This window comes from Patella vulgata, chromosome 4 (genome assembly GCF_932274485.2).
Source record: "Patella vulgata chromosome 4, xgPatVulg1.2, whole genome shotgun sequence".
Taxonomy (NCBI): Eukaryota; Metazoa; Mollusca; class Gastropoda; family Patellidae; genus Patella; species Patella vulgata.
Genome location: NC_065882.2, coordinates 54,697,956 through 54,754,014, shown reverse-complemented (window position 1 = coordinate 54,754,014; position 56,059 = coordinate 54,697,956). Strand labels below are relative to the sequence as shown.

Here is a 56,059-nt window from a genome sequence, read left to right as displayed (position 1 = left end):
TAAGATCACAAGACCAATGTTGATTTGAATTGACAAATAATTCGTGTTTTCAATGTCGAAGAGTTTTGAAGATATTTTTAGGGCCCCCCCCCCCCCCGTACGAAGGGGGGTACCGGGGTCCTCCCCAGGATCATGAGGTCACCGGGCCCTGAGGTAGCCTAGCCGGGCCCCAGTGACAAGGTGACACAAAAGGGGGGGGGGTCTCCTCTTGGGGTTTAAGGGGTCCGGGGATCCTCCCCCCGAAATTATTTTTTAAAATTTCGACCTGAAATGGTGATCTGTGGAGTAGGCCTATAGCCTATCCCGGGTGGGAAGTCAGGGAATCTATAATGGTCGTTTTGTTTGGGTTTTGTTTTTTGGGGTACATTTTTTGATTATATATTTCTTTTTTCAATTAAAATTTAGGTCTAGGACAGATCAGGGCAAAAAGAAACACTGGGCAAAAGGAGTCAGGCGTAACATTTGTCCCTGGTGTTGTCACGTCAAATGTTATTGTGTGTGCATATCAATGTTTTGGACGTGGGAAATTGAAAAGGTTATAGTTTTTGCTCTTTTTCTTACGATGCAGTAGCTAGCCTAAATCTCTAACTCAATATCATCAAAACTCTTCGACATTGAAAACACGAATTATTTGTCAATTCAAATCAACATTGGTCTTGTGATCTTACAGAGAAAAGATGGGCTTCTGATATTCAAGACAAAATAAACATTTTATCATTGGTACACGAATCGTGTACCATAATGCGTTTCAGCGCCATTTGGAACAAGGGACTCAAAGAACAGGGCTAGACATATTCCACAAGTCACTTCAAATGGTGACGCTATATTCTTATCCGGAGAGCATGCGCAATAAATACCATCGGTATAGACTGGAAAAACCAGACGCTAAAGATTGCCATTCACATGAGACTTCTGGCGTATTTCGCCGAACATAACTGATAAGAAATTACAGTAAAAACAGAAACGATTGAATGTAAATCAATTTATATACATTCCTATAATATTACATTATTATATGCGTTGCGACCCATTTGTGTCACTTTCTAGGTGCCAATTATTAGCTCCTTTAATATACGTGCACCTAAATTTCTTACGTCACATATATAGTTGATCTCAAAATAAGCGCTCACTGCAGTACGTCAGTCTCACACTAAATGAATTAATGAGGTAAACAATGCCAAAATAGAAAGGAAAAATTTTGTGTGAATTCCGTGCACCTAAATTAGTAAAATTACAACGGCATGGCATAAAGTAACCTAGTCAACTTGTCATGTTTGAAAAAAAAAGGTTTCCCTGTTATGAGTATGTTGGTCTAACAAATTGAGAGAGCTTGTTACGAAGATTTTGATAACTTAAATTATATTATTGATTGTCATACGAATAACATTAACCGGAAGCATAGTTTGTTTCAGAAATACGTAAAAAATTGATCTAAAGAATTTTTACTAGTTGCATATTTAATCCTAGTAGAAATTAAAACGTATTTTACTCATGTTGTAAATATTTTCTGACCATAAGAATTCTGCAAAACCTTTTCCCAGACATCAGAATTCTGCAAAATCTTTTCCCAGACCCCAAAGTCCAGTAATGGCCCAGTCCTAAAAAATTAAAAGCTCAGTTACATAATCTAATATGTCATTTTTCTTCAACTTCATTGTCTTATTCAATCTCATCACTATCATATGCTCAGTTACAGTGAATCGCCCAGTTAGTAGTACCACTAGTGAGTGGGACGACAGACTGTAGAATTGTTATTTCTACTCTCACAAAACAGGTGAAATTGACGGACGGGCCTCAAGATTCTGTCCCATTTCTTATCCCTTCGTTAAGGAAGGAGACTTTTATCCCATTGTCATAACATTGACTAAAATATTTCAGGCCCAGTCCCCAAAAATTAAAAAATCAGTTACATATCTGAATTTTTTTCGCGCCTGCGCCGCTAGATTCCATTATGACACCAGTCTTCCACTCCTCTGTGGTCTTATACTGCCACAGCACTATCATATTCACGGTTATAGTGAACTGCCCAGTTAGTAGTACCGCAGGTGCAGCGTGGGTCGTCAGACTGTACAAATGTTCTACCAACTCTTACAAAACAGGCGGAATTGACAGGGGCAGATTTCGAGATTCCGTCCCATTGACTCATATTTCTGGTTCTCTTGTTCACAAGAATTTGCTCCCAGCAATGACCTCAAATGCCAGGATACTGATTCAATTTTTCAAAAATTTTTCAGGTTGCTCAGTGTTATAGCCACTGCCCCTAAGGTTCACATAAATGTAATAACAAAATCAATAACAATCATCATACATGACATAAACTTTATGTCAACTTTATGCTTTCCGACGAGATAACGACCGGCGAACAACTATACATGTATATAGGCAATACGATCTATTTTGTTGACATTCATTGTGGGTGTGTGATTGTAGATAGCGCCCTAGATTTGGAACCGCCCCACCCCCTATTCCCAGCTTCCAGATCAGCTAATGGCCCCTAGAAAACTGTGGTGCTCGGCCCGTGACTGCGTCACTCGTATTAGGGACATGTGCATCAGTAGGTCGCATTTTTGCTAAACAACCCCCCCCCCCCCAAACTAAATCTTTATGTACGCCCCTGCCCATGAGGTTGGACAGGCGACCATACTACTTGTCACATAAGGTGACCACCTTTGCTGAAATACTCTGATTTGTAGTAGTAACTTGGATTTTCTCCTAAATGCATAACAACTCTAGATATAGTTTAAGAAGCAAAGACAACAGACATTGACCGATATGCAACTGAAGCTTGAAGATTTAGAGGGCTACTTCACGACTTCTAATGATCTGCAATTTCTTAATATTAATATACTTTTTGTTTTTTGTGAAACTTCTGAAACGAATATTTAAAGATCAATCTAATTTGAATTTCACATACCCAATAAGTTTTACTGATGCCTGATTTCTGTCATCTCTCCATTAATTTTTAATCCGTGAAAATATACGCTCAACATAAGCATTGCACACTGGCATGGAAAGAACAAAGGAAACCATAATTTGATTAAATTTGCTGGTGTAGCGGACGACACATTAATTGAAGAATTAACCAGTTTCGTCATGGACCCTATGAAGAAAAATATTAGTCACGTGACCCAGGCAATGTGTATCAAAAGTCTGCGATTCCTTTTGCCCGCGATACATGTATACACAGAACAAAATAGATAATGAGCAAATATCAAATTTATTAAAGAAGGGTTCCCAGAATAGTATTTATCGGGTGGTTATTTCCAATAAAAGTATGGTAATTTTGGTATATATGGTAAGTAGAGATATCCAATCTTACTAGAAAAATACTGGATTCCCCGAAAAACACTAATGGAGCGTATGCAGGACAAAAATGTAAGGGTTCCCCTAATCAACAGCCCGACGATTAGGAATTTCTGCACGCGTGATGTCAAAGGTCACACGCGAACATTGAGTTAGAAGTACAACACTTTCTGAGATAAAAATGACGGAAAAAGATGCGGGTAGTGGATAATCCGAGAATTTAATTAGGATTCCATATTTGTAAAAAAAATAGTAAGCGATTAAAGACAACACTGTCTTATGTATGCAATGAATTCTCCTCTGACTTCCAAGAGAGGTAAGTCACGTGACGTAAACATGACCTGGTTTGATCAAATTTTTATAGCAGGACATTCCTTCGCAATTACAATGTTTGAGAAGGATTTGAAGCAAAGTTATGACAAATTAATTAGTTTGAATATGTTTTTAGTCCATATATTATACCATTAAATCACACAGTTTGTACGCGGGAACCCATATTTAAAGTGAATTAGAACCATTTTAAATTCCCACCCCGGGGTCACAACTACTTTCATTATTTCAGTAGGATCAGGACTCAGGCCCGTCGACCCCGCCCCCACCCCCAAACACTATGTTTTATGCATAAGGCTATTATTAGTGTTATTGTAGTTGATGAAACTGGTTGTTGTATTTAGATCCAGATGTGTAAATCTGCCCCCACACCCAACACGTACCCAGGACCTGGTCCATCTAAAATTCCTGTCAATGATCCTGTAGATATATTCACTGTAAAAACAAAAGTTAAAGTCTAAATAGTCGCGGAAGACTTAGGCCAACTTTAAACATCGATATGGAAAAGGAGTTGGTAGATTACATTTTGAACCGTGAAGAAGTATTCTTTGGTGCATCTATCGATACCCTGAGCCTTCGAGTGTGCTGAAAGAAATGGACAACTTCAAGGAGAGAAAATTTAGACAGAGACACCCGAATTTGTTACTTAGAAAACCCTAGTGCACAGACATTGTCCGGGCTAGAGCCTTAAAGGTTAAACCTAACCCTGGTGTCCAATAAAATAGCTAAAAATAACTCAATCCTGTTCAAACCATTGGCTCAAAACCTTAGCACCACTGTACTCTAAAACTTGTGCAAATTAGAGACTGATAATGTAATGTCCATATGCATAATCTGTATTTGAAAAGTGCTATTTTTCAGTAATTCGACACTTCTGCATAAATAGATAATTTGCATATTTTTGTAAAAATATGTATTTTTGATCGAATAATGTATTTTAGTGAAGTTTGAACATGACTGAGTTGTAATACTATGGGGTTTATTTTAGTTATAAGAAAGGTGTTCTGTTTAATATAGAAATTCTTTACCTATATGATGTTTGACGAAAACTAGGGTAATGAAGTAGCTTGCATTATTCTACTACTATCTTAGACTAACTCAACGACAGTTATGTCAGTATCCATTGCTAGAAGTAGGGTACTATAGTCCAGTTATCCCGTGCACAGATTAGTACAATTAACATTTACCCAAAAATTAAATTGTCCCGCCCGAATAGATGACGCATTATAATATCTATATAGAAAAGATATGGTTTGATTCACCTTCAGATATCATGATAAGTCCGTAGGGAAGACATTATTCGGTACTCGAGGGGAACATACCCATAGCCTCCTCGGCTTAAAGGCTAGGGTGAACACATCATCCTAGCGCGAACCTTATGTAGAACTATCAAGAAGTATGTGGCTCTTGCCACGTTTAAGCCGTTCTGGTCTGAGTTAGAAAGGATATTAAACTCAGACCGTGGATTTTTTAATAACTCGAAAAGTACTATCATAACTTTGTAGTTTGCTTTATTTGTTTAATTATATAAACTTAGTAACAACATAAACGATGTTCCAGAGTCAGTTAATTGATGATTGAAATAATTGATCCCACAACGTGAAGTCGAAGAAACGCCTAGAAGAAAGTGTCACATCTAAAGTGTCACAGCCTATCTATTTTTTGGAGTCCGTGACCAGAATAGTCACACATCTACTCCATAGTGTCACAGATTAAACCGGCACCTGTACTTCAAGCACAAAACCTCTACGAGTGATTGGAAAGAAATAAAGAAGCAAGTTGGTAACAGTAATGACTTGCTGCAATTAGAGTGGAGCGTTTATAACACCAACAATGATTTTTTAGCGAGACGCCGAATGAATCCAACACTGCTAGACAATGCACCGGAAGAAAAATTTGGATTAGTAAGCAAAAGCGGATGGATGAACTTCTTAACCTGGCTGAAGTAGCCTATTTCGTTGATCATAAAATATTGCTTCATGTAGGTGACTCTCATTTATCGATGGGGGTTTTGGATTATGCAACAGTAAACGGCTTGGTAATGCTCTCAATTCCGCCCACACAACATACAAATTGCAGCCATTTTATGTTTAAGTATATGGCCCATTCCAAAACTATTTCGAAAAGGCAACTGGCACGTGGACACAGTGTATCAAATAGGAGGGTTATTCAAGGGTACTATCTGAAAGCTGCCAATATGCAAAATGTTGCTTGTGGTTTCGAGAAAACTGGTATAAACATTTGCGACATCAACATTTTTAACGACTCTTGACTTCGCTTCAGTACGGGTATACTTGGGCTCCGACGAAGACTACCAATCTGATCACGCAGTTGAATATGAAGAGAATGATAATGAAACCAAAGATAATGAAACGAATGATGATGCACCGAATGATAATAATAACACCAATTGTATTGAGAAGAATGGCACTAATGATAATGAGAATAATGGCAATAATGGCACTAGAGATAATGAGAATAATGATAGTAATGGCACTAATGATAATAAGAATAATGGTAATAATGGCACGAATGATAACGACGGGATACAGGAAGATATCAACGAAACAAAGAATAGGCACGTGCCTTCGACAGCTGCCAAGACCATAGTGTCCCCTCGTGATATATTGAAGATGTCTCGGGTTCCAAAAGAAGAGAAGAATAAAGCCAAATCAAGATGTGGGAAGCAAAACAGTTAAGGGTGCACCACACTGAGAATCAAAATTATTGCATATATTAGCTACAAAAGCCGCAGAAGCACGGGCAGCTCTTGAGAAAGCAGCGAAAGATCTCAAACGAAAAAAAAAACGTTGTAAACTTCAAGAATTAAAGCAGGTCGCTCGAATGCGAAGAAACCCCTTCTAAATCTGTTAAAAGGTGACATGTTTGTTGGCAAACATTACTATTGCATGTTTTGTGGTGAACAGTGCATAGAACCATTGGTGGAGGATTAGATCCAGTGTGATTCCTGTAAAGATTGGGCACACGATAAATGTTCCGCTTACGAAGATCGCAGAAAGTATATATGTGATGACTGCAGTATGTGAAAAACAATTGAACCGCAACAGTATTAATACTATATATTGTATACATACTCCAGTAACGGTACAATGTGTCACCATATTATTTGCATAAGTTAACTGACGCCGTAGAAGTAATTGGTTCTAAGCTGACACCTTAGTGTTCTCATAACTCAGCAGTTGAAGGCGCGTGTCATTTATCATTTTTTATAAACCTGTAACGGTAAATCTCTTTGATCTTTGGGGTATATTCTATGGCCGGAATATCTTGCGGTCTGAAAGTCGGGGCGGCTTTGGATATATACAGGGAAATTTGGGGTTATTCTTCTGAAAGTTTTTCTTTAAACCTGTACCGGGTTATTCTTCCAGGGTAGTCTTTTTTTCCATAAGAAAACATGATATATATAAGGTTTATCTTACGGGAATTCTGGGATATTCTCATCTTGCGTACATGTAAACATAGACGGTTTATAAGCTAGATAAAGTCCTCGACTTCGATTATGCTGGGGAAGAAAGACTTCAGAAAAAACCCTCGACAGAAAAACCTCGGCCTGCCCTCCTCGGTTTTTCTTTTTCTCGGGTTATTTTCTTCTCAGTCTGTCTTTCCCCGGCATAACCTCAGTCTCGTGCTTTATTCTACACATAATGTTCGAGTTGATTTTATTTCCATAATGTGGTTGCGCGAAGGATTCTTTAGATGTGTGAGAAAGGGGGCCCAGAGCAATAACCAAGTCAACTAATAAAGTGGTTCCTCTTGCCCGGATCTCCCCTAGTAGCCTGTCCGGAGAAACCCGCGCGAAACCCATTCCTTGCCACGTAGTTGGGGTCGAAACCACGCCACATATCTCAACGACTGACCGTATGATCTAATCTAAAGTACACGCGTTAGACTAAACTTAAAATATGTTAAGAATCAAAAGATCTTGAATGCGTTTGATTTTGGTGTGGATCGTGCCTTCCGATCTAGAGTTACCCCCCCCCCCCCCTTACTCGGCGAAAACCGATTGAACGCGATAAAGGCTAGATTTTAATAGCTTATTATCAGATTGGTGTGAAACATTGGTAGGGTGCCCCGCGCAATCAAAATTTTCTCTACTAAAAGTTGAACTCACCGCAGCGAATGTTCACGCTCAAATATCAAGTTGCTAAGTGATTACAGGCTGGACACACGGAGCACGAGACAGTAATGTTACAGCAGTTTTAGAAAATTACGTTCGTTTTGTTTTTTAATGATACATTCCCGAGTTCAAACTTTGTGATTTGATGATATATTTGGACTAAAACATATTCAAAGTAACCAATCTATCAAAAATTTGCTCCAATTCCCTCTCAAAACCTTGTATGCGCCGGGGATAGCTATAGCTATAAGTAAGCTGTTGTTAGACGCAATGTCTGTCAACTTAGCTTCATTGTGGGAGGGTCCATTTTTCAGAACGTATTTATCATTACTTACTGTCCATTTACTACATATTGAGGCCAAAGTAAATTCTTAATTATTTCTGTCAACTTCTTTTTCCGCCGTTTATTTGCAGAGTCTTTTGTACGTTGACACCCCTCAATGTTCACAAAACCGCCTAATCATTTGATCAAGAAAAAACAACCGCTCCCTCACTTAAGCTGGCACACAATAAGCTGGCAGATAACAGTCGGGTTGCCAGTTAGTGATACCCTGCCAATTTTGCCCAGTATTTTTCTAGTAAGATTGGGTGTCTTTACTTTCCATATCAAATTTGACATACTTTTATTGGAAAGAACCACCCGATAAATACTTTTCTGGGAAAGTATCTTTAATTTGCTTTACTATTAACTATACTGTCAGGAGCGACATCTTTTGATTTAATAGTACAATTTATATCTCCGAAGCTCCTGCGTGACCGTTTATTTAGTGACTATAAATGTGAGAAAGTTAAGGCGCGTATATAAATATTGTGGTAAAATTGTCGTAATATTTGGGGATATTTTATTTATGGTTAGGCACCCTAGCATTCGGTTTATGAGAGGACGATCCCTCACGATATTTAGCGTGGGGAGCCGCGGTGGTTAAGACACTGGCTCGGTAGCCTGCAGGTCGCGGGTTTCCTCCCGGTGTTGGCCGAGAAAGTTCATCGAGATTTTCCGGCGTGGTTTCCCCTTATCAGTGGTGCAGAATGGAGGGCCTGACAAGGGCAGCTGTCTAGTTGTTCGAATGAAACAAAAAACCGAGATCCCGTGTACACATTGGAGTGCAGTTGGAATTCTATATAAGAGTAGACCGTAGGGCGTATTCCCGTTTTCATTAACCCAGTCGGAGCAGAACAGTAGGGCGTTAAACCCCATTTCATTTGATTTCCTTTATGATATATTTAGCGTCCCTTTCCCAAAAACCTTCTAAACGCAATAGAGGTTACAGTTTTAACAGATTTATTTCAAATTTGGCGTGTAGCATGGTTAATGAGACGAACGCTATCGATTGTCAGCGATCCGTGAAATTCCGTTCCTTTTTCCCTAAACCTTGTGAACTGGCACTGTTATTTGATATGATGTCTTTCAATGATTATGGCGTGACAGTAAATTGAGTTTTCTCCCTTGACTCCTTGTTCACATGGCATGTGTCATGGTAATGGTAATCAGTTATCAGTTTTATGTTTTGTTTATTTGTTAGGATTTTGACAGTGTTTAGATAGAAACGTATACTTTTTGAATGGCATTTAGTAATTGAACACATTAAAATAAAGACAACAATTCTATGGATAACAATTACTAGCTATATCTATCTATATATATATTTGTGACTGTCGTTTGTCTGTCTGTCTGTCTGTTTGTCTGTTCGGGGTTGGCGGCTACACTAGGTCTGCCCCGAGTCTGAAATTTCGGGTATAGGGGTAGTTCGGACCGGGGAGTAACATAGGCCAGGTGGCGTTAGTCTACCACTTCCGGATTCGGACTTATGACCCCCGAGCGAAGGCGGTCTGTTCGGGGTGGGTTGGCGGCTACACTAGGTCTGCCCCGAGTCTGAAATTTCGGGTATAGGGGTAGCTCGGACCGGGGAGTAACATAGGCCAGGTGGCGTTAGTCTACCACTTCCGGTTTCGGAGTTATGACCCCCGAGCGAAGTTTGTCTGTTCGGGGTTGGCGGCTACACTAGGTCTGCCCCGAGTCTGAAATTTGGGGTATAGGGCCAGCTCGGACCGGGGAGTAACATAGGCCAGGTGGCGTTAGTCTACAACTTCCGGTTTCGGAGTTATGAAACCCGAGCGAAGCCGGCCTGTTCGGGGTTGGCGGCTACACTAGGTCTGCCCCGAGTCTGAAATTTGGGGTATAGGGGTAGCTCGGACCGGGGAGTAACATAGGCCACGTGGCGTTAGTCTACCACTTCCGGTTTCGGAGTTATGACCCCCGAGTGAAGCCGGGTATCCTGCTAGTATTTCTATAAAGCTACGTTTCAACAATGATTCTCTTGTCGTTATTGTGCTTGATAACGACAAGAGAATCATTATTGAAACGTAGCTTTATAGAAATATAGTAATTGTTATCCATAGAACTGTTAAGTGTTTATTTTAAACGTATACTTATTTTTATATTTATAGTGCGGAGAGGATAGTGTATCCGACTTCTTGGATTCTCTCTTGTCACTGCGTTAATTATCATTAGAATCTGCTGACAGTGACTTATTTGTATATAACTGATTGATTTAAGGAATACATGTTTTATTTGACTCGAATTTACTATTAATTCCGCAAAATCGAAATTAGAGAGCTTGTAAAAGTCCACTGGCCCCTTGTATAACGCTGTCGTGTTTTACACTTTCTGCAAAGCGGCACCAAAAAGAATAGGTAGCTATATCCTTCGTCACGGTCGCTAATTCTTTGTTTCACGTTGTGTTTCGACTGAGATTTAGAAATAGACTTCTCCACGGACAGAATATGGCAACTACAATTTTACCTGGGAACACACTGTTCTTCAAAAAAAGGTTTTATATAAAGCACAGAATCACAAACAAAACACAAAAGTCTAATGAACTAAATCATAAAATGTCTTTCAGTGTCTTAACCCGCTCAGCTCGCCCTAGCCAGATCGGCTAACTCCGGAGAATGCAAATGGATCTACCAATATTCCACAGCATTCAAACCACTAGGCCACTGTTGTTTGGGGTTTTAACAAATTATTAACTTACATTACCTCCAATCAAATTACACAATAATTTGCATTGTCTTCTCCAATTCTGACCAATTAGCATAATTGCAGTTCAATCATAAAGAAGAACATATGAATTCTTAATAATTTTAATGGGGTACCATCAATGTCAAGCCTAATTACAGGAACCATCAGACACCGTGCATGAGGAAAGGTATGCTGATTATAATTTCAGGTTATCTCCATAAACAGCTCAGGCATATATTTTACCTTATAGCTTCCATATCGCCCAAACATTACGGTTATACGTTTAAAAAACTTGCCACCAAGACCATTTTAAAATTTGTAGTATATATTCAAATTTGACCCCTAATCGTCGAATATAGCTTATCCATTCGTGTTACCAAATATAGTATGGAAAGCTTGTAATTTAACGCTCGAAAAATTTACGCTAGTTGATCAAACGGTTATTTTTAGTGTATTAATGAACCAGAACCAAATTGAGAGTATTTTTTTTTAAAGTTTTGAGCCAGTCATCATGATATCACCAACAGCTAGGACGCAAAAGACATTTTGCGATGACATGATCTTAAGCATCAAGTAGCACTCGAGGAGAGCAGCGATTAGCAGCTATTGTTCACCGGCGTTTGAGAGGCGCGCGGTACGGATATAGACGAATATTGATCGCGCTGAATAGCATTTACAGTCGGCCGACGACATAGACTGGCCAAGTAAATTCTTCATGTCAATCCGATTTGTACCGCTAAGGTTAATACACCAACTTTTAATCAGGATGGAAAATACGTTAACTTTCTTCCTCCTGGCTACCTTTCTGCCTTATTTAACAGGTAAGTGTTGTTCTTATTCTGATTATCTTTAGAATTTGCTGCAACTGCCATGCACGCAGGCAAGTATTAACGTATTCTTTGAACATAGTTCCTCTTTTCAAACTTTGAAAGCTTCCACTATCTCATAATAGGCCAATATTTTATATACGGAGTCGGTCAGTCTGTTGATAGTTTTAAGATTGGATGTTTTATTGAATTCAGTGAAGCAACAGTGGGGAATTTTCTCGCCTTTCTCATAAATAGAGGAAGGCTTTGAAGTACTGGTAACTTGAATTACCAAATGTGACCCCTTGCGACCCCTAGATCGATAGAACGGGAACAAAATCGATTTGTGTTAAAATGAGATTAATTGAAGTTATTTCCTATTGAAAACATGAAAGGTTGTGGCATAATCTCTGTTCCATGTCTCTTCTTAAGATGGATTAAAAGTGATGAAGTTTTAAACCAGAGTAAAAGTGAGATGAACCGCTGGCACGCAACCAGCTACAGAAACAAGATGAACAGCACAGATACGATACCAGTGGACAATCGTGCTCTTGATAATATCTCCCAAATTCCATTTCACTACTCCATGATGCCTTTCTGAGATGTATGATCCCATCGTGTATTATAATCACATAGAAATGATGACTTCTTTTTGTGATTTAATTACTTGCCTTTGATGATCTGAAAACTATAGAAACCTCTTCAGTATGTAGCTTAACAGCTGGTAATTTTCAGTTGTAAATGATTGTAATTCTGATAACAAAGCTCGAGAAAAAAAAAGCGCACAGCATTGAATTATCAACTGTGATGCGTTTGAACAAAGAACGTTTTCCCGATTTCCTAACGACGTATCGATGCTATCTGCCCCTTTATTGTTTAGTATTTTGATAGATGAAAGTACAATTCAAATATTCTGAAAATAGCAACTTTATTGACAAGCATATCAACGTGATGGCCACTGGATTCTACTAAGGATGAAAACGAAACACGGAGTAGGGTGCATTTGGTCTGTCACTCCTACTTTTCGTCGGGAAAATAAGATAGCTTGAAAAGTTCACAAAAAGGGGATTTTGTCTTGGTATAGCATATGTTCATTGGCCATACATTAAAAACCAAGTTTCGAACATGAGGTGTGGTTTTCTTTGCAGAGACGGGAAGGGGGCTGGAGGTGGGATGTGGTGCAGTGTTTGGCTTCTTTCTTAGAAATACCATAATCTGCGCCGTTCATGTATATTATCGATCATTTACTTAAAGCAAGAGAAAGGGCCAAGGGACAAAACACTTATTTAACTTGTTTATAGTTTAGCAAGGCAATATAATTTGGTTTTCACCTGATTTGAATATCCAGTCTCAAGCAGCCGGAAGAACATAAATTGTTGATCAGCAACACAGTTTACTCATTAGTGTTCATGTAATTTAATCAATGGTGGATTTGCTGACAGAAAATTGAGTTCTGTGAGGTACAAGATATTTTCAGAATTATTTTCGTAACGAGCTAGATAGATGCATCGAGTGACTTCTCCTTCAGAAATCATTATATGTTGGTGTATCTTTTCCTTGAAACATGTCTGCCGGGGGAATACAATATTCACCACATAGAGAAATCGTAGATATTACATACTAAGAAGTGTCATTATAACTAATAAATATTAGTATTTTATTTCGTGACCTTCATTTCGTTGTAGATGGTACGTCCATATGGCTCTCTCTATTTCCCAGCTCCTATACATTGACTATTTCAAAGTTTGGTGCTTAATTCCACACTAATGAACTTTACATTGTTAAACCAAGAACATTCTCGATTAATAAAAAAACTTGGGATACAAATTTTATATTTTCTGTTTGTTAATAGCTTTCAGTTATCAATAGAACCTTCCAGCCTTATATATTGGCCTACATTTAAAAACTACTTTATATTTTATGTGTGAAACAACAGGTAGTGACTATAGATAAATGAAGTGTAAATACCGGTGAGAACATAAAGATCAATTAAAACAATCAATACAATACTTAACGTTTACTGCGTATTTTATAAAGAGAAATGTTCATGGCCAGCAACTCAAACACAGACTGCCAACATTAGTGAGTCAAAGAGGGTAATGTAAATGATTACTTTTTGCAAGAAGTGGTAATCCAATAACGCCAATGAAGTGATTAACAGGGGGTATCAATTTAGTCCAAGTTAATTTTCTCAGTCAAAGCACGTAACTCGTCATTGCACTCAAGTAGCGAAATTCATCTGATACACACAATGCCAGGTTAAGTACCAAAATCCCCTGAGATAACAATATGAATTCATGCAACACAATTTTCCTGCTTTCTTCATTCTCAGATGAAGTGTTTTGTGATAACCAACAGCATCAAAATCAGCAACGTGTCTTAGGAAATAATGCTCGTGTTTTAACTCGCTATGTATATCTATCCAGATTAAAAAAAAGTTTTCAGTATTGAAATTCCTTAACAGCTATTTGCCCGAAATTTGTCTTTGTCATTCGAATTTTAAGAATGAATTAATCGTGAACTAAAACGATATTTTTTTCCAAAAGCTCCACATAAGTACTATAGTTTTCAAAGCGTAAATCGCGATCGATTTCATTTTACAATTATATTCCTATGATATATGGTCTCATTCTCTGATGTTTGTTCCCGATAAACGGTTATACATTGCCTGAAAAAATGGACGGTTCACCCAATCGGGGTTGGGTGGGGTGGGGGTGGGGGACTGCATTGTTTAGACAGCCATACCTATTCATTCTTATTTATTGTCAAACACTATAATAATATCTTCTTTGATGTGGTTTTATTAATGCTATAATGAATCGAAACATGTTTATAATTAGCCTTTATGTTGTTAACGACTAATACTGAAATAGTTGTTTGTGATTTATTGCTGTTTTCTCAAAGAATCAGGTGTCATTTATTATTTAAATTCTCAAAACGTTGTAATAATGATATTGAAAATGGAATAAGAAAGTAGCTGAACGTGTAATACTTCTGAGATACACCATCCATCATAAGGCCAAGACGTTCTGTATATGGCTATCTATCATTTTAATGAATATTTATGGAGAATATCGGATTATCAATGAGAAAAAACAGCTAGAAATGATAGTCAACTTTATTGACCGATTCACCCAGCTCGTGGGTTTACATTTTTGTCTCTTTTCAAATAGACTTGTTTTATCATTAATGAAAGGAAAACAAACCAATTCTGAAGTTTATTGATGGGGGTAAATTTATTGAACAAATGCACTTTATTATTTAACACCTTTCGTTAACTCTACTTATTCCAGGTGACATACATGTAGAGAAAATAGAAATCATGCCTTCTGGTAGTCCTGTGTGGATGCTGGAAAATGAACCATTTAAAATAGCGTGTGAAATAACCATGACAGTAGATGATGGTTCTCCTCAGGTACATGATATAACCAAAAACGGATTTCCTATCCAGCAACAAGGGTATACAGTAACCACTACTGAGTCTGTGAAAGATGAAAAAAAGATTTTAGTTCATACCGTAACCAAGGAAGCCACCTATATGGAGGATGAAGGTCGTTATACATGTCAAGCTGGTGTGAAAGATGATATTAAGATAATTAAAGTTTTTACAGGTAAGACAATGGATCATTAAAGATACATTATGTAAGATTTAGATAAAGCGCTAGCCATTCTTGCTATAATAGCTCGAAAATAGATAATGTAAATTGAATAATTTGAAAATTGAATTCAAATTACTCGATTGCGAGCGAAGATATTAGCCTTTGAAGGTTTGACAAGTCGTGTGCAAGAATTTCAATCGCCGTACTGGTTGTTCGAGGCTAAGTCTCGGTCCTCCATTTTTAGATTAAATCAAAATATGGCTGCACCGTTCTAATCTATTTAATATCGGAGAAATCCGATGCCAGCGAGAGTTGATTATGGTCTGGATCAGTTAATTAATGTCTAATTAATAATTTAGAAAACATTTCAGGCCTAAAGAAAGAATTGCAATAGACAGATTTAGCTCTTGCATAATGTATGTTTAACGTTTTATATTTAGTGTATTAATTAACGATTATTATTTATCCGCGTTTTAACATGAACCAGTGTTTGTCTAAAATGATTATCAAGCGATATCATTAAAGCATCATGAACTGGTCGATCATATATTTAAACACTATCAGGTATCTTACCACGCACTATATGAACTTTTAGAAAATTTAAAAAAAGAAACCCACAAAAAAGGAATTGAAGTTTATTCTATCAACTGATCTTTTCTAACAAGAATAAGAGAGAGTGAGAGAGAGAGAGAGAGAGAGAGAGAGAGAGAACTGGGGTTTAACGTCCACTCGACACAAACCAGGTTATTTCGGGACTAACATATGGTTTAATTGTATTTCAATAATTCGCTTGCGCGTAGGGGTCTTTAGCAGTGGGAGGAAACCGGAGAAGACCAACGAGGTTGGAGAAGCGACCCTACTTCTTGTCACGTACAACCGGGGATTCGAAACCACACCAGTTGACTCAATGACAGGCCTCATGATACAGCGCGCACGTGCTAACCATTCGGCCATCCGACCCCCCTAACAAGAACAAAAGAACATTGCACAGAGACGCACGTGTTGTTTTTGAATATGCTTTTCCACCAAAGAGTTATATTAAATATTTGCTATAAATATCGATATATTTAAATCGAATAATATACATGCTAAAAATTGAATAGTAATATTTATATTTTGAGTAAAGATTATTCATATTTTGAGTAAAGATTATTCATATTTTAAATAAAGGTGATTCATATTTTAAATAAAGGTGATTCATATTTTGAATAAATGTGATTCACATTTTTGAATACAAAATTATTCATTGTTAGAATTTTAAAAGAGTCATATTTTGAATAAAGATTATTCACATTTTGAATAAAGATTATTCACATTTTGAATAAAGATTATTCACATTTTGAATAAAGATTATTCATATTTTAGATAAAGATTATTCATATTTTGAATAAAGACTATTCATATTTTAAGTAAAGATTATTCATATTTTGAATAAAGATTATTCATAATTTGAATAAAGATTATTCATATTTTGAGTAAAGATTATTCATATTTTGAATACAGATTATTCATAATTTGAGTATAATTACATGCTAAAAATTGAATAGTAATATTTATATTTTGAGTAAAGATTATTCATATTTTGAGTAAAGATTATTCATATTTTAAATAAAGGTGATTCATATTTTAAATAAAGGTGATTCATATTTTGAATAAATGTGATTCACATTTTTTTGAATACAAAATTATTCATTGTTAGAATTTTAAAAGAGTCATATTTTGAGTAAAGATTATTCATATTTTGAATAAAAGTTATTCATATTTTGAATAAAGATTATTCAATTTTGAATAAAAATTATTCATATTTTGAATAAAAATTATTCATATTTTGAATAAAAATTAGTCATATTTTGAATAAAAATTATTCATATTTTGAATAAAAATTATTCATATTTTGAAAAAAGAATTATACAAATTTTGAATAAAAAATTATGCATATTTTGAATAAAAATTATTCATATTTTGATTGAAGAGCTTTATGAAATATTTTGAATTTGAATTTACTTTGAATAAAGATTCCTCAGCTTTAAAACAATGTTTTTGAATAATGATTATTCTGATTTTGAATAATGATTATTCTGATTTTGAATAATGATTATTCTGATTTTGAATAATGATTATTCTGATTTTGAATAATGATTATTCTGATTTTGAATAATTTTTATTCTGATTTTGAATAATGATTATTCTGATTTTGAATAATGATTATTCTGATTTTGAATACTGATTATTCTGATTTTGAATAATGATTATTCTGATTTTGAATAATGATTAGTCTGATTTTGAATAATGATTATTCTGATTTTGAATAATGATTATTCTGATTTTGAATAATGATTATTCCGATTTCGTATGTCTTGTGCTAAAAATAGACAGCGAGGTAGAAGTCGACTGGTTTCGTATATTTACAGATGATCACTGGTGTGCGACTGTACATAACTCCAAAAAATATCATGCCATTACATGTCTCATACGTTTATGTTGCTCAGTATATTTATATGAAATGAGTATGGCTGTTAACCTGTATAACTGGGTCTGAAAATATGCGTACTTCGCTAATGGTGTGCACACCATCGACCTTTTAGAATTTTTTTTACGTTTAATCTATTACCGTCAATCACTGCCATGCTGTTATTGGCAACTGGGTCGGACCAAGGGCCGGAAACGATCTGTTAAGAGAAATTTACACCATTCAGGGCTGACATTTTCTGTCAAATATTAACGTTTAAATATGATAAGCCATTAGTACTAAAGACATCAAAACTACTAACTTAAACGTTTTATTGTCAGGATCATATCTTTACTTTAGATGTATTTGTTTTGTTTTGGGATTCGGAACGTACACTTTGCTATTATTAAACTGTTTAAACGACATCTAGCATTACTGAATAAGAAAATCACAGTACACACTGCGGTGGAATACAGTTACTGCAATCTGATTAAAGTACAGATTTATATTTCGTTTCGTGTCATTATACTTTCGATGACCTACACTACACGAAGTTCTGATCAGTTGTGCTGGAAGGTGGGCGTCAGGTGTCATACGGGCGGCTTTCGAACCTATGACGTCAGGCATTGATTAATTAATCAGCGTTGACGTTTCTAGTGGTTAACCCACAGTTCCGTGCACCGTATGACAAGAACTCGCCGTAATACACCGTTTCCTTAACTAATCCGTCACTTCAATCAGAACGCCGGTAATATAACAACTCTTTCAGATCCTAGTATAGTAAAGACAAGTAAAACTAGAACTGCGAAGCAGTAATGACGGGTTTCACCGGTGCCACGTTACCCTAGAACTTATGTCACTTCCGGTACCAATGAAACCGTTAAACAGGTTTCCACATAAGCATTGCACACATAAAATAAAATGGACGCAGAAACAACCAAATCCAGCAATCAATTCATTTGCTACATGTCAGTGATCCTGTCAAAATTACATTACTTCCGGTGATAATGAAAATGTTAAATTGGTTTATGAAATCAGAAATAGCATCATCACATGGTGAAAATTTTATGTAAATCCTATAATAATTGCCACCTTTATAGACCAAAAACCTTGAAAAATGACTTGTAGAAAATCGCCTATTTCTCTGCAACCGTACAAGTTAGAAACCATTTTGAGGTATCTGTATGATCGAATGAGTTCATTCTATTTGTTGATTGGAATCAAATATCATAATTTTAAAAACATTACAAATCTGATTCATTTGAATAAAATATCTGTTTTGAAGGCTAAAAATACAGTTTTTGCCAAAATGACGTTACTTCCGGTGATAATGAAAATCTTAAATTACTTGTATGATATCGTAAATGGCATTATGTATCACACAGTGAAAATTTCATGAAAATCGAATAATAATTGACACTTTTATTGACAAAAAAACCTTAAAAAGTGACCTGTTGAAAATTGCCTATTTCTCCGCAACTGAACAAGTTAGAAACCATTTTGTGATATCTATATGATCGTAAGGGTTCATTGTATTAGTTGATTTGAATCAAATATCAAAATTTTAAACAAATAACAAATATGACTCATTTGAATAAATTACTGGTTTCGAAGGCTATAAATACAATTTTTGCCCAAATTACGTCATTTCCGGTGATATTGAAAATGTTAAATTGGTTTGACCTAGTTAAAATTGACATTACACATCAAATGGTGTCACTTTTATGAAAATCGAATAATAATTGACTCTTTTACAGGCAAACTAGCGTAAAAAGTGACTCATGCAAAATTGCCCATTTCTCGGCAACTGCGCATATTACAAATTAATTTTCACATACATTCTCTCCGTATAGATTATTGCTACGAGTTTATGAAAGTTACGAAGTAATATTTTAAAATATGAAAACGCTGGATGGGTTGTAAATAGCTTAATTTTACACCTTTTTTCACCTTTTAATCGAAATAGCCCGAAAACGGAATCGAAATTAAAAAAAATGGTCCCAACATTTTGTGCGCCTTTAAAGGGCGCACAATTTCAGTTATACCAGATTTGAAAAAAATAATATTTGCTTTCGAAAAATGGTACCTAACTGTCAAAATTGTAGTTTTTTGTCAATTTACGCCACTTCCGGTGCCGACAGATAACACTATTGGTAACAAAAAAAATGACAATTGAGACAACGGGGCATATGAACTTTGTTTTATACAAATCGAACAATAAATAATTAATCTAGGACTGAAAAACTGAATTAGCCAATGGGGGCCAAGGAAAATTACCGAGACAAAAAATTTTCACATTTTTGCCCAAGTCAGAGGACTCGTTATATTTGTGTAAAACACGATTAAAAAATATTCATAAATAAAAAAGTTTTTTGTAAAAATTTAAATTTTCTAAATTTAGCGCCTAATATCTGCGAAGATTTGCCGAAAATCAAAAATCAAAAGTAGCGTAGCTATGTGCCCCGTCTCCGGCTATGCCAAAATGCATCGAAAGTTAAAATCCAATGATTATTGTTAAAATTACTGCAATATTTCTAAAAACAATAGCTTTGGTGATTTCGGACATTTCGCATTGTCGCAGAACGTTCAAAATAGCTTTATCCTCTAAGTCACACCCACTTTTCCGATAAAACCGAAGAAATCGTAACGATCCGACAATCAGTTGCTGAGATCTACTCAAAACAAAAGAAGAATAATAATAATAAGAACTAGAACTGCGAAGCAGTAATGACGGGTTTCACCGGTGCCACGTTACCCTTGAACTTATGTCACTTCCGGTACCAATGAAACCGTTAAACAGGTTTCCACATAAGCATTGCACACATGAAATAAAATGGACGCAGAAACAACCAAATCCAGCAATCAATTCATTTGCTACATGTCAGTGATCCTGTCAAAATTACATTACCTCCGGTGATAATGAAAATGTTAAATTGGTTTATGAAATCAGAAATAGCATCATCACATGGTGAAAATTTTATGTAAATCCTATAATAATTGCCACCTTTATAGACCAAAAACCTTGAAAAATGACTTGTAGAAAATCGCCTATTTCTCTGCAACCGTACAAGTTAGAAACCATTTTGAGGTATCTGTATGATCGAATGAGTTCATTCTATTTGTTGATTGGAATCAAATATCATAATTTTAAAAACATTACAAATCTGATTCATTTGAATAAAATATCTGTTTTGAAGGCTAAAAATACAGTTTTTGCCAAAATGACGTTACTTACGGTGATAATGAAAATCTTAAATTACTTGTATGAAATCGTAAATGGCATTATGTATCACACAGTGAAAATTTCATGAAAATCGAATAATAATTGACACTTTTATTGACAAAAAACCTTAAAAAGTGACCTGTTGAAAATTGCCTATTTCTCCGCAACTGAACAAGTTAGAAACCATTTTGTGATATCTATATGATCGTAAGGGTTCATTGTATTAGTTGATTTGAATCAAATATCAAAATTTTAAACAAATAACAAATATGACTCATTTGAATAAATTACTGGTTTCGAAGGCTATAAATACAATTTTTGCCCAAATTACGTCATTTCCGGTGATATTGAAAATGTTAAATTGGTTTGACCTAGTTAAAATTGACATTACACATCAAATGGTGTCACTTTTATGAAAATCGAATAATAATTGACTCTTTTACAGGCAAACTAGCGTAAAAAGTGACTCATGCAAAATTGCCCATTTCTCGGCAACTGCGCATATTACAAATTAATTTTCACATACATTCTCTCCGTATAGATTATTGCTACGAGTTTATGAAAGTTACGAAGTAATATTTTAAAATATGAAAACGCTGGATGGGTTGTAAATAGCTTAAATTTACACCTTTTTTCACCTTTTAATCGAAATAGCCCGAAACGGAATCGAAATTAAAAAAACTGGTCCCAACATTTTGTGCGCCTTTAAAGGGCGCACAATTTCAGTTATACCAGATTTGAAAAAAATAATATTTGCTTTCGAAAAATGGTACCTAACTGTCAAAATTGTAGTTTTTTGTCAATTTACGCCACTTCCGGTGCCGACAGATAACACTATTGGTAACAAAAAAAATGACAATTGAGACAACGGAGCATATGAACTTTGTTTTATACAAATCGAACAATAAATAATTAATCTAGGACTGAAAAACTGAATTAGCCAATGGGGGCCAAGGAAAATTACCGAGACAAAAAATGTTCACATTTTTGCCCAAGTCAGAGGACTCGTTATATTTGTGTAACACACGACTAAAAAATATTCATAAATAAAAAAGTTTTTTGTAAAAATTTAAATTTTCTAAATTTAGCGCCTAATATCTGCGAAGATTTGCCGAAAATCAAAAATCAAAAGTAGCGTAGCTATGTGCCCCGTCTCCGGCTATGCCAAAATGCATCGAAAGTTAAAATCCAATGATTATTGTTAAAATTACTGCAATATTTCTAAAAACAATAGCTTCGGTGATTTTGGACATTTCGCATTGTCGCAGAACGTTCAAAATAGCTTTATCCTCTAAGTCACACCCACTTTTCCGATAAAACCGAAGAAATCGTAACGATCCGACAATCAGTTGCTGAGATCTACTCAAAACAAAAGAAGAATAATAATAATAAGAATAATAATTTTAACAAAAACAATAGTGTTTCACACAAGCTACGCAGTGTGAAACCCTAATAATAATTTTAACAAAAACAATAGTGTTTCACACAAGCTACGCAGTGTGAAACCCTAATGAAATTTTGAACTATAAAAAACGAAACGAAATAGGATCTGCGTTTTAATCAGATTGACAATTACTGTTTATTACTGAGCGATGTTGCTGTTGGGAATAGCTAGTATTGCTATAATCATATTGCTTCATTGGCATGTAGTAATTGAACTAGAAATACACACAGTATATAATTCTATGAAACCCCAACTACTGTTTATTACCCATCAACGTTTCGACTAGGAATCGCTAGTCTTTATTAAAAGAGTATTCTTGTCCAGACGTTGCTCAGGAAAAAACAGTAATGGTTGTCCAGCAAACATACTAAACACGAGGGTCATTTTATCATAATAAGCTTTTCCTTAAATTGTTTTAAACCCAAACATTTAAATTCTAATGAACTTTTCTACTCCCTTCATTTATACATTCAACAGAAAGCATACTATAGCACCGATCATTATTTATCGTATTTAATAGTAAGTGCGGGAGAACCACACTATACGCCAAACAAAACGACAAGACAAACCTGCGGACAAGAGAAACTAAGAAGTAATTTGTCACCTAGTTAAGGTTAATATGTACCGTTAAGAAGATAATTAAGGTCTGTATAGACATGTTAATGAAACCTGGCCTTGTCTGCAAGCAGACTAATATTGTTATTTATGTATAATATCCGGTATATTAATAATGATATTTCTGTATCCAGTGTATTATAATGATGTTTCTGTACTTAATCATCAGTGGGTTTATATAGAAGACAAACTAGAGGCGATGATTAATGACGTACCGTTTTCTAGTTTTAGGACACCATTTACACTTCGTCATAGACGCACAGTCATTATAGACTTCTATAAAACGAGACATTTGCTTCAAGCTTGAACGAATTTCAACTACATTACAGTGAATACACGATATAATAGCCTATATTTAGATGATTCTTAGCTCGTCTATCCTATTTAGGTAATCTGGATCTAATTTGAGAAAATCAGACGACAAGTGGTAATTGAGACAACTTAAAGGATTCGGAAAAAAAGATCGCGCTTTCAAATGGAAGCTGCACGAAATAGAGGGGGCATATAAAGTTGATTATTTATAATAATCCCCTTTTATTATTCAGTAAAATATTCATATACTAATAAAACTAATATTTCATGTAGGTGTACCTCGTCACATCATTTGTCATTATCTCATATAAATCTCAGAGCAAAACAGTCATTATTTACAAGTTATCAAATAGAAGTTCAGACAACTCATTTCACCATTTAAGCCTTCTGAAAAGATTGGTTCTCAATTTGAATTCATTGATTACTGTTGATAAATTTTTGATAGAATCTTTTGGAGGCATTGCGTGAATATAGCTCTTTATATTGGCGCTATCACATTTCTGTAACGAAACATGTCTACATGTAGACTGGTCTCCAGTCTATTAATAATATTAGTTTATCGGTTTTGTCTTTTCTTTTTAGTGTGTTATAGTTATGTGTGAACTTACGAAAATATACGAGACGAGGTATTAATAATACAACCAAGGATTGTATACAGTCTACCATGAATAAACTCCATGATTTGGTTGAATACGTCCTCATTCATCTCACAAGTCTTATGGAATATCACCTTACTTAGGCAAAACCGTTTTTGTCCTGAATAAATCAGCTAGTTTTCATGTTCATGGTTAACCAATTGTAGTTTTAAAACCCCATCTAAAAGACCAGACCATATTTCTTTCCAGCTCAAAAGCTCTATACCTTGAATCGACGTTTTGATTGAATTAACCACACGGCCACAGGGCTGCCCAAAGGACTTCAACATTTTGAAAAGGGGTGAGCATTCCATCAATCCATGCCTTAAATAGAAAGAGGCGCATAAAGTTGCAGCCAATACCTTATATCTTCGAACAGTGACTCGTTGATTGCATTGGTAAATCTTCAATGAAGACGTGGTACAGACTGGTGCCGACGGTGGATTGAATAACATACATCAGACATTTATTCAGACATACGACATGTAAAATATTTCTTCATTTCCTGAATATTATCTTTCGTACATGATCGGATAATTCATTTGGCTGGTGTTGTCACAATAATGGAACAATATGTAACTGTAAACCTAACGACCTACCAAAACAATATCGATTCAATCAAACAAAAAGTTTTCCAACAGAATTTTCCATTTTACCGAGCTTATTTGCACCAAAAAAAAATGATGAAAGACTTTCGAAAATGTCACAAGATGTTTCAATTTATCGTGTATCTGAATCCAAAATGGCCGGAAGGGAATGATCTTTGCAACTAAAGAAACATACTTATTAAAGAAGGTCATTTCTTTTCTTGCAACAATTGTTTAAGACTGTATTACAAAACCATACAATGAGTTATTGACGCTTCTCAACATTGAGTTTAGCGAAACGTGTGAGGAAAAAAACTTAAAACCTAACAATGTTATTGACAAAATTGGTTAAATCAACACTATGTCATTGTGCCTTGAGTTATGGTTCACACGTCGACGTTCACGAAGAACATTATGACATTACTCGTAAGACAAATCCAATTTATGTTCATGATACAAAACGTGAAGATAATCCTGGAATGGATAACGTTATCGTAAGAAGCAAAGATGCGTGAAATTTGTAGAATATTTTTATAGTCTTTTCGTAAAATAAATCTTTTTAGCGATAGGTCATGAAAATGAAAGCCATTAAGAAAACACTCTTACATTTTGTATACATGTGAGCATAGCGAAAAAAACAGCTCGTGAGCTGTAATTGAAATTGCGACATGATAGATGTGTACGATGTTAGTTGTACTTTTCAATTTGATATCCTGTAAAGATTACTGTTATAAAGCACATTTCCAGTCAGTTGATTGGGAACTAAATGCGTCATTCCGGCAGTCAATAGAATTGGAAGAAAAAGATCCGATTTATTGACAAACTTGTCGGCTCTTGAAGCTTTAATTTTGGTCAATTTTGTTTGTCTTGTTGGCGTCGAGAAATCATTTAGTAATGTCACAGTCGATGTAAGGTCACTCGTAACTGAAACGAAACAAATTAATTGCTCGACTGTCATCACAAACGGAACAATCAAGATTCTATGTAGTTTAGTATGACATGGCTTATTGCCTTACTATTTCTCAATCAATAGGCAGATTTAGTACTGAGTGGTCACTCTTTGCAATCAGAAAATGTACTCCTCGACCCAAATATACCTCACTTTCTGGTAGTCTTTCATCATCCCGCTTTCACTATCTGCAATCTTTTAGATCTATCATTCTCCTGAAGTTCATTTGGATTCTACATAAATGTTCTTTTATTTTTTAGTGTATAATACATTCTATAAATCGAATATTTACACGAAATTTTTCATAATGATATTTTTAATAATTTGCTTTTCTGTTCACTATTTCCTGATGTATTTCGACAAATACTGGCACAGCCTTTTACATTTTTTGACGAAATAAGTTCAAGGATTTCAGGAAATAAAAATCCTTATCTGTAGATGATTATGGGAAATCTCCTACAGCATCATAACCTCTTTAAATTTCTAAACCCAACCTAAAACTTTTAATATTACAAGAATGTCTCTCCTCTGACTGCAGGGACTTTGCAGGTTTCTGCATGTAAAGCGGTGGTTTCGGCTGCTGTTTTTGCCATAACGGTATTTTGTTAACAGCTATTGAAGGTGTTTTGTATTGTATTGACATTATCATTCTGTAATATTTCACGGTCTGTCAATATTTTATCACATTATTGCAATACAATTATACTGCTATAACACTGATAAATGTATATAAATAATTTAAATAATAGACGCTGGGGAAAACATATATCATTTGTAACAGGGTTTTATTATTCACGGTGGAGCCACGATGGCTAAGTGGGTGGGACGCTGGTTCGCTAGCCTGGAGATCGCGTGTTCGATCCCTGCATTAGCCTAGAAAGTTCATCGGGATTTCCTGGCGTGGTTTACCCTTGTCAATGGTGCAGAATGGACGGCCTGGTAAGGACAGCTGTCTAGTCGTTTGGATGGGACGAAAATTGAGGACCCGTGTATACTTTGGCGTGCACGTAAAGATTCTCTGGCAGTTGGAATTCGATATAAGAGTAGGTCATAGTGCCGCTGCCCGGGCAAAATTACCTCATAACACACTGTATGGCGTATGCCCGTCCTTATTTACCCAGTCGGAGCAGAGCAGTAGGACGTTGAATCCCATTTAATTTCATTTCTCTATTATTCAAATATCAGGATACGTTTTTGATTGGGTTATGTAGAGATCTTATTAAATTGTCTCGTATAGCAAAATGCGTTCAACGTATTTGTCTTTCGAGAAAAAACTCCGTTTTCCACATGTATATTAAGATGTTTATCGATGCTGTGTTTTATAATGATTAGTGTACAAGATAAGGTCGAATTTGAAAACAGTTACGCGAAATCATAGACCAATGTTTGTTACCTTCTTATCTTCTCCAACTGCCGAATATGCTAATGAAACATCGATTAAAGAAAAAACGTTCTATCGACTGTTATGATTATGCAACGACTGTTGGAAAATTAAGAGAAAGGTTTATGACCTTGTGATATCTCTTGGTGATGAGTACGCAATGTTTTAAAGACACCGTCGATGTATTTTGTTTTCTGATTTTACTGATGAAGAGAACCATAAATCAAACTGATTAAATCCGAATTAGACGGTGAATCTGTGTTTTTGATTTCTCATCTGCAGTCTTATTGCCTTTAAGATTTGTTTTAGCCCTTATCGTTAAAGATATAAAAGCCAACAAATTAAAATTGGTTTCATTTATGTGTGCGTTCTGGGCTATTAATGGTTAAATTCTGGTGAGGTTGATAACATTAAGTCCGCATCGCACGGAAACGATTTTCATAGTAACATGACTCATTACCTTTATTGGTGCACTCAGAAAAGTAAATATAGATTCAATTTCGAATGTCTTTGGAAATAATGAGAATTGTGGGTGGATATAATACGTGATAAATGTCATAGATTTGGAGTCTATCTGTAACTATCATACATCTTCAAATACAGATATAAACAATTTGTAATTCCGTTTCATTTTAAAACCCTAAAATGAAATTTGCGAAGAGATTATTAGAAATTATCCAACCTCAGGTTAACTGACATATAAAACAGGTATATGTTAATGCACGAAACACGACATGCATAATATAAATTTTACGGGGTAAGGTAACGTATAGTGTCCCCGCCATTGCCTACAAATCCGTCCTTCTGGTCCAAATAAAGGCTGTACAGATAGTAGTATTTGAAGAATAGTATCGAAATCTGTGCAGAGTAGTAATATTAAATACCATGGTTTGTTTCTTAATATAACTTGCACAGATTGAATTTCTTCAAAATAATTATTTTGGGTGTAATTTTGCCATATTTTGAAGACCTTTATGTAGAGAATTGATTAGAAATCTTGTTATTGGTTCTTGATGTTGATTGTTTACTGCTTGGTAGTAGGTGATTAGGTCTACAAATGAACATAGATTGATAGTCTAACTTCCATTATTTATTGCATAGTAGATAGTAGACATGTATGACCGTCTATAGATATCATATACTACACGCCAAGTATACTCCAATTTCTAGTGAAATAACCTAAAGAAAAATTTGGAACTTAAAGATCCCATCTAATAGTTCAAAAATAGATGATGAAAAATGAATGTATTGAAAATTCCATTCAAATTACTTTGTGTCATAGATTGTTTATTATCGTATCAACAGTACTTGACCATCGAGACTATAAAGTTGGTTATAGGCTTGTCATTTGAAGCCAAAATAAGACCTACAATAGGCAGATTTAGCTCTTACATAATGCATCTTTAAATACAGCATTATGTAATCTACCAGAAACCCTTTTGACGATGGAATCAAAATCATGCACTTGTTTTTGCCAGGGTAAAAAAAAATTTAGCAGTTGAGGGAAATACGACTGAACAGTTGAAAATTACAGATTAGGTAGTACACACGGGGTGTAACTTAATCCTTATGGGTTTCGTTTCGATTAAATCATTCAGAATGAAATACAAAATTAAAAAAAACATATATGTTGTAATTGCAACGTCAAGTCCTCAAAGGCGTTTTAGGGTAACCATACATTACTATTTGATTGTAGTTTGAATTTGGGTTTCGGAATATGTTGGGTAGCTACAGGCCACCAGCAAAGTCCCCATTTCCAATTTTGAAAGTTCAAATTGTGTTAAATTTGTGTTATCGGCAGAAAACGTTTCTTGAAACGGTCGTTGATGTAAATTTCAATGTTGTAGATGTTAAGTTTTTCAAAAGAAAAACGCTAAGGCACCAGAAACTGATTGTCAATAGAGCAATGTCGCAATGCCGATGAAATTAGGTTCTCCAGACGACTGGAGACCGTAGTAAGGTAAATATTTAGCTGTAGCTCCGGTCACAGTAATCTATTTTCAACTCAGCTCGTTAATCACAACCAGAATACATCTCCACCATTAACCCCAGGCTACATTACCAGATTGACCAAAACGATCAGTCACGTTAACCCTGTATGTTCCGCCACGGCTTCCAGCAGTCGGTCAAGTTATCATAGGAACAATATCAGTTGTTACAACGGAAGACTCGTACAACAAACACATGATGTATCCAGAAGTTGGTTAATATAAGACTCATTTGTTAATATCAATTAAGTAGATAAGGGTTTAATAAGTTAATTTGTTTTATAAGGAACTTAAGTTATAATTCGTTTACAATACATATTGACAGTTTTACGATAAAATATACACACTGTGCATATTATAGAGGTTAGCAGTTTCTGTTTTTTATTGACATTTTGAAAAACATTGTCTAATATTTTTATTTAAAAGCAACTGAGGTAAGAGAGAATCTGATCTGTAATTGAACTGGTTGAATTTCCGAAACTTTGATTTGCAGAATTCTGAGTGCAGGCATTCGATGAATCATGTTACTGTAAAACATATTACGTTAAACATTTATTTAATTACAAGATGTTTCATGACGTTATACCTGTTGCATTATATATCAAAGACAATGGAATTGATAGAAAGGTCAAAAACTAAAGAAAAAAAAAATCTGTCGACTAGAATTTCTTGTGATTTTCTCTGTGGAATATTTCGATCTGATTTCTGTGCGTGTTCTAGGGTCGGTTTTTTTAATTAAGTTAATCAATAATGTCAAATATAGATTGTTTGGATTACCTGTGGGTCTCAGAACACAGATCGGTGTAATCGCTACGTCTCCACTGTTTCAACATTTTATCTAACTAAATGATATCGATTCTTTTCAAATGGGGGAAGATTAGATACATGTGACTGTAAGCGTATAGTCTTATTTTCTATGGCGGTTGTTTCCGGGCGTTGTCATGGAAAGTAATTGACGCCATTAATTGTCCCCAGTTAGTGGACAGTGGTCAAAAATAACAATACCTACCTTGCATTGTTATAACTATTATGGAGACGAGATCATATACATGTACACATTTCTAATCTTAATTCATATCAGTTGTATAGTGAGATTGCAATTAATGATAACAAAAGGTCTTCATTACTAAAACATGCCAACTAACAAATTGGTTGTGTTCTGTATTGGCTTTCTTATCATTGATTATCACCTGTTTAGGTTCCGCGCTCCAGATTGAATCTGTTAAAGAAGCTGGTCCTCGATTTGGCGTGGATAACAATGTCTCTCGAGCCCACAATCTCCTTTCATCTATGCTTGAACCTTTATATTTATAACTGGTTTTGTAATGTTTCTAACTTCTGATTTAAAATGGCTGCGCGGTTTCAATTATGCATACATAGCACCTGTATCAGTAACAACAAGCCCAGTAAATATGCACCTTACAATATTTGGAATGTCATCATTGAACCTCACATGTACAATATCCCAAAAGTAATGGTAACGAGCATTAAAGGTTCATCGACCATTGCTATGATAGCAACCAATTATATTCGACTTTTGTCTCTGGTCTACCAGGTTCTCTTGCCGACTAATTAAAATAGTCGATAGATCCAGACCTATTCTTCGTACTTCGCATAACTGTCTAAGCGGGCGTCGTATTAGAGGAGAAATTGTCATTTAAAATCTCTAGGCGATTGTATTAAATCGTAACAATATACACAGAAAAATATACCCTTGCTAAGTCAACTAACCAGCAACGCCACATGTTCTCTGATCGAAATTAGGCTGTTCGTCGATTTTGTATCAGCGACAGACGAAAAATGTCAGTTACAATTGCAGGCCAGTGTCAAGGAAAATAGGCTTTTTTCAGAGACTTGAATGGGTAGGTCACGTCATTACGTGACGCGCTTGTGGTGTCAATCATTATACATAGCTCTGATTTCTGCTCCGTTGCCCCAGCCACTAAAGAAATGGACAAAACAGATCAAATTAATAAATATTAAGAGATGATTAGCATTAACTATGGGTCATTCTACTCCTCGGGCTATAATGCTAACAATATCTGTGTTTTAATTATTTCAGTTTACACCCAAGATACAAATATTACAAGTGGTGAAGATGCCTCTATAAGATGTGATCCAGAACCAAGTGTTGAGCAACTCAAGGTTATATGGTATAAGTTTGATCAACCACTGGAAGCTATACCTGGTTTATTACCACGTTTGAAATTATCTGACGCTAACCATACTCTTACTATCAAAGACGCCAGTAAGTATATTTGATTTGATTTTTCCGAATCACCTGAAAATTGCCAAAAACCGAGATGAAGTCAATGAAAAGATAACTCTTTTTGGTAACCATTTACTGTCAAGCGCTTTTTATCGCAAATTTTAAAGCTAGATAATGTGAAAACTCTATTTATATGTATGTCAATATTGATCCCATTCCATGGCACATCACAACATCGCCAATCTGTCCCTCGCTGGTGATTTTAAATATTATAGTGATTCAGTAAAAATTCATTGTAGGTCAGTTTGTAAATGGACATATTAACAAATGAATTTACTCTTTTTAAAAATATAGACCCTGTAGGCCAAACTTTCACGGATGTGACGTGGTGCTCTAGGTGGGTTCGCCAAGGAGTTCAAATGTCTCACGCTTTGATTTGTAAGACATAATGGCGGGTCACCTTTGCATGGAGCTTTCTCTGCCACTACTAAACCGATTAACCCCATTTAAAAAGAATGTGACTCGAAACAGACAAATATTATGTTCATTTAATGTCATCAAGGAATGGTGGTCAATGGATTTGCAATTGTCCACATTTAAAACATCGATCTGTATATTATTACTTGCTTAAGTAAATGACATGTGATACTGTGTTCTCTATCTTTATTCTGATATAAATTCGGCCTATCCTATATAATAAGGAGTACATTCACTTATTGGTTCTTTCAATGGTGGAACAGGATTCTATATCATTACAGTCTGTAAAAACACTGTAATCAGTATCGACTACATTTTTGTCACGTTTCTTAGACCCACCCAGTCTCTTATATGTTAAGAAATTCCCGCCACTGTGTTCCAATTTGGCGAACATGGTCTATCACTGATCTACTGTCAAGATGAGGGAATGCGTGAACTGGTAGTAAAGCAATTTATTACATTCTTATTTTATATGTCAGCTAGGTTTGGCAGATAACCTGATAAACCATACCGTTCCCAAATGCATTCCTAACTGCATTTCTCCTCATCGATTTTCCTACAATCAGTAAACTCGAAGAAATTAACTGACTCCCTCCTATCAAATTTATGGTGCTCATTTTGTGTGGTGTAGTGTGGTGATACGTACGTCCCACAACCTCATACATTTTTGCTTTTGTTCTTTTATTCTGCGGTTCTTAGCTGAAAGTAATTGTCGATGTCTCACTAGACACAGAGAGTAGAATGAATTAAAGTCGACTTCTAATCAATTCCTAATTTATTGGCTTATTGATGGGGTGCTGGTCGGAAGCGGTCAATCGGAAACACTGTATTTTATTATTGTCTTCCATTCTGATTGCTTCGTGCTGAAAGTTTTTATGTGTTGTATATTTGTGACCCATTCTTCTCCACTTAATTACAAGTATTCAACTATATTGAATATTCAAAACTATTCAATTATATTCACCAATAAAATTTGCTCCAATAAATGCTTGGTGATATCAGATGTGACCAATTAATCAACTCTTGTATATAGACTTCTATCTAGCAAATATTTCTATCCAAACCAGTCCCGTTTAACTGTCCAAGACAGTGACGTGTGTGCGTTCTGTACACTGTAGTTCCTGCTTACTGTTTCTAGAAGATCTAATTTATTTCTATGCGAGATATTTTGAGAGAGACATTTTTTACGGAACCCACAAATGGTTTTCACGTGTTTTATCCTTTCTTTTATTTACGCGTACGTCGCTACATACTGAATGCCTTTATACACTTAGATTTATTCAAATGTAAATGGTAAAACAACAGCGAACGTTGTGTAATGTATGTAATATAATAACACATTAGTGCTGAAATGTATCTAATAGGAATATTGGAGTTACTTAGGCCACATTATTTCAAACGACCAGAATTGATAGATTAAAGATACATTATGTAAGAACTGGCCATTCTTGCTATAATAGTTCGAAAATAGATCATGTAAAATGAATAATTTGAAAATTTCATTCAAATTACTCTACTGCGAGCGAAGATATTGGCCTTTGAAGTTTTGACAAGACGTGTGCAATAATATCAACCACCGTACTGGTTGTTCAAAGCTAAGTCTCGCTCCTCCATATTTAGATTAAATCAAAATATGTCTGAACCGTTCTAATCCATTTAATATCGGAGAAATCCGTCAGTTAATTAATGTCTAATTAATAATTTAGAATACATTTCAGGCCTAAAGAAAGACCTGCAATAGGCAGATTTAGCTCTTGCATAATGTATGTTGATGTTTATTAGACCTATAACAAATGAAAGCGCAAACGTGCGTCTCTCTTGTCTGCGATATCACCTCGGTGGAAGCGGACGTTAAATAAAGCTATTTCACACACACGTGCGTCTGTATGCCAATCAGTAAAAATATAGCAATTTAAATACGGCAGTAACAACAGAGAAAACACGTGCCTTGTTATGACGTGGTGCTTGCACGCTATATGAAAACGATAAATGGCGGATGTTTTAAAACAGTTTTAAATCACCGTTAGTGGCCAGGTATATGACGGATGTTTTAAAACAATTTTAAACCACTGTTACTGGCCAGGTATTATATTCATGACGATTTAGTATGACTGTAATGGTGCATTGTTCTAGTATTGATATATATTTGGTATATTTAAAAAGATGGGGACTCTTGGGGTTATATTTTATTTTCTGTCAGGACTAATTTCATGAACATTTTCGTTTAATGATTAAATTATATACCATTCTCCTAGACAGTCCCTGATAGGTTTCGAGCAAATCAATGTCTGCAGGTTTTTGTCAAATTATTTAACAAGTGTATCATTGCTGTGATAAATGAGAGCTAAGAAGCTAATTATCGTCTGCACGCACTGTTATATTACGTACATTTACCACTGACTTCTGCTATCCTAGTTATACATACGCCAAATCAGATTGAATTGATCTGGGCTATAGACTAAACATATTTCTATTATATCATTAGCTGAAATCTTTTGTAAAGAAATAACGATATGGTACTTTTATGTTCGAGCAGAGTTATACCAATGATGTGTGATGCGATATGTGATATTGTTGTTTATCTAGAATATGCAGCAACATTGGGTTTCTGAATGAAAAACTTTTTGGACATAAACGTGTTCAATTAGAAGTACATGGATGACCTGTTAATTTTTCAGAAATATCGTAGTCAAAACAACCTGGCTACGCCAATGCTAATCACTAAACCACTAAAACAAATTGAAATTGAAACCTAAAGTATATATATATATATATATATATATATATATATATATATATATATATATATATATATATCTTAACGATGGGTTATTGTCTCAAATTTTGGATACAGTCTACTCTGAACATCCTCTATGGATATTGAATAATCAAATCACGTTATATCAAACATTAGTTGGATGGCTGAATGGTTGGCACGTGTGCGCTGTTTCATACGGTCTGTCATTTAGTCAACTGGCGGGGTTTCGATTCCCCGCTTGTGCCTGTGTTTTCGCCGGGTCCTCCGGTTTCCTCGCACTGCTAAAGACCCTACGCGCAAGCGAATTATTGCAATGACCTAGTTTGTGTCGAGTGTACGTTAAACTCCATTTCTCTCCCTCTCTCAAACATTAGTTTCGTTACCGACCGACGTAGGACTCCAATGTATATTTAAATAAAGTTAAATTAAGTTAAACTTTGGCATCGTGTTCGAAATACTATTGGGTTTGGTCAGACTTTTGGAGATGTAAATTTCAAATGACAAAGGCTTTTTAAAAGAACTAAATACATCATTATAACACTAGTAACTGAATTAGATAAAATGACCAATTGCAGTCATTGTGATTCTCTTCTTGGTTTTATTTGTACGACCTAATAACTATTTATTACTGTACTGGAAAGACCGACGATAACGCTTATGCCGAAATATTATTCTTGTTTAAATGGAGGTGTTAATGGAACAATTTGGTCCCGGGCCAGTCGTTTTGTGGTGAGAAAATTAAGTTTTATTTGCGGTCTATAAATGGGGGATGGCTTACTTCCTGCTATAAATAACATATTTTCTCGGCGTCTCAAGAGATTCTGATTTCTGGGCATGGTGTATTTTTAGTGTTAAAACAAGGACGCGTGTAGGTTAGGAGTGTGAATTTATTAGCACCACCATACATTCGTCTTGATCATGGTGATTGAATGATACAATTTCGTCTGTTCTCTTTATTATCATTTTGTGATGGTGAATCTACATAGAAATATAATAAAATACTGTCACTCGCGTCGTAGAGACACACATATTAAGATATATGGAGTTATGCCTTTGTCTCATTTGTATCTACATATTTTGTTAAGAGATTTCTAATCCGGCCTTGGGGATGGTTACTGTTTTATTATATTAGCTTTGATTGTGAAATCGGATTATGTCTAGTCGGCACATCTACTAATAGATATTTTATCATAATTTAAATATTCGTTATATATGATGACACGTTCCATATCTCCTACAATTTCTGAGCAATTTAATTTTTTATTTTTATTTTGTTTTTGGGTTGTTTTTATTTGGGGGGGGGGGGGTAGAACCTTGGACAATTTGGGGTATTCGATTACGGAGTTATAAGCATATTTGAGCTATAAGAGTAGTTTCGATGCAGAACTAGGATTCTAATTGGAAAGTGGTTGTGTGCTTAGAACACTCAGTTAACAGGTTGTATCTCGGGTTCGAATCCCAACCGGGCCAAAAAAAAAGAACCAGCAGGACGTTTCCAGCCAGGACAGTCAGGGTTGGGGCCTGCGGGGCAGATAAGGAAGAGGTGTCTCTTGTTTTTCGGGTGTATGTAAACCGAGGTACCATGTACAAATCCGTAGTAGACGTAAAAGATCCCAGAGCACTTGGAATTCTCCATCCCATTTCACATCACCGTATATTACACCGTTAAAATGGATGCAATTAAAAACTATAAGCAGTGTTAAGGAGTGTAGGCTCCACACTACAACTTTTGCAAGGGTAATAGAACTATAAGAGCTACACCCAACAAGTGTAACGGATATTCATGACTAATGAACACTTGAATATGTGTAATTATAAGCGTTAATGGGTATTTTGGAAGAGCTACACCACTGCGGGTGCTATACTGCATGTACACTACAGGGTGTAATTATTATTGTGGAATAAATCCTAAAAACGTTAATTTTACACCGTTTGTTGGCTTGCAAAAGTGTAATCGATATGGGGTGTGCTCACTTTCCCAGCAGCTATTGTTTTCCAGATAAAATCATTGGACCAGTACTAATTAGGGTAACAATGGTGTTAAAACTACAGTCTTTTTCATATCAATATTAACCATTTTACATAAAAGTTATTTTATTAACAAATTTAGCATGTACATATATTTTTTTCATATCAATATTAACTACTTTACATACAAGTTATTTTATTAAAAAAATTAGTATTGTACATGTATATTAAAAATCCGACTTAATGTGATATCGAATTTCCATATTCATATAAAGTAGTCAAACCAGTTCATAATCTTTGTTTTTCATCATGTATTCTGTTTAATTCTATGTATTTTCTTTTCTTTGGACTGAAACGCCTCCATTTCCATATTGTAAAATTTGTATCTCTGTGTAACCCTGTTCTGACGTAGTTCTATGAATCTAAAAATATTCGGGTGGTTTGACGATACTTTCTTTAACTTTGAATGCCAACTTTCAACATATTTTTGGTTGTTCTTGCACCTTCAGTGTAGAAATGGTTCCATAAACTTATATCTACACCTTCGACCTTTTGACATATGAACGAAAAATCAGACAGTGATTTATAGTTCATACATGTCATAGGTTAAATTAAACTGTTTCGTGCAATAATTAAAACAGAGTATAACTCACTAATCTATAACTAATCCCTAATCCGCTTAATTAGTAGGGTTAATCTGCTTGGGAAAGTGAGAACAAACCTTGATATCCATAACTACTGAACACTAGAATGGGTGTAATTGTACCCGTTAGTGGTTGTTTTGGATGAGCTTCAACCCTACGGGGTGTACACTGCATTTACTACAACGGGTATAATTATTATTAGGGAACATTCCTCTTAATAAGATGTCAATTTTGAACCGTATTATAGCGTCGCAAAAGTGTTTGTATACTCCAATTTGAGTGTTTTATGCAAACTATGACGTCAATAGGTATAATTTAGTTTGGGGTGCTTTACTCTTAAATAATATTATGTCTTCCAAAATAATATCATGTATTATAATCTTAATTCATTTTAGTTAACGCCTCAAGTATATATATATTATTTTAGAGAGTTTTACGCTTAAATGCGTGTAATAAATCCAAAATATTACCACGTACTAAGTCGTTTGCTTAAAAGAAATATCAAACTCAACACTGTTCTACAACAGCGTTTCAATTAAAGAAAAATACACCAGCTTGGGTGTCATAATTAACGATGGAAGTGTAAATTATAAAAATTGAGGTGTAGTGTAGCAGTTTCCATATTTTATGAATTGGTACTACCTTATTATTTTTAACAGTGATTCTCAAACTGGCCTAAGTAAGTGTCGACGAGACGATACATTCTATCCCGTTTTTCTCTTTTTATTCTTTTTATAAACAATTCATTTTCAAGTTTGATTATCATTTGTATAATCAATTTTATTTTTGGATTTTAACTTTCGAAACACCTAAACAATTTAAGGAACTTTAGCGTGATTTTAAAAGTGCAAACCCGTCAGTATTTAAACTGATCCAGATCAGCATGGTTTTTGGTAATCATTGTTATTCTGGTTGTTCTCCTAGTATTTGCCTCAGGTACCACATTGACAACAATTTAATCTTATAACATGTATTTAACAAAATGCCAACCTTGAGCTTAATTCTTCAGGATTTGCTATGTTTGAAGAAAAAAACCCAACAAATATCCGACTATATGGAAGAAGGTCGCTGCCAATATACTCCCTGTGATTTTGGTTGGAAAAGGTGGCCACGTGGTCTAACGCAAGTAGTTTAGATCATTATGTATATCATCGATACAGGCGTTATGGTTTTGATACCAGACTTTTATAGGTGACTTTAAAATAGTCGCCTGCCATTTTTTGTCTGTGTCCTTCGATTTACTCCTACTTAGGCCGGTTTTCGAATTCAAACTACAGAGGTTAATCGATTATGGTGGTGTATATCAAAACTTGTATATTATTCCCCTTCTTTCTTTAAATATTGATACCACTACGCGTCCAGAAATCTAGGTAAGATATTTTATTTCCATTTGCAGACTATATGAGTGGGGTGTGATTGCGTGGACTTAAAAATGTAAATATACATACATATACTCTTCAAAAAAAAAAGAAACATATAGCCCATTCTTCATCATTTTTTTTATTTGAACGGAACCGTTGTTTCCATAAATTTTACTTGTTTTTATTGTCATTATTGTAAGGATAAAAGAAATTCATGATTGGTTTTAAATGTAGGGTCACAAATTGTGACTGGTCATACTTTTTGCCGAAATTTGTTTTCGCTTGATTGCACCAAGACACATGAGTTGAACAACTTCGCAAGCTTTTCGCATGAAGTCCAAATCTAAGGCCTTTAAAATCCCGGGGTTCTCTGTTTCAAAATCAGTTGCACATGTAAACACTCAACGAGCCAAGTGATGCCACATCCGAACGAAGACCAACGCTATCAGTCGTTTACAAGCAGGTGAATTCCAGACAGATGTAGCCAGGCTGCTGAATGTTTCCCAGAATACCATCGCTCGCCGGTTCCGTCATTTGCAGAAACGGTTCACAACAACGAACTCTACTGCACCAACAAATTCCTGGACGACGTAGCATCTCAAACTAGATAGTCCGTAAACGCCTACGTGAATCCGGATTACGAGCCAGACGTCCGGTTAGGGCTGTTGTTTTGAAATACGCCGACACCGTCAAATCCGACTTCAATGGGTTCAGACACACAGGGTATGGCTACAGCAACGCTGGAGAACAGTTTGGTTCAGCGACGAGTCGCGGTATCTGTTGCAACGAGGCGATGGTAGAGCGATAGTATACCGACGACGAAATGTCACTATGCGTTTCTTTTTTTGAAGAGAATATATAAACTTACTCGGGGGGTGGGGATTGATTGCGGTGAATTAAAAATGTAAATATACATACATATATAAACTTAATCGCAAGACACATAATCATCAACATTATTTGTTCTGTCCGAATTGGTGGTTAGATACTGTTGATTCGTGTAGTTTATAGCTCAATTCACTTTGTCGCATTCTTCTTTCCGTATACCAGTACCTTGAGAAATAAAGTGTGATTCATGTTATCCTGACATAGGAGGATTGTAGTTATCCGTATCAACTTTTATAGTGTCAGTTGTGTCACAAATTAGAAATAAAACACACCAAAAACAACGAGCAATTAGAGGAAAAAATTAAGCATTTTGTAGAATTTATCGATGTGCACGTCAGTCTTATAAACTTCTACTATATCCCACATTGATAGGCTGTTTCATGTCTCAAATTGTGTATTTAACTAAATGGGTTGAAACTATAATTCTAGATAACATAGATTGTCTAGTTGTATATTCCCATGGTATATATAAATTACAAGAACGTTTCCATTTACGTACGCCTTTCTAGCATTTGAAGCAAGTAAGTGTGGCCAACAAAAAAGATAAAGGAATAAAAAAACACGAAAGGGGGGGGGGGGCGATTTTGTTGAAATGGATTAATTAAACCATGATTTCGATACCTTATCCATTATCAGATCATTAATGTCTAAACAGTGAATTTTGTGTTTTCTGAGATGTATATTTGCCTACAAAGTTACATAGATGGTTGTTACCTGACAAGCTGATTTTATATTTCCAAATTCTTTTCAGAGGGGGGGGGGGGGATGGCCGAATGGTTAGCACGTGCGCGCTGTATCATAAAGCCTGTCATTGAGTCAACTGGCGTGGTTTCGAATCCCCGGTTGTACATGACAAGGAGTAGGGTCGCCTGTCCAACCTCGTGGGTTTTCTCCGGGTCCTCCGGTTTCCTCCCACTGCTAAAGACCCCTACGCGCAAGCGAATTATGGAAATAAACTTATACCATATGTTAGTCCCGAAATGACCTAGTTTGTGTCGAGTGGACGTTAAACCCCATCTCTCTCTCTCTCTCTCTCTCGCTCTCTCTCTCTTTTCAGAGATTTCGTTGTTTTTTCAAGTCCAATCTTTTGGGCTTGTGTGTTTTCAGAAGATTTTTGTGGTTTAATATAATCAGACACACGGATGACAAAACGCCATTACAGCAACTATTATATCCATTAACGTGATGAAACTTAAGACGTAAATCACATAATTGGACATCGTAGATCATTGAATGTCGTTATATTACAGGATACGTCACACAGTCCCTACAGTCGTTTATAGACCTGTTTACATTCTCAGAGTTGAACTTCGTCTATATTTCGACTTAGACTGTCCTTCCAAAAGGAGTAATCCCAGATATGTTTCAGAGAAATAAAATGATTTATTCTGCGTAAACAGTTCTTTATTTCTTGTGCATAATCTAAAGCTCTGTGGTGTATTTTAGAACAAACACAAAGGCTGTTTTTTCACGTTTGGTTGACGGCCATGGTTCACGTACCACGCTTGCAAAAGTTAGGAAGGGTACTTGGTAGTCACAGTTAACAGGCCACACGATTACCGAATTCCATATTTGAAAAGCACATTGTCGACCCTTTCAATATATTTGATTAATCGGGCTAAATTAATTGTGCCATATCGCTATATTTTCGAGTTTGATTCTAAACCCCCTGATGCCAAGGTTTATCTGGTCGATATAAAATGTTTTTCCCATATAATACCATATTCATTGTTCAGGTTGGATAAAATAACGACTGGATAATAAACGATTTAACAAACAATATTAACCAGGCTTTATGATACAGCGCGCACGTGCTAACCATTCGGCCATCCACCCCCCCCCCCCTCCTCTGAAAAGAATTTGGAAAAATAAAATCAGCTTGTAAGGTAACAACCATGTAACTTATTAACCAGAGCCACAAATATTATGATATAAAAAAATAGGTCACTATATATTTATATAATTAGAAAGTATGGAAGGGAAGTCACACCTGATACTCGGTATTGGATTGACCAGTAGACAATAAACGTAGTATTAGAAACCAAACTTTTGCATTGATGCAATAAAATGCAGATGTATCCAACGAGTCGGTGAACGTACTTTTTTTTAGCTTCTTCGACCCAATGAAATGTAAATTCGAAATGTATGCCCATATAACTGAAACTTCGCGAGATCGTTACTTACAAGCAAATTAGGAAATTGTGTGTAAATGATGTAACATAGTTTAATCGGTTCATAATTAATTGATTTACTGCATTCATCCCATTACACGTGACAAATAAATACAAACCAATAATATGTATTCATTATAAAACAATGGATGGCCTTCTCCTTCGTGAAATAAATTCATTGTATTAGAACATCACCTGTTTTTGTATGTTTTCTATTTGTGTTATCTATTTATAAATATGTTATGTAAATGCCATAAAGAATAACGACATTTGGGAACTTTATTTTATCTTACAATATGTGGGAGTGTGGTGTGTGTGGGAGTGTGCGTGTGTGTGTTTTTGTTGGAGAGGGCTATTTGTATTTGCCTCCAAATACGGATCCACATAACCACGTTCCACCCGATTCCCACTTTGTCTCTCACACAAGTACAACAACAACATCACTGTAGATTTTTAGAATATGTTTTTAAAAAAATGTTGTTGAAAATTATAACACATAAAATATCTTATAACCGTTGTTGGCCGATCCAAATGTTTATCCCTGTAATAAACAAGACCTCCATCACTGATTTTATAGTGATTTATTTATTTTCCACGCCAGTCATGAAGAATTTCCATCGCCAACTCAATTACTGTCAATACAGACGTGTAGTTCAATGTATTGGGTAATTTGTGATAAAAGTTTAGGTATTAATCATCGATTAGTTAAAACATGTTGGTTGAAGAAGAAAGGCCACTAGTGGTGGGCTAGTATTGGAAAGTGGCGAACGAAAAGGTAGTTCTTGCTCACCACTCGTGAAGATCATCATCTCAATAAGAATCTGCTCATCGAAGAAAAGTTGCAAATAAATGGTAACAGCATGGGACCTTTGGCGCAATAGAAACGTACTGCTGATTTTTCGATTCAATAAACACAGAATGAGTCTCAAATCGATGACCAAATTGCACACGAACAGACTCCAACATTCCCTCTTAAGCGTTTCCATAGAGACTCTTTATTTTGGTAAATGGCTTCTTAATCTGTAGACATATTACAGCAAATGATACTAAATCACTAAACTCACAATTTGAGCACACACTCTTATTGATACAGATAATGAACGGGAAATAAAGTAACTTTAACTTGATATAAAACTGGGTGGTACGGAATGTGGGACATCAGTAAATATCCCCATTCCGATGCTAACATATTTTTCGTCTAAGTTCGTTGTACGCCTCATCTAAAATCGTTTTACGTCCACTAATCGAAGGAACCGTCTCTAAAACAACATAGTATAGTTTAAAATCGATCACAACAGTAGGGTTTCTGGTATACCGGTATGTTTTCCTTTTTTAAACCTTATATTTTTTTCATGCAATGTTTTATTCAAATATCGTTTATAATAAAATAAAATAAATTTAGTATTTTGTGTAAATTTAGTACCATTATAGAAATAACACGATTGACCTTGATTACGAATTAACAAAAGTTCGCCTAATGATTTTCCCCTATTACTTGATGTTAATCTCTAAATGTGACATTGCAGAGAAGATGTCAGAATAGACATTGTACACAGAATAAAGGAACATTGTACACAAAATGTAAGAATACCCATTGTACATAAAATGCAAGAACAGACGATGATGTATCATAGTGTTAAATAATGCATTTGTAGAGTCCTTAGCAAACGACAACAAACACACACACACCATTAATATTTAGATAAAACGTAGATTTTATCAGACAACGAATATACGTAACCCTGTTAAACGAACGCGGCGATCATTTCCGAACAGCTAAATATTTTAATTGTAATTTTCACATTATATTAAAAAGACTATATCGTCACATTTTGGCGTTTGGTTTACATACTTACGTAAACCCATTCTTATTTACGGGGTCCTGTAGAATCTATGACTTCCCCTTTAAGGACATAAAATTGTTGTATTCAAGTTACTTTCAACCTTTCCAACAATGTAATTGAGATAGCAAGTAATTTTCCATCTATTAATTATTTGCAAATAAGAGCAACAGTTGTAACTTTATCATGGCACAATCCAATACATATTTTATATTCTTGGAATTACTCACTGCTGTATGGTTGAAGATTTCTACATTTTTACGAGGCATCAAAGGACAATATAGATCTCGTTAAATAAATTGGATGGGCTTATGTTTAACAGTGGAAAACTACACAAAACTAGTCTGTATTGGTAAAGTTTTTTGCCACAAGAATCAGAATCTTTATATATGAAGCTGTCCAAGGAGTATACATTTGAAGAAAGGGAGATTTGGCGGAACGATTACATTGTTTTGTTTATCCGAAGAAATATATTTTCCTGTGGTGTATGCTATTGTTGAACTTTGTATGAATACAATGATCAACCATCTATTCAAGTGGTTTACAGAAATGAAATGAAATCAGGTTTAACATCCCACTGATCTGCTCATAAACTGGGCTAATGAAGACGGGCATACGTCATACAGTGTGCTATGAGGGCAATTTTGCCCGGGCAACGGCGCTACGGCCTACTCTTATATCGAATTCCAACTGCCAAGGGATCTTTTACGTGCACGCCAATATGTACACGGGAACTCGGGTTTTCGTCCCATCCGAACGACTAGATAGCTGTCCTTGTTAGGCCCTCCGTCATACATCACTGACAAGGGGAAACCACGCCGAAAAATCTGGATGAACTTTCTCGGCCAATGCAGGGATCGAACACCCGAACTCCAGGCTAGCGAGCCAGCTTCTTACCCACTTAGCCACGTGATCCCCTAAGTGGTTTACAGATTCACTACCCTAGTATTTATATATGTATTTCACACCAATATGAATTTAAACCCAGAAGACAACTGACAGGGGAACGTGCAACTCATACTCCTTGAAAAATAAACATGATGGAAATAATTTGACTTTAATGAATGGATGAGAGTTTTGTTAGACTTGTATCACACCATGTACGCTTTCACGTCTGGCGGCGTTTTCAAAATCGATTTGGAGCCCGCCATGTTTATTACCGTCATTATCGCGGAGCTTATATTGATAATCTTATTTAGTGGTGATTAAGGTAAATAAAATGGGCTGAGCGTATCTTAAATACTACACAAATGATCAGTTTTTAAACCGTAGCCAATCCCCACGATGCTGATTGATTGAGAAACAAATATTTCTTATTGTCTGCACAGTGGCCTTTACAATCAATTCTTAGTGATGAAAATACGTTTAGCCGAAACATGGAGCAACATCTATCATCTACCTTTACCGAGATAAATTGGTCATCCGCCTTTTCTGTAATCTATTTAACGTCTTTTCTACATATAATATTCACTAAATCCAAATATCCCTTCATTAGGGTATTACTTTCATTACATAATTATATTATTTATGATGTCCTACAATTCACACATTATCAAGCTTTGTTATTTGTTCCTCGATGATTATAGTTGTTAATGGTAAAATGACTTACACGCCGGCTCTAGTCTAGCAGTCTAGAAAGTCCAGTAATACTAAATAGTTCCTGGTTAGCCTGACCCTGACTTTGCTGGTCTTATGATTATTGAATATTGTTCATTATAGGTTTAGTTTGGGGTGCTTAAACATAAACGATTGTGTCATAAATCTGTCTATAATTGAAATCAATTATAATTCACACACAATAACTGTTGACCAACGAACTGCAGCAGAAAGTTACAGAAACTTTTCTTGTTAGATGAGTATAAGAAATTGATTTTCACGAACTTAATGATGAACTGTTGTTTTTTTTTTATATACGCCTGTATTTTCATGTGGACTTATATTGTCGTCGCCACTGTCCGTCCGGGCGTCCATTCATATTTTGTTTGCAGAAACTCTACAGGTCACAATTTTTATCCAATTTTGATGAAACTTGAAATATATATATAGAGAGAAAGATATGAGGTTTAACGTCCACTCGACGGGGGGGGGGGCGGAGAAAATCCGGAGATTGAACAGGCGATCTTATTCCTTGTCACGTACAAGGAAACCACGCCAGTTGACTCAATGACACGCTAACCCCCCCCCCCCCCAAAAAAAAACCCTTGAAATATTGGTTTATATCCCTCCTGATTCGACCAATAATCACGTTTTTAGCTTGTGGACACCCTAAGGGGGTCCCAATTTTTATCCGATTGTTATGTAACTTAAAATATATGTTTACTGTATATCCCAAATATCTGTTTCAATCGATATTCGCTCTTATCGAACCGTAACTTCCTGGATTAAGGCCCCTCATTGTACATGTACAGGAAATTGCGTTTTCAGCTTGTGGATCCTCTATATAGGTCAAAATTCTTATCCGATTTTACAAACCGTTTAAACATATCACCATTACACCATAATAACCGTTGAGTTCGAATTTTGTGAAAATCGGACAGAAACTGTCCGACAAAATGACCGATTCCCGTACGCAAATAGTGTAAAAGTATGTAATACCAAGGTTGTGAACCCTCTAGCTGTCAAAATTTTTATCCGATTTTGATGAAACTTAAAGATACATTATGTAAGATTTAGATAAAGGGCTAGTCATTCTTGCTATAATAGTTCGAAAATAGATCATGTAAAATGAATAATTTGAAAATTTCATTCAAATTACTCTATTGCGAGCGAAGAAATTAGCCTTTGAAGGTTTAAAAAGACGTGTGCAATAATTTCAACCACCATACTGACTGTTCGAAGCTATGTCTCGCTCCTCCATTTTTAGCTTAAATCAAAATATGGCTGAACTGTTCTGATCTATTTAATATCCGAAAAATCCGATGCCATCGAGAGTTGATTATGGCCTGGATAAGTTAATTAATGTCTAATTAATAATTTAGAAAACATTTCAGGCCTAAAGAAAGACCTGCGATAGGCAGATTTAGCTCTTGCATAATGTATGTTTAAAATACATGTTGATTAAGGCAGGGTGTCCCGTGCAGCGAAAATTTTCTCTACTGAAAGTTGAACTCGACACGGCGAATGTGAACGCTTCAGTGGCCTGCGTCGAAGTGATTTCTGGCTAGTCACGCAGTACGATAACACTCGTATGAGTCTATAAATAGCCATTGCACGTGAAATTCTCTACACATCTATCAACTACAGCCGTAAAAAATCTATTATTGACGATTCTGAATAGCAGTAATATTTAACTTTTTGGTTATTACAGCAGCTTTAGAAATTACGTTCGTTTTATTTTTTTTAAATTGCTTCATCATTAACTATACCTTTAGGAGACGGCATCTTTTGGTTTAGTACAAATAATATCTCTGAAACACTCGTATCGGGTTAGGCAAGCACATGATACTAGCAGTAGTTTCATTTTACTTTTACAAGGCTCTTAAAACAATTGTTGAGTTGCCTAACGTGCGTGTTTCTAAATTCAATTTCTTGTTCCAGCTTTTTATGTTTCGTAAATAAGTATTCTTGATTATCCCGACCTTTGTATCAGACGGAGAATGGTCGGTAGACTGGTTAAGTGAGACTAATTTCAAAACAAGAGCACGTAACCTATTGTTTACTCAAAAGTGCCCGGGTGTTATGGCCGATACTCGTAACCATATTTCAGTCTATTATATATGGATGGTTAAATAGTCATAGCTTATTAAGTACAACATGGCCGTTTATTTAGTGACTATAAATGTGCGAAACTGGTTTAAGGCTTTGTATATATATAAATATTGTTGTGTAATTGTCAAGATATTTGGAGATATTTATTTATGGTGGGGCATTCAAATTATGGCCCCTGAATGCACGAAAAAAAAACCCAACACTTTTTTAGCCTGTTTTTTGCCCATCTCTTGCAAAATGTGGGCGCATCTTGCATGGCAATCGCCAACCGCTTGTTTAAACTTGGATCATTCCACTAAGCCGTACCAGAAGTTACACCACATCCCAAACTGTTAGTGTTGGTTTAGGACTTTAGGTGTTGCTTTTCTGGTTATATTGACGTTTATTGTAGGTTTTTTACGGGGGTGGGGGTGGGGGTCATTTTGATCTGTTTTACGGTTTACAGAATGGATGCAAAGTTTCACAGTTTCACTTTGTCTAAACCCAGCGTTTGTTGAAACTATTTTAATGTATCCATAGGGTGCTTTCGCGCTGTACGCCGGAATTGTAGAGTTGGTAACCCGGTAAATAAAAATCATTGTCAGTTTTATTAATAGAATGTAATAGGCATTTGTAGACAAAACTAACACTGCAGAGACAAAACAACATTTTAGCTGACAGGTTATGTTGTTTTTTCCTCGGTGGCGTGTATCCCGGTATTGTTGTTATGGGTTCAAGCAATTCGATTGCTAATATTTAATGAGAAGCGAGATAGCGATTATGGCAGTCAGATGTTTTTAATCAAAATATTCCATGGAGAACCTGGACGTGAGGATGGCGGATCATACTTATCGAACGCTACAAGTTATCTTAAAGGTCAAAGTTAATCTTTTATTAATGATTATTGAGGCTAGACGCCATGTTTTCAGTTGGTGATCAAACGAAGAAAGGTTTTTTTGTTTCCTTAAGAAAATAATATGACAACAAATCTCTCCCATCACGCACATAATTTCCCCTAGCTTGTTTGACAAGGTAATAAACACTTTCTTGAAATTATTCATATGATACGTTTTGCTTTACTTGTTGGCATATTACTTTATTTATTGGCACTGTGCAGAAAGGCTTAATCTAGATTCATAAAACTTACACAATGTTGCGTGGTGAAAATGAACGGTATTCGGAATTTATCGTTAATTATTGACTTTTTATGAAATGTTATTGGCAATGAGGGGATTCTTAAACCAAGTCGGTTCATCTGTTTGCTTTAGATTTAGGTTACAGATGCAGCCTTTATTCATTTTAATATAGTACGGTGTCGATGAATCCCTGGATTTTCAGCCGTCTGCTAGATTACCAGTCCATTCTCTTTCCCTTCGATTTTTCTGAAACCAGCTTCATCCTCTATTACCACACACCTACTGCAACACACAAATACATGACTATACCTAAATACATATAACTAATATTAAATCGTTTTTGTTTTTATCATTTTGTTTTATTCTCGGGTATAATGAAGACGGACATACGCCATGCAGTGTGCTATGCAGTGTACTATGTTGGACAAAAACGGGACCTCCCTGAATAGTGAGCCAGTGTCTTGCTCACTGAACCACCGTAGCCACCGTGGTGCCCATAAGAATATCTATAACATTATTTTGGGGATGGTTCTGTACCCAACTCGTTTATTACTTGTTCGTTCATATTATAGAAGTTAGATTGATGTTAATGCATTATCATTTGACAGTCGATGCTATCTTCATTGTTATTCATTGATTCCCGGAGATTTTTTGTTCTTATCTTGCTCGCATCTGAAGTGATTGATTATTTTTATGAATTGTGGTCGTTATTTAAATGTATCATATTCATCCTAAGTTTGGTCATTTTATTGACTCTTCTCTTGAAACCCAATTTTTATACAGAAATATAGAATCGAGAATAGTGTGAATAACTCTTAAGTTCTGTCGAGATCTTACCATCGTTATGACGTTCTTTGAGTGTATATAATTTGATAAATTATCAGAACATGGTACCACTGTGGCGGCTGCGAGAACTTGCTAAACGTTGCTCTATTGGAATAGTTTGCTTTTAGTTCCATCTGTTTTTTTTAATTTATTTATCCTTGCAAATTCGTTTTTCCTACCTAACCTTTTTCTTAGAATAAATTAATAGCATACTATATTGCCAAATCGAATATATCCCGCCCCAAACCATATAAATTTTAATCTGTTAATGATATGTCTAGAGATATCAAAATCAAAATCTGCAGACGCATATGGAAGGGTATCGCTGCCAATATTAAATGCTCTGCTACAATGTCTTTTCTATTGATTATATGTAAAAAGTACAATGTACAAAGTCATAATACCGGTAATGATAAAGTCAAAATACCTCTAATGCAAGAGTTAAATGTAAAACGTCAAATGTTAAGTGTTAAATGACAAATATTTTGTGGGAAAATATTTTTTTTGACGTGTCTACGTATTACATTTCTCTCATTACATTTTACATTTGCTCTCTGCCACATCCCATTTGTCCTTCACGCATTCTACATAGCATGTTTCGCACAGAATCAACTTGCATATGCAAATGTAGGATATCACGTGAATTATTAACATATACGGAAACCTGGCACACTATAAGCCAGAACAAGGATATTCACGACGCTATAACAGGAAATCAGCCTAGCACACAATAAAAATTTACTCACCTTGACACTTTGGATGGCACTTTATGATGATTAGCGGGCGGGGGCTGTGCAATGTCCAAATACGAAATTTCAGGTATCATGTTACATGCATGTTAGTGAAAATCACATTCATTTCTGTTTGTAAATATGTAAATAGTTTTCTGGTACAATCGTATTTTCATAATTTAAATCCAATAAATATCACACTATTAAAGGGGTATTCAAGTAAAAATACTGGTCTTAATACGAAATTCCAGATACCATGTTAAGTATCACTGATTGCTCTTTTCAAATATGCAAATAATTTTCTGGCACATTCATATTTGCTTAACTTTACAAAATACGATTAAAGTTGAAGTGAAGGAAAGGGGGAGGGGGGCTAAACTAAACTAAAATAAAGATACAGGGCTTAATCAAAAATTCTCTATGTCCATACTAAAAGATGTATAGTCATTCCTCTCTTTAAATCCATTATTTATTTGTTGGGCACAATGCTTATATATTGTTGTTTTTTTAATGGATCAAAGTAGGCTATTCAACTCTGTTTATAGAGAGACCGGAAAGAGTGAGGGTGTTTGAAATATAAAAATACGGGTTTTAATACGAAATTCCAGTTATTGCGTTATAAATTACTGGAAAGTATGTTTTTTTGGCTGCTTGAATCTAACAATTATTTCCTGGCACATTCAAAATTACGCACGATCGTCTAGATAGTTTCTTATGGTGTGTCAGCTTGATTTCTTTTGTCGTGCGGTGAATATCCTTATAGCGTGAAACGTCGCAGTGAAATAAACCATAGTAATTGTTATCCATAAATAGTGTGTTAGTTGATCCTTATAGTGTGCTTGTGTCGGGTTTTCATATATGTTAATAAGTCACGTGATATCCTATATTTGCATATGCAAGTTGATGCTGTGCGAAAGTTGCTATGTAGAAAGCGTGAAGGACAAATGGGATGTGGCAGAGCGCAAATGTAAAATGTAATGAGAGAAATGTAAAATGTAGACACGTCAAAAAAATCATTTTCCCACAAAACATTTGTCATTTAACACTTAACATTTGACGTTTTACATTTAACTCTTGCCTTAGAGGTATTTTGACTTGATCAATATCGGTATTATGACTTTGTACATTGTACTTTTTACATATAATCAAAGGAAACGACATTGTCGCAGAGCATTTAATATTGGCAGCGATACCCTTCCATAGACGCAGGGTCATTTTGGTTCAAGGGAAATTGTCCATATCGCTGTTTGTGTACCCACCCACTGTAGAAAAAAGAAAGATGCCCTGGTTCAAATCTATGAAGTATACTCTTAATCAATAAAAAAAATAACACACATTTGTTTGGCGTGCACCAATTAAAGTTTAAAGTAATCTGATTTCTTTGTTTACTCTTTATACGAAAGATTCGTCGTTATTAACACTTCCGCTTTACACAAACGATTTTAAAGCCTCGTTACGTTTTATTTTACTCAACTTTACGATGATTTTCACACGAATAAATATTATTATAAGAATGTCAGTGATTGTATTAATCTTTACATCAGGTGGAAAGTTTGGAAAATTAAATACTTTCAAACAGTGTTTTCAAACATTAAAAAAAAGGTAACTGAAAAAGTATGGCAAAATTGTGCAATGTAATGGCAATTCCTTGACATTAAAAAAAACGAAAAGTAAGAAATTGCTATGGCGATGTGTACAGTTTTAACATGTAACCGCCCCACGTTTACTGAAATTGGATGGATATTGGTAAAAGATCAGGATGTTATATGTTATTAATCACGAGTGGTTTTCAATAAAACGCTATTCTCTAGATGCAATACAGTTAAATTGATTTCTTCTCTCTTTTTTTTTATTGCAGCTGCAGCCGATGCTGGCGAATACAAATGTTCTATTATATTTTACGAAGATACAACCATAGAACAGAAATTCGAAAAGAAAGCAAAAATGTTTGGTATGTAAAATTGATCAAAATAAGATGATTTAAAAATAAAATTCATAATCAAATTATTCTTGCGAAAAAAAAAGGGCAAACGCAACTGACGGTATGAACGAACAAAGTTCTTTGCAACAATGTTTGTATACAGACTTTAATGTATAGTGTTCTTGGTACACCAATTGCAAAATACTATCGAAAGTCAAGAAAAGGTTTGTTCCGTTTTAACAGAATGCCTGTGGGACAAAACAAACAAACGAAATACTGTGAGGCGAGCAGTTTGGTACAAAAGCTGTATGGAAACAAATTACATGTAAGTGTATACTTGCACTCTGTAAGCCAGATGAAGCATCCGTGTTGTTAGATCTACCATATCTAACATAATATGCTGGTGTAGTATCCGTTTTCTAGAGCTTTACCACATTTAGTGTATAGATGAGTTAAGTATCCCAGTTTGCCGCCAGAACTGACGCAGTTTCTGAATTATAGCATAGACACCCTTTTGAGTGCAGAAATCTAGTAATGATCTGATGCAGCACCTCTAGATCAACTTATGACAGTGTAACACATACGAATTTGCGTCTTTGTCTTAATTACTGATACATATGTGTATAACTAGCATGCAGCTAAATAACGAATATGCATATGCATACCCCATACTATTTACATAAGCTTTCTATTGCTATGCCTTCCAGTGATATTAGCGAAAGGCTAAGAACTACTGCGGATCAGTTTTTTTCAATCATGGAACTGATAAAGCTCTGCAGTACGATCAATGTGGGAATTATGCCGTACCGCTAGCTTATATCTATTTTATCATGTAACCCCATCATCCTTTTTTTATGAATTTTACAATTTAATGAACGGTAGATGTGTGTGTTTGATCTTTTAAGGCAAGCCTAAAATATTGGAAGAAAAGTCCTCGGTAAATGGTTTGAAGGTTATGAAGAACGAGACCTTGAACTTGATGTGTACAGTTACTGGATACCCAACACCTGATGTCGTCTGGCTCAAGAACGGAGAAATCATCAAAGAACAAAATATTGGTGAAATGATGAAAGCCCCGTTTACATTAACTCATCCTATTAAAAACCTTTCTAAATCTGACATGGGCGAATATTCTTGCTCATTTGAAAATATGATGGGCCGAGTAACCAGATCATTCGTAGTGGACATATTAGGTTTCGAAGTGAACCGTGGTGCAAGTGTTATGATGTCAGATTTCTCGACTTTGATTAGCTGTTTTGGGGTCTTCTTGTTTCTCTTATTGAAGGCTGCATAGACTTTTGGAATAAAGCCATGCGTCAGTATGAATATTATATCGAGGGCTTCATGATTTATCATTTTTAAAAGAATTTTTTTTTTTCATTTTATTTTATTCAGCAGCCGACTACTCCTGTGGATAGACAACATTAATAAGACTTGCATGCGATACTGGCTTCATTTGTGGGATATCTCTGTTAATGTATAGTGATTGATGAAGTACTAAGGCAATGCAAAACTGACGAGCACCATCCAACAATAAATCTAAAGACGGATGAATTTGTCGGTATAACTACAAGAAAAAATCCAACTAGAACAAAATGAAATGTGAGGTTAAAACGTGCCATTAATATCCAGAAGTTTCTGAGGTGAGGAGTATCAAATGCTGCTGTTTTGTGTATATTTTGAAGTGATAATGTTACTATTATCTTTTGTGGACAGCTAATCCAGATTACTAATACAAAATGTTATATAGCCAGTTCACAACTGTATTATCGGGGTTCAGTGAAGCATTAGAACTCGTGGAGAACCGTGCGGTTTTTTATTTTATTTATTATTATTTTTTTTTTGGGGGGGGGGGGGGCGGGGGCGCTCTTTCTTTTTTGTTTTGGGTTTGTTTTGTTTTTTGTTTGTTTTTTTTTGTTGTTTTTTTTTTTTGGGGGGGGGGGGGTCGTGTTCGTTTTAAATGTGATTTTTATCTGTAAGACACCGTAAATCGGACATATTAATTACGATTTGTGGAACAAACGGACATGTAAATCTGCGATTCGTACGACGCGGTTCAGGCGATTATTTGTGTAAATACGAGTTTTGACTGCGGGCTAGAAATTACGCAATATCCCTTGAATGTGTTGATTGATTGAATGTTCTCGTCGGGAAAATTATTACATGGCCACCTCAGACAAACTATTTATCAAGTTGAATTATATTGATACATGGACATCCATCTCTACAAGACAATGGATCCAGTTCTTTAAGGAGAACTAGGTAAACGTGGTAGGATTGGGAATGTTATACATTTTAAGCTGTATATTGGTTATTTGCTTAGATATTTCTCTTTACCAACTGTGGCTGCAATACAAGTCTACATATATGCGATGTTGTATAAGCCCCTCCATCAAAATTTAAAAAAAAACAGCCTTTTTTGTATGTTTCTGTATAAAGTATTGCAAGTATACGAATATGCTAAAAATGTAGAAATTTTCATCATTTACGTGTACATCAATCGCTATTTCATATTTAAGATTATTCGCTACATCGTTATAACATATCTTTGTTTAACGTTAAGATTCATTCGCTATTTCATATAGTATTTCATTTTTAACATCCTTTCGCTATATATTTATTTAATGTTAAGATTCGTTCGTTATTTTATATCGTACTTCATTTTTAAGATTCGTTCGCTATATTGTTATTTCCTACTTAAATTTCATCCGCTGTATCGTTATTTCATATTCATTCCAGATTCAATCGCTATATCGTTATTTCATATTTAATATTTGTTCTTTATATCGTTAATGCATACTTGATGCCCGTTTGCTATATCGTTATTTTATAGTGAAGATTCGTTCGCTTCAAGTATTTATTGGGCATAGTTATATACATTTAAATATATTTTTTGAAATATTGTATACTATCCTATTTATTAATCGTTTATTCATTGTTCGGCTATATAGGCATGTTTTATTGGCGTTAACTGCATAAATCTAAATAATTAGACAACACTATTATATCCATCAAAATTATCTAACATGACCTGGCTGACATCCATAGCTCGACAAAAGAATATGTAAATGACGGAGTAGGATTTCTAGCTTGATGACTAGTCCAGATAAGCCAACCGAACAATAAGCTTGATCTCCTGTCCCATAAACCGGACAAAACGTTTGAAGGTCGGTCCAGATGACACAACTCTAATGCCTAGTAATGGTGCATGACCAATCTTGACTAGGCTTTTCGTGGATCGTTTACCAGCGTTGAGTTTGAATAACCATGACTCTTAAGATCGGATTATTTAAATGTTGTACAGTTTGGTAAATACTTTTATACCGAAATTATTCATCCTTTATTTTCTAGATTTAGAAACTGGTTTTATTAAATTTGTATGTAAATAACTGTACGAGTAACACACTTAATAATCAGTCTCGGTGCATTTGAAATAATATATTATGCATGAGTGTAATTTGCAAGCAAAAACCATGATATATTATAATCTTGTAATGTTTGTATTTCCCCTTCATCAAGACTGCTATATACATATTAGATTTAGACTCTGTATACGATGTAAATTTTAATTTTGTATGAGATGGTATTAAAATTGGCCTTTTCTTGCCTTTGCTTTAGGCTTACTTATACCCATCTTCTTAATTCTTCACACTGTACCATACTGGTTCTATCTGTATGGATAAAACGGGGGAGGGGGTAACGTCCACTCAACACAAACTAGGTCATTTTGGGACTAACAAAGTGCACAATTTTTATTTCAACAAAAATTTGCTTGCGCGTAGGGGTCTTTAACAATCTGATTAAAATACAGATCTATATTTCGTTTCGTGTTTTTATACTTTCGATGGCCTACACTACATGAAGATCTGACAAGTTGTACTCGAAAGGCCGTGATAGGGGTCGTACGAGCAGTATTTAGCCCTATGACGTCAGGAATGGGTTAATCAATCAGCGTTGGCGTTTCTAGTGGTTTACCCACAGTTCAGTGCATAGTACGACAAGACTAGAGGTCGCCGTAACAGACTGTCGAGAATTCGTCTAATGGTTTGGATGAAGCTATGGCGGGTGTGACGCCAGGCAGGGTAAGCCTACTCTTCCGGACACCTGTTACCACTGTTTGTCGTGTATTTTGTACATGGCGAACAGTCCATTTGCTGATTACACTATTTTGCCCTATACCGTTTTTTTAGGACTTCGTATTTTGTCTAATGGTTTGGATTGTTCGTACTTGGTTTTATTTTATTGGCTTATCCCTCACTTCAACCAAAACGCTGGTAATATAACAACTCTTCCAGATCCTAGTGTAGTAAAGACAAGTAAAACGAAATTTTGAACTATAAAAATCGAAATGAAATAGGATCTGTGTTTTAATCAGATTGTGGTCTTTAACGGAGGGAATAAACCGGAGGACCCGGAGAAAACCCACAAGGTTGGACAGGCGACACTACTCCTCTTCACGTACAAGCTTGGGATCGAAACCACGCCAATTTACTCAATGCCATTAAAGACCTTATGATCTAAAGCGCACGTGCTGTATAGCCAGGATTTGATAAATATTTACCAATTACATCTCGACAAACAATGTCAACTCCCAAATGATATAATCCCTTCATCATTCGTAAATACACCTGCAACCAAAGGATATTATTGGACAGAGGTGT

General features: G+C 35.4%; 1 protein-coding gene across 1 annotated transcript; it reads left to right on the top strand.

Moving 5' to 3' along the window:
• Positions 1-11,399: 11,399 nt before the first annotated feature.
• On the top strand, positions 11,400-53,231 carry LOC126818576 (hemicentin-1). The gene is made up of 5 exons (XM_050546038.2): positions 11,400-11,614; positions 14,893-15,210; positions 30,844-31,029; positions 51,336-51,428; positions 52,304-53,231. The coding sequence occupies exons 1-5, from the start codon at positions 11,509-11,511 to the stop codon at positions 52,690-52,692; spliced, it is 1,092 nt and encodes a 363-aa protein (XP_050401995.1). The 5' UTR covers positions 11,400-11,508; the 3' UTR covers positions 52,693-53,231.
• Positions 53,232-56,059: the final 2,828 nt, after the last annotated feature.

Coding starts and splice junctions, on each gene's coding strand:
- LOC126818576 (XM_050546038.2), top strand. CDS start 11,509: ATGTCAATCCGATTTGTACCGCTAAGGTTAATACACCAACTTTTAATC. Junction 11,615..14,892: donor CTTTCTGCCTTATTTAACAG/GTAAGTGTTGTT, acceptor TACTTATTCCAG/GTGACATACATGTAGAGAAA. Junction 15,211..30,843: donor GATAATTAAAGTTTTTACAG/GTAAGACAATGG, acceptor TAATTATTTCAG/TTTACACCCAAGATACAAAT.